General features: G+C 44.6%; 1 pseudogene; it reads right to left on the bottom strand.

Moving 5' to 3' along the window:
• Positions 1 to 22,222: 22,222 nt before the first annotated feature.
• LOC147669888 (putative divalent cation/proton antiporter TMEM165 pseudogene) lies at positions 22,223 to 41,253 on the bottom strand (annotated as a pseudogene).
• Between the last annotated feature and the right edge of the window lie 30,836 nt (positions 41,254 to 72,089).

Below are 72,089 nucleotides of genomic sequence, written 5' to 3' on the forward strand. Positions count from 1 at the left end.
GTTAGTAGTAGCCTTGTGACTTCTTTTCAAACTATATTTGGTGGGGGAACAACCTTTACAACGCAACTTTTACAACGCACTACCATTGCAATGAAACTTTTACAACGCAACATAAATTACAACGCAACCATTACAACGCAGGAAACTACAACTCACACCACTACAACGCATGCCATTACAACGCAGTCATTACAACGCATACCATTACAACGCATGGCATTACAACACATAGTACCCTTACACTATCCAACACTTACCCTACTCTTGCACCCCCTGGAGTTAGAATAGTAATTATTACCCCTACACTATCCAACACTTACCCTACTGTTGCACCCCCTGGAGTTAGAATAGTAATGTTAACCCCTACACTATCCAACACTTACCCTACTGTTGCACCCCCTGGAGTTAGAATAGTAATTTTTACCCCTACACTATCCAACACTTACCCTACTGTTGCACCCCCTGGAGTTAGAATAGTAATTGTAACCCCTACACTATCCAACACTTACCTTACATGCAATGTAATGTTAAGCATTGTAATGGTATGCGTTGTAAAGGTAGTATGCGTTGTAGTGGAATGCGTTGTAAAGGTAGTTTCAAAGAATTCATTATAATGGCATGCGTTGTAAAGGTATGCGTTGTAATGGATGTTGCGGTGTAAAAATTGCGTTGTAAAGGTAGGCGTTGTAAAAGCATGCGTTGTAACGTCATACATCCTATTTGGTGTGTTCCTGGCATTTTTCCATTTAATTTTTTCCAGCCTGTTTGGTGGATTTCCCTTAATGCTCGCTCTGGTTGCAGGAGTGCTTCTATTACTTTGTTTATTTCAAAATGGATGCGAGTCCTGTGTTATAAGACGATCTGCCCCGGCTGTTGCTGCTCCGCAACCGAATGCTTAGTTATTATGGTGCGCTGCCTCTGGCTTCATTGAGTGCAGCTTATAGATTATCGTGTTGATTTTCCTTTTTCACATGCGTCCAGCCTGTCTTTCATTGCCTGAGCTGCGATTTCGACTGGGCCCTGGATTTGTGGCTCTGCAATATGGTGTCTCCGAACGCGGATTATGATCAACTGATGAGCCCCTTAGTTGCTCATGAATTGCTTTGTTCTGGCGACGGGATTATGGCCTTTGCAGTGATGGATTGAGTCTTGGGGCGTTGGAATGTTTTTGCAGCGATGCATGACTTTTTGGCACACAGTTATATTAAAGAAAACCAGAGTTGTCCTCTGATGGTGCTAGAGGCTCTGGTTATTGAGGAACATGTATGTTCATTCCCATTGCTGAATTGGATGACTGAAATGTTTTCAGATGAAAACAACTACTTCTTATTGGAGGCTGTTGCAACGTATGGTGCATACACGCTATTGGAGTGAGACTTTTTTCTTTCCTCTCTTCCATGATTGACGTCATGTGTTGAACAGGGGATTTTTTTTCTCTTTTTCAAACCCTTCAAGTTTTTTTTTTTTGCTACATTTGTGTATTATTTCCAAATTCCGAGTTTGCTTCCGTTTTCCCGTTGCGACCAATTTCAACTTAACTCTGGCTCTGGAACTTGAACTCTGCATTCCTGATTTGCCCCCACTGCTTCCACGTGCTCCAATCAAGGGAGAGTGTTGTGGGGACGAGCTGTACATTTACACAGTGTTAAGTTGGCATGGGCTTATTATAAGTTTAAACACCATTTTTGCTTTCCTGATCTGCTTTGCACATGACACGCACTTGCGCTATTGTTTAGAGAAGGCTGGTTATTTTACTTCACATGAGAATAACTTGTTTTGCTGCATTTCTAAAAGGACCTGTTGGTTTAGTCTGTACAATGAGTGCTGAGACAGTCAAGGGTATCTCAGACACTGTAGCTGTTGTTCTATCTGATCAGAGCACGTTCTAGCAATAACACATATGCAGCTGTGGCCACCTCTGATAATGGCGCTTTTAATAATGCACTGCGTAGGCATGATCACACACACTTGGAGAGATGTATGCTGAGAGCTTATGCAGCATCTGATGTGATCCACTTCTGCTAATACCAGAGGTATGGGGCCGCCTATGTAAGCCTAAAGAGACCTTCTGTAGATATAAAATAACCAACTAGAAAGGGAGGGTGAAACATAGGTATATTTTAAACCTGTTTCCATTTAGCATTATACCATGCTTTCTCCCTTTGTATTTTATGGAATAGTAACTATGCTGACAATCATGTTTCTAATAATATGTTTGTTTGTATTAGCTAAGGTGCTGCGCATGAGAACATAGCGTTAGAAATAAATATTTCAAACTTGCTCGTGTCTCCTTTTACTTCATCTTTTGCACTGGTATGAGAGTATAACGAAAGAGTGTTCTTGTTTTCCACATTGCCTGAGGTAACCTAAGTCGCATGTTCTGGGTTGTCTAATCATTGGTGTTTTTGCTATAGAACGAAGAGCCAATGTGACACTGATGTTAGTCCGGTAGGGGATATTGGGTACTAAGGTGAGTTTTGGCACACCCTAATTCACTAAGGTCCTAAGTCTCTATGCACAGTTCTGTGTAGGAGCAGAATACCCGCAACATGGGAAACTAGCCACTAAATATACCTCCAGTAAGATGGGTGGACCACTGTGGTGGCAGTCCTGGAGTCCACTAAGGAGGGCATTCCTTCCCTTGGTGACCTGCCTGAACTTGTTGGATGCCATGTGGAAGGAGGACCCACCAAGGAGCAGTCTGTAGGGCATAAATGGAGTGCCCAACTCTCGTGGACATGAGTCAATATGCTGAAGCCCAAGTAGCAGGTGATACCTCTGGCAGTCATCACATTTACTGGGAGGACAACCCTCCTTTACAGTGAGCCTAAGGATCCTGGGCATGGGACGGCAGGGGCCCAGGTTGCCACTCAATTCAACAGGGCCATTATATTAGAGCTGACTTGCAAAATACCCCTAGCAGGACACCTGGGCCAAGAAAAGACCCATGCAAGGCTTGCCCCCCACATCTATTGAACTAGGATGAAGACAAAGCAGAGGCCTAACCCCCCCACAACCCATTGCTTGTCATTGGCACATCATTTGAAAGGGTGGGCATCAACATTGTAGGGCCTACAGATCCCCAGACTACTTCAGGCAACAGGTTTATCCTGGTTCTGGTTGATCATGCCACTAGGTATCCAGAGGCAATCCCTCTGAGAACAATGACTGCACCTGCGGTGGCAAAGGCCCTAAGGAAGATATTTACCAAAGGAAGATGTGCCTGAGAGGAGCACAAACTTCATGTCTGCTATTATGCAGTCCATGTGGTGGGATTTCTCCAAACCTTACCCTTGACAAACTAATGGGTTTGTTGAGAGGGCATGATCAGTGACCTGCCTGAGGCCATGAGGAAAAAGTAGATTCCCTCATACTTTGCTTGTTGTTTGCATTCAGAGAGATGCCACAAGGAGCAGTGGGTTTCAGCCTCTTCAAACTGGTATATGGGCTCCCAGTCAGAGGACTTCTGAGTTTGGTGAAAGAAGGGTGTGAGCAAGCTCCCAGGAAGGTACCCCAGGATGTAGTGAGATACATGCTAGACTTTATGAGCCAAATGGCTAAGTTATGAAACACGTGTCCAGTAATCTAGAAACCATCCAGGGAGTCATGAAGGAGTGGTATGACAACATTTCTAGCACTGGAGAGTTTCAGCCATTGTCAGAAAGTGTAGATGGTTGACCCATTAGAGCCCAAGACCCTCCAGAATTGCTGGAATGGGCCATATGAGGTGATTGATAGGGTGAAGCCAGCTACCTGGTGGACCTCAAGATTCCTAAGCAACCACACAGGGTACTATATGTAAATCGCCTCACACCCCACTTTGAGTGGTCTGAGCACACCATGCTGTTGGTGTCATATGGAGCAGAGGAAGAGGAGAGTGAACATCTCCCTGACCCTAGACTCCAAGGAGAAAGATAGATCAATGGGAAGAGTAATGCTTTCTCCCACTCAAATTCCTGAACAACAGAGAGACTGACAGCAAGTGTTGGGACAAAACTCTTCTCTCCCTTATCCCTGGGACTACCCATCTGTGTGCCCATGATGTGGACACAGGGGGCAACATTCCTGTCAACAATAAGTCTTACAGGTTGTCAGATAAGGTGAGGTTCAGCATTAAGGCTGCAGTGTCCAAATCTCTGGAGTTGGCACTGATGGAACAGTCTAGTGGCTCTGGTACCAAAGCTGTCCAACCTGGCACCACACCTGAACTAAGGTTATGTGTGGATTACAGAGGGATGAATTTAGTGACTAAGATAGATACTCACCCCACCCACCTGGCTGATGAGCCGATTTACCGGCTGAGGGCTGCCCAGTAGCGCAGCAGGCTACTCCCAGGCCAAATGGCATAGGGTGTGTCCGAAAAAGTCCCAGGGAGGATCACATGGCAAAGCACCAGTTCTCGGAGCCAACGTTGATGTTACCAGTGTCACATCGATCATTGACTTTGTTGTAAATACGATCCCACATTGCCACAAGGATGGAAGTATACTGTTGGACTGTTAAATACCACAATTGTGTGTTCCAACCGAAGCATCCAGGTACCATCACTTTCAACTTCAACCCTCACCTGTCCTTCATTGACAGATGATCACAAATCACACCTTTGTGCCTTTGTGCCAAGAGGAATATTTATCATAGTAAGTAGCATGTCAACTCACATGGCAATGCATCATGTTTCATGAATGCAACAATCCATTGACATAGAAGAGGAACCTGGAACCACCCAAGGAGAAGACAGTGATTTGACATAAGATGGCAGTACGTACAGGAAAAGCACTGCCCCAGGCAGCACTGTAGAAGATGCATAACAGTTAACACAGGCCAACACCATCAACAAGGACAGAAGGGGGATGGGAGCACACAAATTCACCTCCCAGTACAGTTTACCCCTCAGCATCCTAGTAAAAGCACTACAGTTGAAATGCTTACTTGTCTTTCTGTGGAAGTGAGTCACCACAGCTGGATGCAGGTCTGTGCTGTCAATCTCTAGACTCATGTCGGTCGTGTTATCATCCTACAGCAGTACGGGTTAGATACATTGTAATCAATGTCTGTTGAGGTAGCGGCCACAAAATTCACTCGGGTCTCTTTACTTCTCCCTGCCCAACTGAGGTGTAACACCTCAGTCTAATGACAAGTAAGCATTGTGACTGAACTTCATTCACATGAATGCTAAGGGATGAAATGTGCTGGGAGGTGAAGCAGTGTGCTCCCATCCCCCTAACAACATCAACATGGACATGACAGAAGTTGTCACAGATTACATAGCGCAGACCATGGAAATCCTTGGCAGTGTGCCAACAAGAGCCAGCATCCCAACTCATCCTGTCATGTGGTCAATAGTGACATTGTCGCATTCATACACTCAAGTACTGTTGCACAGGGCTTTTCATGTGACATGTGCAATTCATGCGTGCTTAACCACATGAACACCAGTCCATGACAACATACCCACGCTAACTCTATCTACCAACAGAAGTTATCTTCCCCTGAATGAGCACAACTGTTGCGGCCACAGGACAGGAATCACGTATATAGGAACTGTTGCACAACGTGTTCCTTGCTGTAGCAATGTTCTCCTCACTCCCCCATATGTGATTGTGGATATTCATTTGTGGCCTCACATTCCCACAGGGAAAGCATGCACAAATCAGTGTGCAGGCACAATAGGCTTCTGTTTGGACAAGTAGTCGCTCCCACACCAGCCCGGAGACCTTCGAAATCCAGGTGTCTTGACAGTCCCACGCGATTCAGTCATTGCTGAACACAGCACTCCCATTTTGTTCTCGGTGAACTGACACACACATTATTGATAGCATCTGACACTGAAGGCCGTTGCACGCTTTTTTCGAACTTGTGGGTTCAGGCCTTGTCCCGTTGTTTCATGCTATTTCTGGTGCCCTACTGGGTGTCATTCCTCCAGTTTACATACTGCATTTAGCGGTCACAGATCATTACTTTGGCTGTATAGCTCGACGCTGGTTCTGAGATATCTCTCATGCCTTGTCTGACCATTCTGTGGTCCAGGCCAACCCCGGTCAGTTGCAACTGTACTGTGACCGCATGCAGCTTCTCTTTGGATGCGTCCCATTAGCTGTGCTTTGTATCAGATTTAGGCTAACTTTCCACTATGCGTATATCACCTGTGTGCAACCTGTGTTCTAGTGTCACAGATGCCCCTTTCAGGGGTCCATGGATGTCTGACATCCAAAACATCCCTTGCTGCCCTGCATCATGACCTTAGTTGGTCCACGACCAGGACTGCTTCAGTCATACACATTTATGGGATGCTTTTTAATGTGTCGGACAGGCTGCCAGCTGCCCCTGTGCAGTTACACAATGGCTACTGTGCCATGCCTACATCGAACCTCTCCCAGGTTGCTCCTTCCAACCTTATGGTGTGAGGAGCACATCTGTTCCTTCATAATGCTGGATTGGATAGAAGTCCTTTTTGCTGAAGTTGATTTGGATCGTCTTTTGGAACTGATTGCCTTCGAAGCTGGCTGTGCCTTGTTTGATTTGTAACTACTTAACAGCAACAGGAACTGTTGGTGACTAATTCAATATCCTTTTGCCTTTTTCAAACCTACTAACAGGAATTGTAATTCAGCTCTCTAACTTTTTCCCTGTCTGCATTAGCTTTGACTCTTCAGTCCTCTGCTGTCTGTTTCGCTTGGTACCACAGAACTGAACAATGAGAGGCTGTCATCTAACCGTCATGGACATTGTCGACTGGTATGAGCCCGGCTTACATTATGCAGCTGTAGCGCACTAATATTATATAAGTAGTGGTTTTGCAAGTACCTTAGTATATGTCTGTCACATGAGTAGTGTCCGCAGAGCTTGTCCTCTGCTCGTTCCCGGGGTACTGTCTGAAAAATCTGTCTGTGGTCGGAGAACATTGTCCCTTGTCATTCTGATCTGGTCTGGCCCTGGCACCCTGACTCAACACAGTGTCACAGCAGCTAGAGGACAATGATGCCTTTTAGATGTCATGGGTAGGTAGGCTAGATGTCCGACACTTGGAGAGTGATCAATCCAGTGATGAGATAGCCACAGCACATGTAATGTACATTGCACCATGTATAGGCTGAGGAAAGGGGTCTGCTGACAAAGCCAAGAGACCAGGGAAATATCATTAAACTCCTTCCTGCCAGGCATGGGGGGTTATGCTTGTGGGACTCCGTCCAGAGGGATTATAGATGTGACATCTTGCTTCATGTGATATGGAAGTGTCAGCATGGTAACTGGTTTTCTACTCATGCATTTTCAGCTTGTTGTGTTGTTGTGGCACGTATGTGTCATGTTTTGACACTGTAGTACGAAATGCACATTTCAAACCGTTTCTTGTCTTCAAATTATCTACTTGTGTACAGGTGCCTGAATACCTCTGAGTGAGTAGGAGAGGTTGTGGGTGACGATAACAATTGTTTCCTGTGCTTATGGATGCTTCTGGGAGCTCAGTCCCTGCCTGGCCTGGATCCCTGATCCTGCGCATAGTACAAAATGCCAGCAACAGATCTCAAATTTGTGAGACAACTGCAAGGCATGCAGACACAGTCATAGTCGCTCAATGTTCTCTTACACTCAATGGAAGTAGTTGACGATGAGCTGTAGACGCTGGTCAGAACCTACTTCCTCACCACTGACATCATTACTGGGCATGTGTGGATTGGAAGCGGGGGGCTGCTGATGTTCATCATCATCCAGAATCAGAGGGATTCTGCTGCGCAAGGCCAGGTTGTGTAGCATGCAGCAGATGACTACCGTCTGGCATGCCTTCTGTGGTGAGTATATAAGTGCACCGCCAGTCTTGTCCACGCACCTAAATCTTGACTTCACCCGCACAAAAGTGTGCTCCCCACACATGGTGTCCTCCCATGTGCATCATTGTATTGTACTTCCCCCGGCATTGTTGGATTCCGCAGTGGGGACAGCAACCCCAGACGATTGGGATACCCAGAGTCACCTAATTGTGAGATATGAATATGTGAGGAGAGCAGCATATCACAAGTACATCACAGTCATTGACACAGCCCACTCACCAACGAGCCAGTCCCGCCCGGGCTGCAGATTGTCCATCAATTGGGGTATGGTGCTGTTCTGTAAGATGTGGGAGTTATGTGCCGACCCAGGATGCTTTGCACACACTTGTGGGATAATCTGATCTGCCTGGCATACCACTTGGCATACCACTTGCGCGCTGATGGAATGGTAGTGTTTGCGGTTTCTATAGATGTGTTCACTTGCCTGTGGCGAAATGAGGGCAATGTGCGTGCCAATAATGGCTCCCACTACATTTTAAATGCCTCCCAGGTCATAGCACTCCCCCATCACAGCTGCCAATTCATCCCTCCTCAGGAAGTAGACATGTCTGTCCTTGTCAAGCAATAAGGCTGACAGGACATCACGCAACTCCATGCTGAACATGGGCTGTGACATCCCACCGGCGCTGGCCACAATGTACTGGAAAGACCCAGTAGTGAAGAAATACAGCGCAGCCATAACCTTCACTGTAGAAGACATTTCAGCCGTATATATTCTTTTGGGCTTCAAAGGGGGATCCAAATGGGCAAGTAGGTTTTGTTGTGTGGGACGATCCAAACAGAATTTCTGGATGATTTTGATGTCCTCCATCATTGGCAGGTCAAGGACAGGGCAACGGATAGGTGGTCTCCTCCTACATATGTCAGGGTACAGAAGCATGGGCTGAGTTAAAGATGAGATGTGGTGAACAGCTTACACAGAGACTCACACTGTTAAGAATCTTTCCTAATTGTCTGATAGACAGCATTAGATAAAGTGCCTTGTTAATGTCATTTCACATTTAACTCTGTTTTGTGGCTATTTGAAGGTAGCAGTGTTTGTTTTTTCACTAATGTGTTCCCAGTAGCAGTGCGCAATACTAACGGATTTCAGATACACGTGACCCCTGTGCTTTAACTGTCTGACTGGCACACGTGCAAGAGCGCAAGACCCAAGTAAATGCTTGTGCGCTCCCTGCTATAAAAACTCTACCCGCCCTCAAACGGTGCTTCGCTTCTTTGCATCACCGCTTGGATCTCGGACCCGTTTTCAAGCCCCCGCAGACACCTACCTGAAGGAGAAATCATCCTGTTCCATCTCTGTTGTCTTCGTGGATTCTTTGGCTTCCTGACCTCGAGCCCTTCCGGAGGATTGGTCGTGTTCCTACTGGAGTCGGCAGCTCTGCCAAGAGCACTCCTCTAACTCAGCAAAGAAAAGAAAGAAACACAAGAGATTATTTCTTGCCTGTTAACCGGCAAGTAATGCGAATAAGAGCTGATATTGAAAGAAAATTCCGGTAAGCATATGTTTGACATTTTAACATTTTTAAAGCCACAAATTATATTGCGCTGGGACAAACGACTTAAGAACATTTACTGAAGACTTATGCAGTGCGAGAGACATTTGTTTAATGCTAATCAATAAACATGTTATATTTTACAGTGGCTTCTTTGTGACGCTCTGATTTATGATTATTAGAGATTAAGGAAACATCTCTGATTATTTTATTCTTATTGTTGTGGTATAATTTTGATGATGTATATCCAATAATTCTTGAAAATAAGGAGATTTATGGTGCAGTGAAAGCACATATTGTTCAGAGTGGAGGCACATATTGCTTCTGTGTTTTGTTTCTTCTTATTTTAATTTCAGAATCCCTTTATGACAAGTCTTCATTGAGATTCACAGGTATGGTTTAATGCCAAATTAAAAATTAAACATTATTAACATCACTAACCTTTTAACAACTCAAATGTAAAAGAAATGTGTTATTTGATGCAACTGCTAATAAAATCTTCTATGTCTATATAATTAAAGGTTCTCATGAGGATATGAAAGATACAAAAGACAGTATCTATTGAAGCGTATGCATGGGCTCTCCTAGATTAGGTAGGCAAATATCTACATTGTTTTGATGCTCATAGAGGTTGATATGATCCTTTATTTATATTCTGTTATTCTCGTTATTTAGACAATAGAAAAGAGCTCAGAAACGCTTCCAGCTGAGAAACAACCACACAACCTCCTCAGAAGACGGAGAGCAGTGTTTTTTCTTGTATTCTCCTTCCAATTCCCCTTTCCCCAGGGGATCAATCAGAACAACAAGAGTTATACCATTTTGCGGGTTTGGTTGATTCAGGGGCGATTTGGGAACCTGCAGCGCCAAGTAGGGAACAATCGGAGGTCAAGGAGGTTCTGGTGAGTGACATCATGATACACACAGCCTTAGCATTGACAGGACTCATGGTCAAGTGAAATGCACAAGTGGCCTGCATTCAGACGTTGTTTTTCTTCACTCACTCAACATACTGACACTGCGACATCAAAAGAGGTTGATGTGTATGGCATATGGTACACTGCTTCATCAAGGTTGAGCTGCCCTGTGGTAGGATGGCACAGCACTTGTGTTTCCCAGCATCAGTGCTGAGTTGCATGTCACTGCTGTCGAAGCACGAGCGCAAGCTTTAGTCCCACAATACGCAACAACATTACAGGATGAGGGCAGTGTGTGTCATCTGCACAATGCAACATGGATATACAGCACGGTGGACAGAGACATGTGAACATTATGGGGTAAGTCCTGCCTGAGTGTGTGTGTGGAATTTGCTTGACAGACATAGCAATGTTCACCTGAATGAGGCACAAATGCACATGGATTTTGTATACATGCCCACATGGCTGATAATGACTGATGATGTTGGGCAGGGCTATGTATGTTTGTTTGTTCCACATGTGCACTCCTATGACGTGTCTGGGAACATCTACAGGCAATGGCATCTAGGCACACAGTATGTCTGATTGGCAGACACTGAACACCTCTGATTGTCTGCCTAAGTCACTGGCCCTTCACAAGTCGACCCCTGGCCAAGAGACGCCAGTCAGATGTCAAGGGATATTCAAGCGATGTTCACAGGTTGGACATTGGTACAGTGAGAGACATTTGTCCTTTTTTTACTCCTTCCCTCATTTCAGTCCCTGCTGGCCACGAGGCATGAATATGTATGTAATTTCACTCTCCTTTTTCTAGGACATAGCATGTGTGTGAAGTCCTGACTCAAAGGTCACACTCTCTCATACCTTCACATGGTAGTGACCAGCTGGTCACTGTTCTAGTTGTTCTGATGTAGCAGCCACTACCAGAGGGCTGGCTTACCCCCCACCCCAAAGCCACCCAGCACAGGTGCCAACAAACGGGGCCAGATGCCCGTGCCCTGGGCCAGTTCTCCCATACAAGTATGGTTATTTATATGCATGGAGGCCTTGTGCTCCACAATATTACACATGAGGTGCACCAATCACTTTAGGCAAATGAGTTGTGATATGTGATGTAATTTGCATGGTGACAATGCTAATGCAGAATGTGTTTGCATGCGCGTTAGCTGGCATCCGCAGAGATGAGATGCATTGGCCCCAATTGAATGTTGCATGATTGCGGGCGCAAATTGCAGGTTTCCGCGGTGTGGCACACACTATGCGAATGAGCCATCAGTGAATGTGCGCCGTCGGTGGCGTACATTTTTTGGTATTGCAGTGTGCGTGCTCTGCAACTGTGTGGCTCGGCATTGGCACAATTTGCTTTCAGGGGCACCAAGGATCACTCATGGGGATTGGGTGGGCCTCGCACATTGCATTCGGCAAGTTGCCACATTCATCGTGGTCAGACCATGCTTGCTGGGAGTTGTAGTTGTTCAGGGGTTTCAGGCGTGGTGATGATTGGTACGTACATCTGCTGTTATGTTATGTTATGTTATGTTATTATAGGTCTTCTATAGCGCACGGCTACTCCAAAGGAGTGTCCCGGCGCTTTGTGCTCCAGACCTAGGAAAGAATGCAGACAAAAACATAACAGTGAAAGAAATAAAAACAGTCACAAAACCTAAGACGGGGCAGAAAGTCTCTAACGGGTAAAAAGCCAGGTCTTTAAACCCTTCCTGAAAGCAAGTAAGTTGGGCGTGGAACGCAAGGACAAAGGTAAAGAGTTCCACAGCTGAGGGGCCAACAATCTAAATGACCGTCCTCCGATGCAGGCTTTTTTTATTCGAGGAACAACTGCAAGTGCAAGAGATTCCGATCTCAAAGATCGTGCCGGAAGGTAAAAAGCCAGCCTCTTTTGCAAGTATTGAGCTCCCGTAGCATGCCAGTGTCATAGCCTTGAATATTATCCGCTTCCGGATAGGGAGCCAATGTAGAGCTTGCAGTAAACTCGAGGCGCTAGCTCGCCGATGCAGGCCAAAGATGGCTCAGGCGGCAGCATTCTGAGCCACCTGCAGGCGTTGTAGAAGGTATTCCGGGAGGCCAAGATATAAGATGTTAGCATAATCCAATCTGGATCCAATGAGGGCCTGACCAATTGTTCTCCTATGTTCTTCTGAAAGTAACAGAAAGAACTTCCGGAGCATCCTGAGGATGCCGAAACATGTTCCTGTGAGAGTCAGCACCTGGGATTTGAGCGTCAGCCCATTGTCTATTTTAATTCCCAGGTTCTTGGCTGACTGGGATGAATGGGCTGGGGGGAACATGTCGGCGGGCCACCACCCTTGCCAATCCGGATCCGATGAGCATCCGAAAAAAAGTATCTCGGATTTGTCTGAGTTGCACTTGAGGCTGTTCAGTTGGAACCAGTTAAAAACAGCCCCAAGGCACTCCCGGATACTTTTGCCATCAAATTCTTCACCCTTCCGGCAGGTAAAGAGAAGCTGGGTGTCATCGGCATAGGCATAGGAAACGATCTGGGCCCCGTAGGACTCCACCAATGTCGCCAGAGGGGTCATAAAGATGTTAAATAGAGTTGGGCTCAATACTGAGCCCTGTTGAACATGACCGTGTCTTGTCTGCCAGAGGTGCATCAGGTAGAGCTGTGGGAAGTCCTGTAGCACAGGGTCCATGGCGACTCCAGTGGTTAGGATAGGTTCTGTATCAGCTTCCTCTACGTTGTTGTGTTTCCGCCATCCATGACATGGTGTTTTTTATGCTGCGGTGGGGAGGGCTGTTTGCAACATCATAATCTGGTTGGCAGACAGAACTTGTTCCTTACATCGGTCTTGCTCTGTTGGCTCCATCTGCCACCCTTGCATATGCAAATAAGCGTGCTGAGCCTGACAGACTGCGGCGGATCGAAAATGGCCCCTGTCGGACCATTGTGGTTTGGTAGTCGCAATGAACGCACCTGGAGCAGGAAAATTAACGTTTTCCGCAACCGCCACTAGAGCAGATGGGCTTCTGTCCGGCACCCTAATAGGCCCCTAAGTGAGGATGGATGTTAGACCTGACATCATTTGCGTGAGTCTTCCTTCCATTTTGACAGATTGCCTCCTCTGTTTTGATATGTTTTTGCTGCTTATCTGCTTTGGGCACTGTGCCACTGATAAACAGTGCCCCAGAGCAAGTGCTGCCTATGTTAAATTGATATACTAATTGGTTATTCCATGATTGGGTTATTTGATTTACCTGTCAGCCCCCAGTATAGTGCACCATGTGTGCCCAGGGCTTGTAAATCAAATGCTGCTGGTAGGCTTGCAGCACTGGTTGTGCCACCCACAGAAGCAGCTTGTAAAGTGTGTCTCTGGCCTGCCATTGCAAGGCCTAGGTGCAGGCTAGCACTTCCATATCGACTTGGCCAAGTGCACCCACTTGCCAGTCCCTAAACCTTCCCTTTGCTTCATATTAGACACCCCGATGGGAGGCCCAAGTCCAGGGTGCATTGTAAGTATGAGGTAGGATATGCTCTGATGTGTGTAGCATGTCCTAGTAGTAAATTACAGCCATTTTCGTTTTTCACTATTGAAGGCTACCTGTTCTCCATAGGCTAGAATGGGCAGTTAGATTATTACATTCTTATAATCCTAACTGACTCAGGGAACATGGTAGACATTCGAATTTAGTAGGCCTGAACTCAGAATGATAAAATACATCTTTTAGTAAAGTTGGTTTTAATATTCTGTGTTTGAAAATACCACTTTTAGAAAGTAGGTATTTTCTTGCCTAACTGTCCAGGGTTGCCTCTGCTAGGTTGTGTATTACTTGTCTGGGTTTGTGAGTAACACGCCTGGGGGATTCCAGGAGACAGGCTGGGGCAGCCCAGTGGTGAATAGAGATCTGCATCTAGATGGGAGGGAGGAGTTGCACCTGGGACCTGAATAGGGCTGGGCCTTCTCTCTACGATGCTGGCTCCACCTCCTGTGGCTTGTCTGATGTCTCTACCCTGCACTGTGAAAGGAGAGAAGGAATCGTGTCAACAAAGGATTTCAGAGCTGTGCCTTTCCTCCCCTGTACTGGCTCCACCTCCTGTGGGGCGTCTGATGTCTCTGCCCTGCACATTGAAAGGAAGAAGAAAGTCATGTAAACAAAGTGCTCAGGAACTGGTTTGGACTAGGCAGAGGCCTCTCTGCCTTCAGAGAACAAAGGATTTTGGGGTATAAATATTGGGACCCTGATCCCAAGTAATTAGATCACTTCTGGAACAAGAAACCTTTTTCCTCGGAGAAGAACCAAGGGAGCTGCAGGTGTTTTACTGCCCCTCTGCCAGTGTTCTGTTTTCTGGGTTGGCCTGCAATGGTTGCTTCATTGCCAAGGAAAGGAGAAGGAACTTTTTAAGGCCTTTCATCATTTACAGAATATTCTCCAAGGGCTTGAACTGTGCTTCCCTTCTGCTGAAGTCTCAGGGACAAAAGACTTCACCTCTAGCTTCCCTCTGAGTTTCCTTGCTGGGAATTCTCAACTCCGGACATTTGCGTGTCCCTGGGAGCTGGAAGCATGATGCATAGAGAAGAAGCGTGTCGCAATCGCAGCTGAAATCGTCACATCGCCGGAGAAGCGAGCCTTCACTGCATCTCCCTGGAAGCGTGTGTTCATCGAAGCTTCCTGCTGTTGCATCACCAGAGAAGCGTAACGCTATTGAGGGAGTCGCCATCGCATCACCGGAGACGCGTCGCAGGGCTTGTCGCTGCTCCAAAGTACAGAGTTGTCGCAAGGCTTCCAGGGCATCTACGCATCGTCATCGCATCACATCAAGGGCGCCATCTTCTTGCATCACAACCGGATCATCGCATCACTTCAAGGCCCCATATTCCGCACCGCAACGGGCCCGCAGGCCAAGAATCTACGCATCACCTCTGCACCGGTAAGGATCACAACGCATCTCCTACTCTGCGCAAGCATTGAGGCTCGACGCATCATCTCTCCTGGATCACGGAACCGACGCATCTCCCCTTTTGCGAGCCTTTGGTTTACTTTGCTTTACGCATCCAGGTACTTGTTGAGTACTTTGTCGCATTCATCACCAACTTGAACTAAACAACTTTAATAATATTTTAAGTAATCTTAAGTGTAGTATTGTGGATTTTTATCGTTTGTGGTCTTGTGTTAAGTTAAATAAAGAATTCCTATTTTTATAAAACTTGTGTTGTGTCCATCTGTAGTGTTTGCACTGTATTACCTTGTATATTCACAAATGCTTAACACACTGCCTCTGAGATAAGCCTGTCTGCTCGTGCCAAGCTACCAAGGGGGTGAGCAGGGGTTATTAAGGAGGGTAATCCCCTTATCCTGACTTTGAAGTAAAGGTCCATATGTGTCAGCAGCAACAATGGCCTAGACCAACCTGCAGCATTTCATCTCCAGGAGGTTACTCCCCAGGGAACAGAGAAGGAGTGTTGTTGACAGAGAAGGTTTTCTTTGAGTCCTGGGCACTAAAGAAGTTGTGGCCATATCTGTTGATTCAGACTGACCACTGGCTTCTCAGGTGGCTCATTATATGAGGGGTGAGAACCAAAAACTGTTGAGGTGGTCCATTTCCCTACAGGGTATGGAATTTAGGGTTTAGAACAGACCTGGGGTAGACCATGCAAATGCTGATGGTCCAGCTAGGTTTGTATGCCTTAGTGATGAGAACTCTTTGAAGGTTGGGTAGATCCCCCCACTTTGAGCTGGGAGTGATCTGTGTTGGACCTGTCATCCTTAGGGTGGTCTTTACCCAGACTTTTTTCTTTTTTCTCCTGTTTTTGCTGATTTTTTTCTTGGCCTTAGGACCTAATCATGGTGACATTGGTTTATACATGATTGGCATATTAGATTTACTAGGAAGTCCCTTGTAAAATGGTATAACATATACGCAGGGCCTGTAAGTCAAGTGCTACTAGTGATCCTGCAGCACTGATTGCGCCACGCACATAAGTAGCCTTTCAAGCGTGTCTTCGGCCAGCCATCGCAGAGCCTGTGTGTGCAGTTTACTGCCACTCGACTTGACATTTAAAACAACTTGCCAAGACTTAAAAACCCCTTTTATTACATATAAGTAACCCCCAAGATCAGCTCGAATGAACCCTATGGACAGGGTGTCATGTAAATAAAAGACAGGACAAGTGTGTTTAATCTTTACATGTCCTGGTAGTGACAAACACCCAAACTTGTTTTTCAGTAATGTGAGGCAACCCCCTCTTATAGGCTACCATTGGGAAATCCATAATACCCTTTTAAACTGTAATTTCTGATTGCAGAAAAGTAGCTTTTTCACGTTCCATGTTGGAATGCTATTAATAAATCCTCCTTACTGGTGAAGTTGGATTTAGAAAGGGACCATTTCTCTGCACTTAGTGCTCTGTGTACCTGATAGCCTGTCTCCAATGCACGTCTTTGTTCGGTGACAGCTACACTTTGTGCATTTCCTCTAGACAGTCATGACACAGGCAGGATAGGTGTGTCATACAACTGCATTCTGATGGCCTTCCCGGGGCAGGATGGAAGTGAGAGGCTAACTCTTAACTTGAATAGGCAGTGTCATGTTCCCTCACAAAGGACTGATTACCACCCACAGATAGCCTGGCAGAAAGGACTGGGTTAAAAGAGATTCATGTGCACTTCAGAGAGGTGCTTTGAAGTCACCTGCACATCAAAGGCACTTTTGGGTATAAGTACTATGTTCCTAACCCCCTAAAATCTGACACTACTGGACCTGTAACTGAAGCTCTGCAGAAGAACTGCTGTGCTGCTTAAAGGAATCAAATGGACTGCGGATCTGGAAGGTCTGCTTTTCTGTTTGTTGCGCTGCTGCCTGCTGCTCTCTGACTCCGTTGCAGGAGAGCTGTACTCTGTCTTCACTTCAAGTTATTTCCAAGGACTTGTTGACTTGCATCCTATTGCTTTAGACTCTTGAACATAAAAGTCTAAATCTCTGCTCCTGGCTCACTGTAAGTGGTCCTGATACTTGTACCATGGATTTCAATGCATCTCCTGTCTGCGTGTCTCAGAACCAGCGCATCGACATGGCTGCGGTAGTAAAATCTGTTCATCACATCAGGTTTCCCTCCAGTGGTTTTCCTCCAGAGATTGATGCATTAGACAGCATTGTGCCACCATTGCAGCTTGGTGAAATCGACACATCCCATCAACTGCGTGGCAGAAACTGGTGCATCACTCGACACCTCTCAACTCCGGTATCCATCTTCGGAACTGATTAATCGCCTTTACTGCATGGAGAAGAGTGACGCATCCTGAACCTGCGGGCCTTGACATCAACGCATTTCGCTGTTTGTGACCAAGAAAGGTACTTTGTTCACCAGGGCCTGCATGAGTCCAGTAACCGTCTGGTGCTCCATTGCAGTCAGCCCGAACTTTGACTTTTTCCTGGTACAGCGTGACCTAAAGTAGCCTTTTATAGCGCTACTTGCTTCTAAGCGATTTGGTGTGTTTATTATTTAAAGATTAAATATCTCATCTTCTATACATTGGAGTTTTGTCGTGTTTGCCTTGTTCTGGTCAGAAAATAATATATTTTTCTAAACCTGTGTGGAGTCTTTTTGTGGTATATTTATTGTGTATCTAGCTTACCATGACTATAGTATTGGCTCCTTCCAGGTATCCCATTTCTAAAAACCGGAAATGTCTAGGCTAGAATTTTCGTTTGAGGGGCACGATCCACCAACATTTTGTTGGACTTGGACCTTTCTGCAGGGCCATTCATAAGCGTTTTGCTTCACCCTCCTGCTTATTGAACCCATTTTTGTTGGTTTTAAAACTTTACCACTACTAAACAGTGCAAAATTGCTTGTCCTCTCTCCTTCAATCCTTGTGGAATTGGCTTGAACCAAATAGGCATATTTATTTACTTCAAGCCCCTAGTAAAGTGACACTTCCTGTGCCCAGGGCCATTAAATGAAATGATATCAGTGCAGCTGCAGCACAGATTGTGCCACCCACTTAAGTAGCACTTTAAACTTGTCTCATGTCTGCCATTGCTGCCTGTTTGACAGTTCTTAAACTGCCATTTTGACCTGGAAAAATACATTCTTTGCCAGGCCCAAATCTTCCTGTTTCATACATATAAGTCACCCCTAAGGTAGTCCCTGGACATCCCAGAGGGTAGAGTTCACAGTATATGAAAAGTTGAACATGTACATTTGAGTTTTACACGTCCTGGTAGTGACAAACACTCAAATTAATTTTTCACTGTAGCAAGGCCAACCTCTTTCATACATTAACATTGGAGTTACCTTATTGCATATAACTTCCAAATGGGTGCAGGTAATCAGTTCATGTTTGTTGTCTGGAATTGTAATAAAAAATCCTCTCTCAAGGGGAAGTCAGACGCACAGTCCATCTTGATTGCGGATTATTTTTTTACTCCAACAAGAGTCATCAATATTCCAATAAGGAAGTTATCCAATTCTTACTAGCAAGTGGACTTTTATTATACTGGCATACATAGACTGAGAATTACATTTCCAGTAAGCTAAGTGTTTCTATGACTGTAGAACCCCTCTTTATATGAAATCTTCTAAACATAATATTGGTTTTAGAAAGTTGGCATTTTTCTGCCTTATCCATGTAAAGACTGCGGCCTGTTCTGTGGTCACATGACAAGGTGAAGCTAACAGTTGGTCTCTGTTTATTTCTTTGAGACAGTAAGACAAAGGGAGGGCCACTCTGAGTTAATGAGGGAGAGGAGCTGTCACCTACTATGTTTGCACATTACAAAGGCCCTACCTGAGCACACTTACAGGGAGCTTGTTACTATGCTATTGTGACTCCAGACAAGCTGGGGCCAAAACAGGGAGGGAGGGGATGCCTAACTTCTCAGGGGAGGTTGAAACCTCAAGAAGCTTTTCCAACTTCAGACTAGGAACTGGGTATACATATAGGACATCAGACCTCAACTCTCCAGTGTACTTCTGGACCAGTGCACCTGAAAGGACTGCTGCTCTGCTGGACTGTTACTCTGAAAGACTGCTGCCCCTGTGCCAGCTTGCTACCCTTTTGCCTGGGTAAGTACAAATGGGCCTGTATCTCTTGAACCTTAGAACCTGTGAGTGACTTCAAGTGCTAGTTGGCTGACATCCTGGCTGGTCCGGAGCCTCAGGGACAAAACAGGCTTCCAACAACCTTGCACCTGCACCTGGACTCTGCCATCCGTGACCAGCCTGCCAAGCCATGCCACCCCAGACCTGGACCCTTGGAAGTGGGCTTAGGGTGCTTTGCCGGCCGTCATGGATCCAGAGGAATCGATGCACCTCCTTTGCTACATGGGGTAACTAGAGCAGAACCGACACATTATCGCTATTGCATGAAACAGATCCTTCACAAAAACCTGCATCGCCTTCGCAGCCTCTTCAGAACCACTGCTGAGTGACACATATTCTGAGCCTTGCAGGGGTAAAACGCAGGTGCCCACGGTGTGGGGGCCTGAGCTGCAGGGGACCCCCTCAGCACCGTACTCAGGCCTGAGAGTTCCGTATTAAATACAGAGTTGGGGCCCCTTCATCTACCTTGAAGGGGGCCCCCTCAACTTTTGTTACACCAGTGGAGCCTTGCATCCTCATCAATGAATGAATGAATAATGGAATTTGTAAAGCACCAGATTCGCCCCTGTAGGGCTATCTCCACGCTAGAGGAGCAGGAATGCAAGGCCAGTAATATCAGTTAGATAGTGAGTTCCAGTACTGTGGGGCAAGGTAAGAAAAAGCTTTGCTCCCCGCACAAGGTTTCCTGTAATGGGAGCTTTCTCCCCTGAAGTTAGAGATCTACCAGGTTCAAAACAAACACCTTTTTGCCGTAAGATAGCTAGGCAGTGGCGGCTGGTGACATTTGAAAGTAGTGAGGCGTAAAATGATTGTTGCACTGCGGTTAGCGTGCATAGCAAGCGAGCTCTAACAACCTACGGAGGGCTCAGGGGTGTTCCTCCCCCGAGAATTTTTTGAAAAAAAGAGTGGACAAGTGGTGCATTTTTAAGCACATTTGAGGAAGCGGGAAGGTTAATAAAGCACTACAATTGAATTATTTATCACTTAGGAAATTGCCAATTTTTATGAGCTATAGAGGACAATCTTTGAGTATGCTGATGTTATCATTTGCCCACAATATTTTTTGAACACACTAATACACTTGTAATGGTTTTGTACAATATAAAAAAAACATTTACTCTTGCAATGCAAGCTAAAACACTTGTAGGGAGCACGGAGGATTATACCCTGGACCGGCGTCCTATGCACACACGGTCACATTTCCCACTTTGGAGTGCATTGCACCTTTCCGCACAGTGAAGTCTGGAGCAGAGCGAGAGCTTCAATGGGATAGGCGGCATTCCTTTATCTACAGTACACACTCAGTCCCTCGAGGAGAGAAAGAGCTCCCTTTTGCACATACATTGACACCTTAGATAAAAAAATAGATCTTTTGCATGCTGAGACCCTGGTAAAAAGATAGATTTATCTTGTGACAAATGCACTGACTTCATGGAGAAGAAGAAACTGCTTCCTTGCACATACCAATAACACCGGAGAGGAGTGGCAAAAATGTTCTGTGCACCCAGTAGTAGAGCTACTAATCCCCCTGTGCACACTCCGCGCGAGGCCCATTTTTTAAGCTTATAAAAATATTACACCTCTGAATAAACTCTGTGGTCACACTTCACATGCACCCCACGAACAGTGTCAGCATAAGACACAAACCCAGCCATTGTAACTGCGAAACATAATGGCCAAGTACTGTAAAAAAGACTTTGTAGAAACAGCTCATTCGTATAAAAGGCCACAAGAACACTACAAAACACAGTGAGCAGTTATCATCACCCTGTTCTATAAAAACTAAATGTGCGGCATTGAAGGCCTCTTCAAGTCCTCAGAAGGATGGTGGAGGAAGGGAACTTTTTAATAATAAAATTCTAGTAATACGTGTCTTGGTATTCAATATATTGTTTTTAGAAGATGTATGTCCTGAAAACAAGGTCATGTTTATGTATTTGATGAATTCTCACTTACAGCCAGTTTCAGTCTACTCATACCGTCAATGTTCTCTTTTCCATAAATTTGAGTTGTATGGACAGAAGTGTGTAATGGACAATAATTTTACAAATAAAACATACCTAGACTGTGCTGCAGTTAAAGAGAGAGCCTATCAAACAGCTTTCAAGTCATGTATAAACTACACTGCAAAGCCAAGAAATGACACTGATGGATAGGGTAAAGAAATATATGGAAAGGCTGAGCGAGGCAAATCAGTAAAGACTAGCAAAAGTTTTCATAACAAGAGAAAACAGAATATATGAAATTCATCACACGTAAATTGATTTCCAGCATGTTCAATATGGATCGCCTAAAACCTGACAGTAGTTTAGTGTTCGGTGACTCGCCAAGCTCAGCCCTGAAATATGTACGCAGTACTATGCAAAAAATCAGGTTGTCACTTTTTCAGAAAATTGCAATATAAGTACTTTCTAGATTATATTTGCAGAATGTCTGAAGAAAATATACAAATACATCTGGACATTTAAACCCTTCCATTACCGCAAAGGAAAAAAGCATGGTGTCAAATATTGACCACTTAAATATTGTTGTATTTGTTTTTACCAACAATATAAAAGAAATAAGCACAGTATGGCAAAACATTTTAAGGTAACTTAGTGGAAAACTGCAGTGGAAGAACATTTTAAATCATGCACTCCAAAATACTACTCACCACCCTCTCCTCCCAAAAAACACAATTAAAATCAAAACAAACACTCAAGTCCTTGCACTTTCTGGTTTTGCAGATAGATAAGTGAGGAACTGACAAAGGTTTTCAATCGAAAAATCTGACTGGCTGTGCAGCATTTCTTTCTCAACCCATTAATCATATAAGTACGCTATTCTGTACAGTATGTACAGCAGTACATTGCAAATGGGTGTCGTAAAGATCACAGTCCACGCAACATCTGACTACAAGTTTGTTAAAATCCAGACTCCGGGCTTATAAACAGTGCAGAAAGCGCAAACACGAGGAAAACAATTCCACCAATAATGGTCATAGTTCGTACTGACTTTTTTTGCGCTATCATTTGTCCTCCAATAACTGCAAAACCTGTGCACAAGCAATGTCCTATCGTTCCACCAACTGCCACACCTCTGGAGCAGCCAAAACAGAGAACATAGCTGTAAGCTATGAATGATGTACTCACTCTGCTACAAATGTTAAAGTAAAGGCTGGAAGAAATATTGAAGGGATAAAATGTTGTCACTTTCTCGGTCCAGAACTTGTGATGCCTCCCATTTCTACATTTTCGGGCCCATTAAGCAATTTTGATCGGTGATATTCTTCATCTTTTTTTTAAATTTCTGCTTGACCTTCGTCAGGGTTCATCATACCTTCTCGAAAAATCCTTAGCCCTAAAATAGCAAACAGCGCCTGGACAATTGGGGGCATATGTAGGTAGGCGTTTGTATTCGCAAACGCCGGGGTTTGCGAATCGCAAACGGTGCTTTGGTATGTAGGTGCATATTAGCAAAATAAGGAATCACAATAATTGCGATTCCTTATTTTGCTCAAGCATTTAAGGAGTTGCAATTTTGTGATTCCTTAAATGCTATGTAGGAGTGAATTTTGAAATGAGATTGTGGCTTAAGGAATCGCAAAATACCACCTACTCCAAGTAGATGGTATTTTGCGATTTCTTTTCAAAATGCAATTTTTTTAAAAATTCAAAGTGCCATATGGCGCACAGACATGCCCTTAGGGCATGACTGTGCGCCACATGTACTTCGAGGCACATTCCAGGGGTGCAACAGGTGTCCTTTGGACACCCTGGCACCCTTGGAATTGCGATTCTCAAATTGCGATTTTCTCATAGAAAACCGCAATTTGAGAATGTATCCCCTTTCATTCCCATGGGCCTCTTAGCCCATAGGAATGAATGGGACACTCATTCCTTAATTGTGATTCGCAATTTGCTAATCGCAACTAAGGAATGTTAGAGACTCGCAAAAAAATTGCGAATTATTACCTACATTCCATTTTGCTATTCTCAAATAGCAATTCCTTACAAATCGCTATTTGGGAATCGCAAAATGGAAATTACCTGCATATGCCACATAGTATGTGTATACTGTAGTTGTGTAACCAAATATAACTGATAAACATTTCATCAGGACTAATGCAAGCATAGCACCTACCAAAACAGTCAAACGATTATAACGCATTGCCATGATAGAAGCAATTAAGAAAGTCTTATCTTATCTCCAAGTTCTGAAACAATGATGATGGATATAGCGGCCACAAATGCATGGATGAATCCCAAGTTATCTGCGTTTAGAGTATCTTCTTCTTAATGGTGCACTGGAAGATGCAGGGTGGACACCTTCTCTGCGGGGCCTTGCAGGGGTGGCTCAGGTTTGTTTTGCGGTCATGCAGGGTGTGGTTGTGGTTCCTTATTTCCGTGTCCCCTGTCGTCATCTTCTTGAATGGCGATTGCCAGCCCAAGCAGTATTGGGGGTAGCAGGACCGATGTGGAAAGAATGTGTATTTTTGAGGCCAGTTGTGAGACTGCTCTACTGGAGTTCTCAATTGTCTCAAATGGGATCTGGCTGGTCTTCGATGGCTATTACTACAGTGCCCATGCTCTCTTCCTGCATAAGTGCACGGAAGCAGCAGGCCAGAGCACAGAGCAGCCACCTCGACTGGTGTCAAAACACAAGCAATAAACTTCCCATTGGCGCGCAGCATAACTTCCAGCGTTATGTTTGCCTCAAATATTATTGAAAAAAAAGTCTTGTTTGTGCTATATAAAACAAACAAAATATAGCTTAAAAAAATTCCTCGCCTGATTCCTTACCTGGACTGGTGAACTGCCGACTTCTAAATTCACTGTAGTCCTCCAAGTCTGGACAGCAACCTGCTTCCATAAAATGGCTTCTTTCAAGTAATAAGTTCCATCATCCACTGGAAAATGCAGAGTCACACGCGGGAATCAGTGTGAGGTATAGTCTGCACAGACTCGATTCCTCGGCATCCTGCCTGCCACACCCTTTCCCAACTCGTCACAGGTTGGGGTCCCACCCACGCCCTGTAACATGTTGGGAGAGGGTGTGGTGCCAATGCTATCCACTCTCTGATTGACGTGGGGGCTTAGAGATCACAGGCTTGGTTTTCAAATGCCCAGGGCTAACTTTGCCTGCACGCCATCAGGGGGCTAAGTCTTTGCCGAGCTGATGACTTCACAGCCTTTAGGGCTGTGAGGTTCTCAGCCGACAAACACTTAGGCTACTTTGGGCCCTCCCGGGGAGCATTGCAACTGAGAGTCAGTCACGTCACGTGACCTGAATCCGATTCCAGACTCCATGGCCACTGTCACCGCAGCAGTATCAGTGAGTGGGGCAGACAGTGCCCTGTATTCACTACAGATGCAGTGTATATCTTGGGAAAGCTACAAAAAACGGTTATTTTTTTTTACTAAATAAAATCTGAACTTTGATGAATGTAATGGGAGCAGAGCCCCGACGCCCTCGAGGAGAAACTGCCACTGTAGCTAGGAACTCTGCCATTAAGTGCCTTATGACCAAACCAGAAGATTTTGAACTTAATTCTTTGGTGGATTGGTAGCCAGTGAATGGCAGCCTTGACTAAGACACCAGACTTTGCATCTCAGCATCGCAGTTCCTCAGGACCAATGCATCCCCCCAACTGCGCGACGCATCGTCAAGTCTGAACTTCACATCTCATGCCCTACTCGACGGGATCCTCGATGACAATGCAGAACCTCTCATCGCAGCCTCATCGCAACCAAGATCCGATGGATCGCTTCGGCTGAGTGACACATCTTCGACATGGATCCTTGGAACGCTCCTCAAGTCAGGATTTAAGGTACTTTGCTCAGCCGGTCTAATGGGGCCATGTAGCTGGCCCACACTCCAGCATGGTCAGCCTGAAATTGTGTTTTTGTCCCGGTCCCGGTCTGGCACGACCAGATATCGAAAGTTGGCGCGTTGTGTTTTTTGGCACAATCCGACAAAAAATCTTTAAAATTGTATAACTCTGGGTTTACTGATTCGATTTTGGTCGTTTTTAATTTGTTTTATTTCAATTAAAAAGTACACTATTTTTCTACCTTGGTGTGGGGTCCCTTTTTGTTTGCTCTTTTCATTTTATCACTGTTTGTAGTGTTGCACAAATACTTTACACATTGCCTCTCGGATAAGCCTGACAGCTCTGAGACAAGCTACCACAGGTTTTCTTTTTTTTGTTGCAATTTTAAATAGCGCAAACTCGACCCGAAGGTATTGGAGCACATTACATAAATACCAGTTGCAATTCACAAATACACATACATTTTTTGGTAAGATGCGATTAAATGATTTGCCCAGAATCACAGGATGTTGAACCAACACCGGATTCGAATCTGGTTCCTCAGTTCCATGGTCGGCAGCTCTGGCCATTAGGCCAAATCCTCTCCTTAGCACAGGTTAATACAGGGTTGGCTTTGCCACACCCTGACAAGGACTGTGGTTGCTTCTTGACCAGGTCTCCAGCTCCAGTCAACCAACAACCCAATTTCTTACAAAATTCCAATGTATAGGCACCAGCACATGGTTTATACAGGTATAATATGTGCTTTATGGTAAATCACATGTTATATGTAGGTATGGCACGAGGAACACCGCTTAAGCACTTGCTTGTGCCTTTTTGTCTTTGGCTTTTTCGGGGAAAAGCCAGATTAGGCTCTTGCCTTCCATAAATTTGCAGAGGATGATGCAAAAGGGTTTGGGTCCAGCACAAGCGCCAACTTTCATTGCAAAATAGCTTTTGCACATAAAAGTTGATCAGTTGCTGCTGTTTGTGACATTCTGCAATGCTTTGTGACAATTAGCATCACTTGAATATCAGCACAAACCCTCAGTAAATCTGGACCTTTATTCTATTCAACTGCCATAAAAGGCATCCATGGGCATCATTTAGGGGTCACCAGGGGCGGCAGGTGGGACCCCAGGTTTGACCCTTGCAACACCTGCCACTGCCTTGGTAACCCCTGACCTCACAGTTGGCAACATCAATGCCAGGAACACCAGGGTAACATGTCCTTATCGACGAAGGTTCGGTCTCCACTTTCTTTTTTGCTGTTAATTTTTTATTTCACCAATAGACCATCATATTATACTTTCCACTATTAGGTTAATAACAAATGGAGTACAATTCATTGGAATATGTCACTCAATGGCAGCTGAGGTAAGTAAAAAAGCTTTGAAATGTGTGTTGTGTGCAAGGTTGTGAAGGTGAGTGTGTTTAGGTGAAAGACAGTGTATGTATGTGTGAATGTGTGTGCATGTGTAGGTGTGTGAGTGACATATGATGTCCCTTGGCATATGATGTCCCTTCCACCAAACCTGCCATTTTGGTGAATTGACATCCAGAAGGCTTCCCTGCCAAATGGACTCCAATGAGGCGAGTCAATACTGGAAACCGTCCTAGCTTGCTAAAAAAGTGAGTTCCCCTCAGATTAAAGTTCCCTCGAGGAGACCATGCATTCATTCCCAGCGAGCACTCTCCAGCATGGATGTTTCCAACTGGGCAACACACACACTGGCACAGACAGATCAGTAGTTTTAATTTTCCCCAGAGTGACTAAATACCTCTTCACGATGACAATAACAGAATTATTTGAATCAACATTATGCCAAATTTAAGTGATCATTTTTGGTTCTTTTGTTATTGTTTAGTAAGTCCTTAGTGGGCATTGTAACTTATCAGATTGAAGTTACTCATAATTGGATATATAATTCTAGTATAGCTATATAATGATAGAATAATGTACAATGGTGTGTTTAGTTTCAGCCTTTATATAACTTGATGATGTGTATCCGCTGAACAGAACATGGTTGGAAGAGGCATTCTCAGGTGAAATCCAAGGTTGTTTTTTTATTTTAACGATTCAATTCTTCACATTATTTTACCACTATTTCTTTCTGTATGTTAACATGTCTTTCAGTAATGTTTACTCCAACCTCTTTCGTTCTGTATACTTTCTTTCAACAAAATGCAGGGTATTATAAATATGTTCAGCTTTCATGAAGATAAACTGTGACTTGTTATGTTTTAAGTGTTGGCTCATATTTTCCTGTCTATTATTCTGTGTAAGATTTTTTTTTTGTGGGGTCATTCAGGCATAAACAGCAAATGTGGGGAGCCAGCCAACCTCATTTTATTTAGATTTCGTTTTTTTACAATGCCCTCATCTAATTCCTGTTCAGTTTGGAACAAAGGGTTGTTACTTGTTTATATGACTAAAACATATTATGGATATTTAGCCAACGAATATAAAACAAATAATGAAAATGCAAAGAATATAATATTTATTTGAGTCTTTATTATAAAATTATAAGAGTGGAGTATTACGTGGGTGTGAGTTAGGGTACTGGGAAGTCGCAAATAATTGTTTGGTGAGGTGCTCTTTTTAAATTTCAAAATGTTGCCCAAATTCATCCAAAACTGTACTTGACCAGCTGCATGCAATGGCTTCCTCTGCCTGCCAAAATCTGAAGGGGAGTTTGCTGGCAGAGGTAAACAATAACGGAGTAAAAACTCACAAGGGAGCCCTGTTCCTGATAATTTAAATCCCAGTTTTTTAAGGATGATTCACAAATTGGATGCCCTTTGAAGAAAGAATCCTTTCCGGTGCATCTTAAATGGTGAACAGGTGCACATTCATGTCAAAGACTTTTCTCTGCAGCCTTATATTATTTCAGTCATTCCTACAATTCAGAACTGCTCTGACCTGGTGTAAAGTCGTACGACAGCCTGCACCAAAAAAGGGAGCCCAGCCCAGAGCAACACCAGACGAATAACAGATGCCATGTAGCCAACTAACATGCAGCGCAGAGCCCCAACAGGGCCACAAAACCCACCACCACCCCCTGGACCTCCCCACCCCCTCCCCTGGACCACCACCGAGCAGTGCAGACAAAGATAGTGACCCTAAGAAAATGCAACCACCTTACAGACCCAACACCAGAGAATGTCATTGCCCACTACATGCACAAAGGGAAAACCACCCTGTGCATTCTGACCACCATTGTTCACAGACAGACGGTACCAACACAGTGGACAACCAACATCCCATCTCAGACAAAGCTGCTGGCCTTGCTGCACGTGTGGGCCTCTGGTACCCTCCAACCAACAACCGCACGAGACAGAAGAGTCACACAGCCAGCCCAATCCAAGTCCCTCACAACGGTCATGGATGACACCATCAGCTTGGTACCCCACTATCTATACTTCCCCCACACCGCGCAGGTACATCCGGAGACCAAGCAAGGCATCCTACACGTGTCAGGTGGCAATTGACTGCACACATGTCCTAGTTGTGCCCCCTGCCAACACTGCATTCAATAAGCGCAGAAGAAAGCGCACGCATCTCACCAATGTCCAGGCAATATTGGACCACAGGGGAATCTCCACCAAGGTCGTCGCCAACCACCCAGGCAGTGTGCATGATCCATACACCTTCCGACAGTCCATCATTAACCTGCTCTACCAGGATGGCACCCATGGAAATGCACTTCTCATTGGCAAATACCAAATGAACACACCACACACCTCAACTCCACAATCATGCAATTCACAACACTGGAAATGCACACATCACACGCTCACATACAACATGCCAAACAACATGCACACCCACCATACACAACAGTACAACTTACTGTGCATGTACATCGGCCACCACCGGCATGGCACCTCAGCCCAACAATAGCAGAATGTGGAAAGAGGTGAGGGCCAGACTGCAGTATGCAGACCACACACAAATCCATGCCGACACACACCGCTGGTGTCTGGAGTGTAGTGGAAAGTGGACGCAACCATCCCACTGCAGCCAGTGGTGAAGAATGCGGAAATGTAGCTTGTTACGTCCCCCCCGTGTGCGTGATCGGAGTGGGCTGGGGCGGCGTACGCAGGCCAGTGTAGAGGTGTAAATGAAAGGCACAGAACTCTGGCCATGATCCTCTTCCAAAATGCCCAACGTCTCTGCCAGGGCAGCACCTCTCACCCTGCCATGAGGCCGACGCTATCGCCATGAGCGGTGTTGCCTGCGATCCTGTGCACCTGCTACACCCGGGCTGTTGGTCCCCGGAGCAGTCTTGCCCGCCCCTGCGCACCCAGGCCTCAATGCCCACCTGCCGACACCAGCGTGTGTCAAAGAAGGCCCACCACATGCCAGTGCAGGCTCCAAGCCTGAGGGCTACGACTCTGGCACCTCCTCAGACCATCACGGCCTCTGAGACACAGGCCCACAGTACTCCTGTTTTGTTGACGTACTCTACCGGCATACCCAGCGGACAAGTAGGTCACACATTTGGAACTGAGTCTTGATTACACCATGGCAGAGAACATGAATTATGTCTGAGTTTATGTCCCTATACTCCCTCCGATGTGGTGACACCAAGTCTGTGTACAGCTTCACAACCACACATGCATGTGGGCCCACGCGGACCACTGCCATCGGCCTATGCTGCACTCAAGTAGGTCACACAATTGGAATTGAGCATCGATTTTTCGAAGGCAGAGTACATATCATTGCACGCAAAGAGAGGCATAAGAGGAGGACGTGTTGCAGTTTGGAGGAAAAAAGGATCATCGTTATGGAGGTGATCCACTACCGACAACTGTCCTAGTGTCACGTAGGGCCTGATTCACAGAATGAACTTAAGACTCAATCCTAAACTTACTACTATTTTGGTATTCACAGAATGCACTTACTACTTTTGGCATTCACAGAATTAACTTACTACTTTTGGTATTCACAGAAGTTAGGATTTTGTCTTAAGTCTGTCTTAAGTCTGTCTTAAGTTTGTCTTAAGACAAACTTAAGACAAAATCCTAACTTCTGTGAATGCCAAAAGTAGTAAGTGCATTCTGTGAATACCTAAATAGTGGTAAGTTTAGGATTGAGTCTTAAGTTCATTCTGTGAATCGGGCCCTAACTCTGTGCAAGGTGAGTCTACGACACATGGCTGTGGGCCACTGCTGACTGCTGCCTTCGCCCTACACTGTGGTCCAGTAGGTCACAGAGTCTTGATTTAGCAATGGCGGAGTTCATATCAGTGTACCGGCATCATCGCAGACTGCATCCCCTCTCAGCCCCAGTGCCACTAAGTCTGTTCCCCGACATTCATGGACACTCTCTAGTCGAACATTGGTGGCGTCTGAGTCTATGGACTAGGGGGTCGTTTTCATCCTCGTGTAGCTGATACCGAATTGGTGGTGGCAACGAGGCTGTAGCAGTCCACTCACATTTGCTGCTTCCGGCCGGCTACTGCCCTCCATAGTCCCCTTGGACATCATCAAGGACCCGCTCAGTCTGTGTGGCCCTACCTCAGTGGACCTCAAGTCACCCTCCTGTGGTGGTATGCCTGTACCTGTCACTGTGCATCCGGGGCCACTAACTCTGTGCAGGTCAAGTCAGAGACACTGTTTGATTCAATATTTAATGGCCTCTGAGACGATGGCCTTGGGGTCATCAATGCCATGTGTCTGTGGCCCTGCGCTGTCTGCCTCAACTGCAGACAGCACACATCCAAGTGAATCCTGACCGACCCAGACATGGCATCACCACAGGAGGCACGTGCCACCATCGCCTGGACCACCTCTAACCGCCATCTGCCAGAGTCAAAACAGTGGTACTGGCAGACTGATGGAGTTGCTCACACCTGTTGTGAATGCCATCATCTGCCTGATACCCTGCTCAGCACTCCAGGTGCCACTGACTCAGTGCACTGCAAGCCATAGTCCCTTACAGATTGAGTTTTGTGCTGTGGAGAGGTTGTGCAGCAATGTCACCTCAGGCAGTGTGTGAGACCTGGGACGTTGGTGAGGAAGATGGTGCAGGTTTAACACACCCCACTGCATCTGCATCAGGAATATCCCTAAAAGGACACAATCCTAGATGTTTTCTTCATATGAGCGCGCTCAGCTCTAATGCCCCAACCTCAGTGCACTGCAACTCACGGGCACTTCTGTTTGAATGTTGGCTGACCTCTGTACTTGCTCCGGCTCCCTCCATGTTGCTCAGCAGTTGGCTCTGTTATGTTGCTGTTATGCTGGCGTTCTCTGTTTCTGTTTCAATGGTGTGCACTTTCAAGTTGTTAACAGCACCAACCACTGCGTGCGGGCTGGTTTACACTCACCCCACACACATCCAGCACAGGCGTCACTGTACATGTGGCCCTGCCAATAAAGGGGCAGGCGCAAGTGCCTGTAGCCAGTTCCACAAACTATCTGCGTGTGTCCCTGTGGTCTTGTTGTATGCACAAGGGCCCTGGGCCCTACGACATTACATTGTGCTGTTTACAGCGGACACAGACATGTCACCGCAGGCAGCGGGTTAGAGCTGGGACTTGTAGCTTTGTCGTCACCCACTCAATACGTAAGAGGAGTGGACTGGGCTGTCATACGCAGAGCCAACGAGGATGTGTATGAGATATTTGCATGCCCATGGGCATGGTTCTGTACTGGGAATGTGCATCTGTATGTGTCTCTGGAAAGTGTGGGTCTCCTTCATCGGGTGTAGGTGGTCCCTGAAGAGCATTAGACACCCACGTATGTGATCTAGTCCGCATTTCAGGGGTTCAGACCCCACCCGCAACTGATCGACCACCTCCTTTTGGTGTTCTGCCACCAGGCATTGGAATGCTATCTGTGGGTCGGTGAAGTGTTAAGAGACAGCCATGCTTTCGGGTGCTTCCTGCTGTGTGGTCTGTTGCAGGGGCTGTGTTCTCTTCTATGTAGCTGGGCTGCCCAGGTCCTGGTGGTGGGTTGCGTGGGTTGTCCATGGGCTGTTGTAGTGCGTAGGTGTCGAAGATGTGGTGGTAATTTCACCGGCATCACTGATGGGTGGTATTCTCTGCTGTGCTAGAGGTGTTGTGTGTCCCTCTGCAATGTGATGGGGAGATGCATGTTGACATTGTGTTAACATGTATGTTGGTGCTTTGTTCTTGTTTACATGCAGACTGTATGACAATGTACATTGTGACTGTTTTGGAGGTGCTGGATTTAGATGCGGGACAGTGGACATTTGGACTACATGATGGATGTGAAGTTGTTCGCGCATATTTCAATTTCAGAGTTTCCAGCTCTGTCAGATGTAATAGGCCTGTTCCTGCGTGTGTGCAGAGCCAGTTGTGTCCTCTGTTCTGCAGTGTCGGGGTTGTGCATTGTACCACATTGCCGTCAATATGATGTGCTGTTATTGCTACGTGTGTATGCTGCAATGTGCCTCGGGGATCACTGACATGATCCAGGGTCATTGTGGGTGTGCATTGTGCTACACATTATTGTACATGTGTGCCATTGTGCCCATCTCCTCTAGTCCCCCCAGTCCCTGGTCGTTGCTCACCCTGTTGATGTTGTGTCAGGTCCTGTTGAGCTGTGTCCGGACTCCCGACTCCTTGCACCGTGTCCACACTGATGACAGTAGCCTCGGTTTTCTCCAGCTTCTCCTGTGGGGCAGGACTCCCACCTCCTGTCGCCGTTGTTGCCTTCCTGTTGGCAGCAGCTTTGTGCCTGATTTAGATTTTCACATCATGCCAGCGCCTCTTGGCCTCTTGGTCTCCTCCTTTGGCCTCCTCCACACTCCAAATGCATTCAGGATAGTCTAATTATGGGTCAGTTGATGGTAGTGTTCTGTCACCTCCGTGACGCTGATCTGATTTTTGCTGCGGACTGCACCAAGTCTTCCTCTCCCACTTCTCCTTTGCCTTCCCCAACCACGTTTTTCATTGCTGGTGGGGTTTGTGTTGGCCTCTGCACTCAGTCAGGGTGCATCCAAGTCGCTATGCACTTTGGATTGTTTTTGGTGTGTTGTTTTTGTTGCTTTTATAGTGCATTTTCCCACCAGACGCGTGGGATTTGCAGGCCCGCCGCTTGTTTTCGATGCTTTTCATATCGCGACTGGCCTCATCACAAGTTTTCTTGCATTTGTGTTTTGCATTTTTGGGCATCGCGTTGAGTTTTTCACAGACATTTGGCGCATTGTCGTGCCTATTGAATGGCGCCTCCGTGTTGTGAATACTTAGTTAAAATGGCGTCATTTTCCTGCGATAGACTGTGATGTTGAGTTTTGTGTTAAGTTACTTTTGCGATGGTTATCACACGTTCTTGAGAATATTCCACTGAATCTAATCAGCAGTACCACAGGGCCATCAGTTCAACATGATACATTTCCTGTAAAAAGTAATGTAATGAATTTCAACCTTTTCATTGAAACTGAATACGTACATGGGTACATTTATCTTTCATTTCAATGACACTCCCCCATCTGTGGAAAAAATAGCTTGAAGCACTGGAGTGTATTTTCCCAACAATTGCCCCAGTAAAAAGAGCTTTGGGATTCAAGATAACAATAATAATAATAATAATAATAATAATAATAATAATAAGAATAATAAGAATAATAAGAATAATAATAATAAAGTTTATGAAGCGCCTGGTTACACTTAAATCAGTGTGTCCCCGCACTATGATGGTGTTGTGACCGTATTGTTGGCTCTATTTCTGAGTGATGGTGACTTTAAGCTTGCTACCATTCTGAATCTCTATTCTTGCCTTGTGTTGGTCCTTTTCAGGCTTTTTTCAGAACCCGGAAGCATAAACTAGAGGATAGCTGCTTTATATGATGATAGATCCCTTATTCTTGACTCTAATCCATCTATTGCCTATTGGCTTTGACATAATTATGTGTCCTTTCATCATCCTACCTATAGTAGAGGGTGGACCCTGTAGTCCTGACTTTATATTACATATTGGTATGGTTTGTGTAGGTACTCTGACAGAGCTAAGTGTTATTTCATCCTTCTCAGGCCTACAAGGCCCAAAACTATAGAGACTCCATTTTGCTTTCTGTCCCTGCAGACTGAGATGCTTGCAGGGTAAAGGTGATGTTTTAGTTATGAGGTGTTGTTCACCCTTTGCGAACTGGAGAGAACCGGCCAGAGCTGAATCTAATCAGGAAGTGTCTCTGGGCTCAGGTCTCTAGACGAAACAAGCAGCTGGTCACTGTGGGAGCGTCTAGCGCAAGGAGCCTGGTACATGGAATCAGTGGGAGGAGGCTGCTGGCTGGAACTTTCCATGAGGAGAGAGCATTCCATATTAGTGAAGTGCAGAGCTGGAGTCAGTTAGAAGCAGAAAGAGTTGAGTTCAGAAGCAGAAGGAGTGGAGTTGGAGAAGGAGTTGGATCAGAGGAGAAGAGACAGTCGATGCTTGGAACAGAGGGAAGTCAGTTAGTCAGTTTGTCAGTGAGACAGTTGGAGCCAGAGAAAGAAGAAGATGCTTGAAACAGAGAGAAGACAGACAGACAGTCAGTGAGCTGGAACCAGAGAGAGAAGTCAGAAGCAGTTGTGAGCAGATGGTGTTTTGAACAGAGAGAAGTGAGATGATGTTTGGAATTGAAGGAAGCAGTCAGAAGCAGTTACTTATCAGAAGGAGTTGTGATCATCTGGAGTCTGAAGTGATGCCTTTTTGAAGAGACTGAAGTTATATCGTGGATTAGTCTGTGGCAGCAGCTGGAGTGAATTGGTCATTGGAACTGAGATAATCAGACAGAGTGAAGAAGCTAGTGGAGCGAACGGTTAGCAGAGCGGCAGAAACTATTAGGCTGAAGCTGGAAGGTGGAGAGAGTTCGTGGGGGAGAGGAATCCAGTGCAGAGTGATCAGCGCAGATGCGTGTATCTGGGACAAGCTAAGGCACAGACAAGAGAGGAACCCAGATGACAGCTAGAGCAAGACTTCATACTAATCAGGTGATATTTGTCCTTTACATTTAAACATTAACCTTGTCCCTATTGTGTTGCTAATCCTTTTCCTTTCAGCGCTGTGCAGTCTATTTACAGTTCCTGTTAGTTGCATGTGGATGTGGTATAGTAATAAAGCTTTACAGAGACCCCGCAGATCTGTGTATGTGTCTATTCCCATTTTACTTTTCAGGCTATGTGTTATAGTATAGTGTTATATTATTATTGTTACTGTAATAAAGATACCCCAGTTCTTAGTGAACCAGCGTATGCCTTGTTCTTATATAGTACAGGTAACCTTTTCTTCTAGTCAGGTGTCAGTGCACGAACGGAAGCGACCCCCGATCAGGTAAGTGACCACTGAATAATTAGGGAGAGAGGAGCCCTTGAGCTAAGAGAATAAGTTATACACTGTGTAATTCGCCCTTTATTCATAATATAGTAGTAGTGATCCCCTAGTGAATAGTGAGAGAAACTTCCCAACAGAGAGAGAGAGAGAGAGAGCTAAAGGTATTCATAGGAAAGTGATCGTCGTTGTGATGCGGTGTTAAAGAGAGCACCAGGGGGAATACTGGTGTTTATACCCACAGGATTGTGGCTTGTAATGTAAGTAAGAGAGCACCAGGGGGGATACTGGTGTCTATACCCACAAGATTGTGGCTTGGAGATTATAGAGAGGGCATCAGGGGGGATACTGAGGCCTGTACCCACAGGATTGTGGCTTGAGTGAGCACTGGTTGCAGTCAGTGTGTAATGGTATATAATCAGAACTGCCCCAGGGTAGATTAGTCTGGGCCCAGTTGGTCGCGAGACTATATTGTGTGAATGTGGTGTAGGGCATGGACGTCCTTAGTGATCAGTGAGTATTCCTAGTAATCCCTATAGATTTAGTGGTGTTTCTGATGATATGAGCTTGTATATTGCTAATTCCCCATCCTCAGGTAGGTACCCAGGTGCCTGGATAGATGGGTCCTGAGGAGGGAGGTGGTTGCGTTTCGGCTGGGTTGGTGGTGCTCTGATGAGCTGATTCTATCTGGTCCGAAAATCCGGTCGTTACAGATGGTAGAGAGAGAACTGTCTTGAGCTGGTTGCATGACAAGGGGTTAACATTCAAGGTCTATAAATGTAAATTTCACAAGGAAGAATAAGACTTTATAGTTCATACTTTGACTAGAAGTGGTTTGAAGCCAAAAAAGGAACTTGTTAAAGGTATGAGAACGTTGTTTGTTCCTAAAAACAAGGAGGAGCTAGTTTTGTTTTTAGATGTGTGCAGAGTTTGAGAATTTGTATACAGTATGTCCAAGGGATTTGTATGGATGCCAGTATGAAGGGTTTAGGGAACACTTTGTATTCAAAGAGAGGGTGGAACATAAGGAACAGTTACATTTATTTAATGTCTCAAACCAGCAAAATAGATATTTGGTAATTGAAAGAGAGGCATTGGTGATTTTCTGGGCAATAAAGAAATTAATATTCTTTGTTTGGGGTAAGGAGTTTACGGTCAACACGGATCACGACCATTTAAGGGAAGCGTTGATAAAAAAGGGGTTGACAACCATTCGAGCAGGATTGCTAAGTGAGTGATTTCTTTGCTAGAATATGATTTTAAAGTTGAGTATGTGCCAAGGCAATGTAAGGTGGTGGAGGGTCTAGGAGGATGAGTAAGTTGAAGAGGATGAGGAAGATATATGTGTTGTTGGGTACAGTACGGTAGATAAATAGAGTGGAGATTGGAAGTCAGTGGAGACAATGTTTTGCAGAAGGATATAATGATGGTGGAGAATGGTTGGGTAACGAAGATGTTGGTTGGAAAGGAAATTAAACTATATTTGGTGTGTTAAGAATGTATTGATCACTCAATAAGGGTATAGTATATAAAGGGACTAGATTGATTACCCTTGAGTCAATGTACAAGAGGTTGGTTGTTACGGGCCACAAGGGTGGCCAGGGTATTTGCACAACCAAGGATTGTTTGCTGATGAACTATTGGTGGCAAGCCATGGACAAGGAGGTGGAGAGAGAAGTGAGGGAGTGTGTGGAATGTTGTCTGAGTGACAAAGTTTCTAAGACTAGAGAGCAGCCCATGGCTGTTAGGGAACTGCCGAAGAAGGTTTGCAATGAAATTGAAGTGGAAATAGTAGGACTGTTAGGATTGCAAAGGATACAATTAATATTGTGCGGGTTGATTTGTTTTCCATATGCACAGAATTAAAGATTACAAATTATGTCAAGTCTACACGTGTGTTAACCCTTCTATCAGAGATTTGTGCTGGAAAAGGCTCACCAGGGTCACTATTAATGGACAATGTAGTATCAAAGGAAATGCATCTGTTTTTGATAGAGAGACGATTCAAACATGAAAGGTGTGCCTGTTATAATCACAAGATTAATGGGATGGTGGAGAGTTTGACAGAACAATAAAATAAGCTATACAAGTAGCAAGAAGTGTGGGATAGAATTGGAGATTGGAAATCAAGAAGTGGTTAGAGGCCAATAGGGCTACTTCTCATAAAGTCACAGGAAGAGTTCCAATTGACCTGTTAAAAGGGAGGAAAGACAATAATATGTTATCTCTGCTTGCGGTGAATGGAGGTAAACGTTTAGAGGATAGTGATATGGATGTGAGTGGACATGTAAGAGAAAGAGGAAGGTGGAGGAAAGTAAGAGATGTGGATGAGAGGAAGGCTACTAAGAGTCTTCTTATTAAAGTGGGGGATGTGATGATGGGGACGGCCCCTGTCACTTACGGTAGGTGCTCCAAATTCAGCAGGCCTATGAAAGTAATCATAGTGTTAAAAAATGCAGTGCAGATGGAAGTTAATCACATTTAGAATTTGAACAGAGTCGTGTGAGTCAAGAGTGTGGATGATCAATAAAGACAGCCATATTAAGGTCAGATGTACACCCCATATTTAAAAACAAAGTTCTTAGCACTATGTCTTGGCTCAATTCCATTAAATGCAGATCAACCGAGCTGGCACTTTAAAGGCCCGAAAGCATGTAGTCTTTGTGGAGCACTGAAGCAGGATCTAATTCATTTAATTTGCATCTACCCTAACCTAAAACCATATCGCCTTTTGTTATTGAAATTTTATTTTTAATATAAATGGTATTCACACCTGTAGAGCAGCAATATTAAAATACCTTGATCCAAATGATCCACAGCTCAATTGTAAGCCTGTATGAAAAATGTGTTAAGTCCGGTCCAAAGGGAGTTACAGAATAGCAATTTGGAGGGCCCACACTGTACAACAGTCCAATTCCAGGCCAGATTTGTTTTTATGGTTTTACATTAATATGCTAAAAAGTTCAATGAATTGAGACTGTGCTTCACAAAACAGACTATGGTGACATTATTTTTATTGCATTTTGTCATCTTTTGTGGCACTAAAATGAGCTGTGTAACCGATGCATTGTAAATAAATTGATGTTTTAAATTTTTTGGAATAATTCTTTTTTAATTTTATTATAAATATCTATAGCACATTGTTATGGTTTTAACTAACTGAAACAATAAAAAAAAATGAATTTGAATAAAGACAGCAAGAAGAACTGGATAGTGCAATGAGAGTGTTGCCAAGACATTGGAGTAGAAGTATTAGAAGGCTTTTAGTGTATATAAGTGACTTTGTTTTGGACTCTTAGTTTCTTAATATTTTTAGTTTTTTTTCTTATTTTATCTGTCATATATAGAAAGCGAGATGTGTGGAATCCTAGGGTGGATCTCATGAGTAGATTCCCTGTTGTGTTCAGCATCTGCCAATGCAAATAGGTCTGGAATGTGATTGGGGTTCAGATGATACAGGTAGGCTGCTGGAAGTGTAGGAGTGCTAAATCACTTTATGGAATGTAGCTGCCTCTTGATGAAGTAAACTTGCTTACTTAATTCTTATTTACTTAACTAGCATCTCTTCAAGAGAGTTCTACCCTGCCAAGCGGAGGCACCCCAGACCTGGACCCTAGACAGTGGTCCTGAAGGTGCTCTACCAGCGCATCTGAGGTCAAGCAGAACTGATCCATCTCCTCTGCTGCGCATCGCAAACTTGAACATAACTTACAAATGATCTCTGTTGTGATCTCCCAGTACAAGGACTCCACATCGACCTTACAGCCAGCATCAAACCGTCTCTGTGCGAAGCTTCCACCATGCAGGCCCCCACATTGCAAATCTCTTGTCGACAGTAGTCTTAACAACAGCACAGGTTCTCCCATCACAACCTTGCAGCTCTTTGCAAATGATGCATCACTCTGACTGGATGACACATTCTCGGCGGAACTTCACATCGTAAGGCCTCCTGTTGACAGTGCATTAACTCACAAGGCAGCTCAGAAGCCGATGCATTGGCTCAACTGCATGACTCCTCTTTGACGTGGTACCTTGCAATGCTGAGTAATCAAGACTTATGGTACTGTTGTTCAGCTCGCCTAACTGGGTCCCTGTAGCCAGCCCATGCTCCACCTTAGTCAGCCTGAACTTGTGACTTTGTCCCGGTCTGGTGAGACCAGATATCCACAGTTGGCGCTTTCTTCTTTTTACTGCTATTTTCTCTGTCATCTTTAAAATTGCATACCTCCAGTTCTACTGATTGGATCTTTGGCTTTGTCTAACTGGACCTCTCCTTACAACTCGAAAATTTTGACTTCCAGACCTCCAGAATACCAAAACAACCACAAAAGCTAATCTGCTCAAGGCATCACTTCGCTTGGCTGAAGGAACAGGTATCTCTGATTTTGACCTTCTCTGCAGCAGCAAAGCTGCTTCAGCAGGCCCTTGTCTAGAAGATATCCGCCCTCATGTAAATTGTCATTGGACATAACCTGCAACATTGTCCCTCTCAAAACTTTTGGGCTGTGACAAAGATACTAAGTACAAATGTCTGACAATGACAATAAAAGTATCAAGCCAATGGAAGGACTTCCCTGAGTTTGAAACTTGAATCTTCCCACTCAGAGCTTTTCCTGCCAAAATCAATGGCTTCATTGGGACTTCCTCTAACGGTCATGTGATTTTGAGAGGACCTCCTCAGATACAGCCTGCAACCTTGCACAGCTGAATATTTTTGATTTCCATTTTAGAATAGATACAGCTAAAATGTCTGACTGGGATAAACCTAGTAGGGGTATTTGACACACGCTCCTTTGAGATTGGTCTGAAACAACACCTACGCCCTGATCTACCACAGGCAAGACTGTCATTAGCAGTTAGTGCTTCTTTTCAAACATTTTAAAATTCATATCTTGGTTTCCCATAATTCTGTTTGTGTTGTTTTGGTGTCATTTAGTGTTTTAACTTTACTCCAAACTGGAGTGGGATTTTTATTTTGTTGTGTTTTTTACTTTTTAATTGTTTTTGTACGTCTAAGTATTTCACACATTTTCTTTTTTAGTTAAATTTGTGTACTCTGTGCCATAGCTACTGTTGGTTGAGCTCTGGTTTCAATTGCTGAAATCTTTGGCTAAATCAACAGGTAAGTGCCTTTATTACGTGTGGTGTGTTTTCAGCCACACCAATTATCAATTGACTTTATTATACAGCCAGCTTCAGATTCTTTGTTTTTGGGGCCTCGAGATTCAATATCACTATTCTCTTATTAGTTTCTGCTGCATATGTCATGCAAAATGGAAGCCCTGAGTTCACTTCTCTACTCACAGGTTGGATGGGAACCCTAACTGTACTTCTTTGTGCATTATGCAGGTGATCTTAAAATATACATCTGCTTCTAGCAGCAGTCAGATGAGTTGCTTTAGGCTTGGAGTTAAGTGATCTGATTCCGTTTTGTTTGTTTCCAAGCATGTTGCAGCATGTATAGTGGCTTTAATGGCCAAGACAGTGGATGTGGCTAGCCCTGCCTAAATAGTGTTTCCATTATCTATGTTGGGCACTATAGGAGCATGAACAGGTGATCTGAAGTTTTTTCATTGTATAGAGTTCTTCATATTGTCTATGAGGTGCAAGTGGTATGTAACTGTTCTTGTCAGTAAGTTGCTTCCCTCGCTGCACAGCCCTGCCTGGTAGTTGTTCCTACCTGACCCTTCCAGGTACATAGTTTGAGGCCCTCCTACACCTACAGGTACCCACCTGCACCGCATCCCTGGTGCTCCAGTGGGTAGCATCTCTGCTCTGCTCTCTGTCTTCTGCCTTATGCCTTTTCTGCTCATCTGCTACTTTATTCACTTTCTTTTCTTCTGTTTTCTGCTTTCTTGTCATTTTCTCCTCATCATGCCTTTGTATTGCTGCTGAGCCTCATCCACGGTCAACCCCACAGCACCATTGTCCAGCTTACCGCCTCCCAGCTGTCCATCCTTCCCCAACACTATTTAATGGAGGGTACTCTGCAGCTGCACAGCAGGCGCACCAAAGAAAGCCAGTCTACACTTGGACTGCACCCAGCGCCATGGACCCTGGTCCCCGGCCCATCCACTGCTTTGACTCAAGCACCCTCCACACCTTCAACATTGGATGTTCCACTGCCTGCCACCTTGCATGTTGAAGGACACCTAAGGCCCATTCACATGACGCAACTACACCTTTGCTGGCATCCGCACCGGACCCACTGACCACATGAACCTACAGAACTGTACCCAACCACCTCATGTGCATCCTATACAACACCGGCTCCCTCAAACGACACACCATGGAGATCTGGGATCAGCTTAACTTCATCTCCTTAATGTCGCATTCTTCCCAGAAACCTGGATGAACTCCAGCTTAGCAACGGCTATCGCAACCGCCATCCCTGATTGCTACAAAATCATCCACAAGGACCACGTCAATCACCCAGGAGAAGGCATTGCCATTGTACACAAAGACACCCTCCACCTCACAACCAGCTTTGATGACCACTTCCCTGACATGGAGCACCTGTACTTTCAGATCCAGACCAACCCGAAGACCACTCTCTGTGGCACCTTCATCTACAGACGTCCTGGACCCCGTCCCCTTCAGGAAAGCCCTCACTCACCACACTCTCACCTCAACAGACTACAGCCTCCTCAGCGACCTCCATTTCCAAATGGACAACCTTAGAGACCACAACACCTTATACCTTCTGGAGAACTTCACCGCGATTGGACTCAACCAACTGGTTACAACACCAAACCATTCAGTAGGACACATGCTCAACCTCATCTTCTCCTCAAACAAAAACATCTCCGTCAGCCGCACCTCTGAGCCCCTCTGGACCGACCACCACTGCATCCACTTCTCCTTCACCAAACCCGCCATACACCACCACATCCACATCAATCTTCACAGAAGACCAACTTACCACCTCCCTCAGCAAGACCCCACCACCAACATCCACAGATTCCAACACCTCAGCACATCCCCACTGAGTCCAGGAAAACAATCACCCATGTGCTCGTCAGCAGCAGACTTGACTACAGAAACAGACTGTATGCTGGCACCACCCAGAAACGCCAAAACTAACTGTAGAACGCCCAGAAGGCCTCTGCCAGTTTCATCCTGAACATCGCATGCCACAACAAAATCAATCACCACCAGAGAGACCTACACTGTTTACTTGTCAACTAAAGAATAACTTTCAAGCTCCTCATACATGTCTACAAAGCCCTCCACAATGCCAGATCTGCATACCTCCCCGACCGCCTCTCCTTCTCTACTCCCATCAGATTTCTTTGCTCCCACCAATTGGCCCTGGCCACCATCCTATGGATCCACAAGACCACAACTGGAGGAAGATTTTTCCCCTACCTCGCTGTGAATACATGGAACTCCCTGGCTTTGAACCTCAGGCAATCACCATCACTGCCGCAATTCAGGTAGGACCTCAAGACCTGGCTCTTCAACTGAACTGCAGACCCCCCCAACCCACTGAGCACCTTGAACCCTTCATGGGTGAGTACTCATGCTTTATAAGATCCCTGACGGACTGACTGATTGATGTAAGCTTACTGACATGTTCTGTGAAATTAAGGTTTATGGCTATTGAGAATCCCAAGGCTCCTGGTACTGTGGCAATTGTTGGTGAAAGAAACTCCAGCGCTTCAAGCTACTTTTTCACAGATGGGTGGGTGTCATTGAAATAAAATATAAATGTAGCCTTGTAAGGTTTCAGTTTCAATGAAAACGTTGACTTTCATTCAACTCATTTTTGTAGGAAATGTTTTGCATTTATTATATTGATGAACTGGTGATCCTGCGTTCAACGGCATGTTGTACAGGTGAACGCAGTCTAAAAATAGTGATTATCCATGAGGTAGAACTTAGTTGGTATCTTTGGATTCTGAAGCTGCAGAGAAAAATCTTTGACATGATAATCCCAAAATCAATTTGCACTAAAAAAAAGTGCACCTCTTCACTATTTAAACAGCACCTGATGGGATTTTGTGTCAAAATGACTCTTTCTTCAAACAACATCCAATTTGTGAATCATAATCACAAAATTGTGATTCAAATTAACAAGAACAGGTCTCCCTTGTGAGTTTGTACTTGGTTATTGTTTATCTCTAACAGCAAACTCCCTTTCACATTTTGGCAGAGGAAGCCATTGCGTGCAGCTGGTCAAGTACTGTTTTGGATTATATGCTCAACATTTTGAAATTTATAACAAGTTCATGACTACACAGTTATTTTCTACTTCCCTAGTACTTTAAATCCTACTCACTTAATGCTGCCCTCTTATACTTAGAGCTGTGGTAAATATTATATTCTTTGCATTTCTTTTATTTTTGTTACTACTCAACACTTGAAAAATATAAGAAATTCTTATTTGCAATTAAATAAGCCCATGTCCATAATACGGTTTAATCATATAAACAAATAACTAACCCCTGGTCCAAAACTGAACAGGAATTAAACAGATGAGGTCAACGTAAAAAAAGAAATCGAAATGAAATTAGGTTGGCTGGCTCCCCACATTAGCTGTTCAGTCATGAATGACCACATAGAAACAACGCCTTAAACAGGATATTAAACAGGAAAATAAGAACCAACACTAAAACATAACAAGTTACAGTTTATCTTCATAAAAGCTGCACATATTTAATAATACCCTGTATCCTGTCAAAAGCAAAGTATACAAAACGCAAGAGATTGGCGTTAAACTCACTGAAAGAAATGTATGCATGCAGAAAGAAATACAGGTAAATAACATAAAAGAAAATAATTGAATTATCAAAATAAACCAACCTTGGATTTTGCATGGGATTGCCTCTCATAACCATGGGGCATATTATCAAGGGGGTTTATCTCCGCTTTTTTGGCTTTTAAAAGCCAAGAAAGCGTAGATAAAATGATCTCCCTATTACCTAGCTGTCGCTAACACCAGTTAGAGATAGCTAGTAGGAGATAGCGACCATCTTGGGCCCCACTTTGCATGTCAGTGATATTTATCACTAATGACATGCAAAGTGGGCGTGCCAAGATGTTAGCGACTGGAAACAGTCGCTAACATCGCTATCTCCTATTACCAACATTTGGAGATATTTGCACTAAGCACAAATATCTCCAAAAGCTAACACCTGCCCTGAGCAGTTCTTAGCCATGTTATCCAATGGGAGGTGGATAACATGGCTAAGAGCATTTGCTCGGTACTGCATGAATATCGCTGACTTCTCAGCGATATTCATGCATTTGTGGCCGATTTTTATCGCTTAGGAGATAAACCTTGATAATATCAAGGCTCCTAAGCGATAAAAATCGTTGCTACACGGCAATAAAATTATTGCCGCTAAGCCAACCTAGCGATAATTATCGCTAGTTGTTGGTAATATGCCCCCATGTTCTTTTCAGAGGACATAGAGCATCAAGTTCAAATATATAACTACAGAAACTAAACACACCATTGCATAATAGTCTATTCATTTGCTGCTACACTAGAAATATATATCCAATTAAGAGTGACTTCAATCTGGTAGATTACAATGCTCACAGGAAACCTACTAAATACTGAGGGAAGAAACAACAGAGAACAAATCAATGATCATTTAACCCTCTTCGCTGCCAGGCCTTCCCCCACAACATGTGCCTTGCCCTTTTTTGACTGTGTGAGGTTGTTCGCGGAAGGCCCTCAAAACCTTTAGTCCACATAAGGTATCCACGCCAAATTGCTGTCCTTTTCTTCCAACATGCAGAGAATTCTAAAGGTACCCAAAACTTGCAAATTTTCCTGAAGGGGATCAAGACATTATGCAAAATACAGCAACATTTGAGGGTTTTCTGGAAAGATGGGCAATAAATGCTGCACATGAAAGTGTCTGGTTTTTGCCTGCAAATGGTATAAACGAAGTGTTTGTGGTACTAAAATCACCATCTTCCCAGCTTTCATGAACATGCAGGTTTTTGTCAAAAAAACTAAACAGTTTTGGCATTTTGGTGGGACATATCCTCTTTATAAGATTTTTTGTGCTTTCAACCTTCTTCCAGTTAGTGGTAGAAATTAGTGTAAAAACAAAAATGGATCCTGGATAGCTATACATTTATGAAAAGTAGACAAAATTCTAAATACACCAAGGCATCAATTTGTGTAGATCCTTCAAGGTGTTCCTATAGAAAGGGACAGCTGAAATTATAGAATATTAAAATTTTGTTGAAAAAAAGAACCATTTATGCCTACATTTTCACAGGTAACTTCAAAGTATGGTAGATATTTGAATGCTACATACTTCTATGTCTGCAGTATTTGTCTGGTTGTGGAGAAATATAAGGCTTGTAGATTCATCTAGAACCACAACTACCCAGAGCCAATAACGTAGTTGCACCTTGCAATGGTTTTTCATTGTGTACTGGGTATAGAGTAATTCATTTGGCAAAAAATAGGAGTAAAAAATAAGTATCAAGAACACCTATGTATATCTGAAATGGGAGCAAGATATGAAGTTCAGATGCAGTGGTTATTTGTACAACTCTTCTTCAACTTGTGCAACTCTTTGTGGGTACCAATATTAGCATGTGAATTAGAGGGTATTATTGAAAATGACTTATTTTTACACAGTCTTACATTTGGAAAGCAGAATTGCATAGAAAGATAAACAGTAATAAGTAACACTTGTTCTACTATTCTGTGTTCCCCTAAGTCAGTCTCCAGATAAATATGATACAACACGTGTGGGTAGGCCTAGTGTCTGAGACATGAAAAGGCTTAAAACACATGGTGGACACTTCTCATTTTTCCAGTGAAAATGGGCATTTGTTTTGCAATGTGCCTAGCCGTGGATTTGGGACTTAGCTCAGCCGGCTCCTAGGGAAACCTAGCAAACCTGTGGATTTTTTTAAACTAGACACCCAAGGAAATCCACAATGGGGTGAATTGTGTGGCTCTCACCAGGTTCTGTTGCCCCAAAACCCTTGCAAACCTCACACTTTGTGAAAAAAAGAATATATTTGCCTCACATTTCGGTGGTGTAAAGTTCTAGAATCTGCAGGGAGCCACAAATTTCCAATGCACCCAGCATTCCCCCAAGTCATCCGATACAAATTGTACCTCACTTGTGTGGGTAGGCCTAATGCCCGCAACAGGAAACGGCCACAAATGTAACATGGACACATTGCATTTTTCTAGTGAAAGCTGACTCTTTTTGTGCAATGTACATAGCTGTGGATTCTGTGATGAAAATGTGAGCCGGTCAGGGGCTCAGTGACCATCTAGGGAAACCTACCAAACCCAGACAACTAGGCAGCCAAGGGAGTCCAGGGAATTATGGGCTGGTGTGGATCTCCAAATGTTTTCTCACCCAGAACCCCCTGCAAAACAAATTGAATCTAAAAAGTCAGATTTTCCTCACATTTCTCTGTGGGAAGGTTGTGCAATCACTGAGCCTGCACAAATTTCCCACCACCCATTGTTCCCCTTAGTCTCCCAATCAAATAATAGCTCACTTGTGTGGGTGCCCAAAGCAGTATCAGCATAAAAATGTATGCAAACAAACTTCCCTTTTGGACCCACTTTGGTTCCCCCTCAGTTTTTCATGTTATAAATGTTTAGGTTTTAGGCTTTGGACACCCACGCAAGTGAGGTATCATTTTTTTCAGGAGACTAAGGGAAACACTGGTTGGTGGAAAATGTGTGCCAGTGCAGTGATCTGGCAAATTTTACACACAGAAATGTGAGGACAGTGGCAATTGAGGTTTACAGGGGATTCTGGGTAATAAAATGCTGGAGGATCCACGCAAGTCACACTGCAAGCCAAGCGCCATGCACATCACCATCCAAGTAAGAGTCCATGCACACCACCAGGCGTGCCATCCACCCAGACAGCTAGCCAAGCGACAGTCCATGCACACTACCAGCCAGGCACCAGTCCACACACACTGCCAGTTAAGCACAAGTCCACAGACACGACCAGCAAAATGCAGGTTGACACACAGCCAGCCAAACACCAGTAAACACAAATGATCAACCGAACTCCAGTTCACACACACACACACAAACACAAACCTTCGCTAGTGACTAGTGGTTTTCTGCCCCCTTGGGAGCAGATGTAACTAGCATATTACTGATCTGCCCAAGGAGTAATTTCCCCGCACTGGCCTGGGCCAAGGACTGGGGAATGGGCAACCGTGCTGCTTAGGGGTCTTCTCAGATACATGGTGCCCAGTGTGGGCCTTCACATGCTCTATAAATGCTGAATTCAACACAACACACCTCTTGGGCATGGACCTCATACTCATGGTTTAGCGTGCTGGGGTCTAGCTGGGTGCTGTCATAAACCCCTCCGACACACATTGGTGTACACCTGTGTCCATCTGGATGGCAAACGAGGATCCCTGCTTGACTTACTTGGTGGAACTGATCCCTTTTTCCCCTACCGCCTCAGACTGTCATCCACACTATCCAAGGGTTAAGAGGTCATGGGAAAGCCAAGGGCTATGCAACCTGGCATGCAGGTAGATACTTCTAAGCGTTCACAGATGGTGAGGGGGTTGTAACGGATGCTGCACCACCACCATGCAAAGGCAATTTGATAAAACAATAGGAGCTATCAAGGATACCCAATCCACAATGCAACAAGACATCAGTGCTGTTTCTGTGGGCTAATGGCTGCTGCGGGCAGACCACAACAAGTTAGTGGATAGGGTAAATGAGGTGGAGTCGGAGGTTGGAGGATTTCACCCAGCGCACATGGTTCTGGTCTGATAGGTTGTGACCCTGACAGATGGGGTACGTACAGTGGAACATCGCACTGAGGATGCAATGTGTTGCAACACAAGGAGCAATGTATGAGTGATGGACCTCCCGGAGGGGATTGAGGGTGATGACATGGTGGCCTACTTAGAGAACTGGATGAGGCATAAGGTTGTGCCAAGCCTCCCGACACCCTTCTTTGCCCTCGAGCATGCTCACAGGGTCCTGTATAGACCGCAGGCCCCTGGTAAGTCGCTCTGTCCAGTGGTGACTAAGCTTCTCCACTTTAAGGATTAAGATGTTTTGTTGCAATGAGTCTAGACTAAGGGTCCATATCAGGTTGGAAATAGGCAGGTCCTTCTGGATTAAAAACTTGTGCTACATACTAATAGAGCATCCTTCACACAGGTAAAAAGGGCTCTGAGAGAAGATGGACTGCATTACTCCCTCATGTTCCCGGCAAACCTGAAGAATATACTGGATGGGAAAACCCACTCCTGTGATGAAACCTGGGAGGCACAAGAATGGCTGTAATCCTACAAATCTGGATTGGGCTGTTGCACTAGCACCAGGAGTCACGTGAAAGATCAAGAAAATAAAGACAATGAACCTGACAACCCAGAAGTAGGAGTACAGTACGTAAACCAGTTATGGCGCAGATGGAACAGGAGAGGACAGAGAAACTCCTCACAGATGCTGACATTGCTGCTCAGGCAGGGTGAGGTGCAGGGATTGGCTTGTGTGGAGACAGAGAGCTTGTTAATGGGGGAGGAGGGCCTCCCAGTGGTGACCCTGCTGTCTGCAGAGAATCTGACCTGAACTGTGCAATTTGCAGGTGGAGTACTGCTGGGTTTGCTGTTCACATCATAATTTCTGGAAGTGGACTTGGGGGTGCCCCTTAGAGGATGTTGCCTGCTCCGCTCCCCAGGGACAGAGAGATGTGGACATGAGCTGGCCCATTGCATGAGATGGTGACCCCATTTTTTTTCTCTATGGGTATGTCACCTGTGGGCAGGAGTGTATAAAATGCAGTGGGTCATCCTTGCCTGTCTCCACCGCTTGACACCAACTAGGAGTCAGGTGGACGTTTATTAATGACTCTGTGTTTTGGTTGTGTTGTGTTTGTAGGGATATCCATTGGATCTCTGCCCTGGGGCTGGGGAGTTCAATGTCGGGCAATGCATTATTTAATTTCTTTGTCTCATGGGGGGCTTAGGTTGGATAGGTGGGTGGGGGGATTTTTCACCTTGTCAATTTAAAGATGGACAACTTCTCAGAAGGTATTACTCTCATGGTTAATAGAAACCAAGATTTTAAATGCCTGACTTGGAATGTCCGGGGGATGAGATCAGCAGTCAAATGGGATAATATATACCATTACCTAAGGCACAGAGAAGTGCAAATCACCATGCTCCAGGAGGCACATCTCATCGGGGTGGTGGCTGAGTGCCTATGCCACAAATGGCGGTGCCAATTGTATGCCACTTCGTTCTCAGCATTCATGAGGGGGGCATTGATCTGGGTCAAGGACAGGACCCCCTTATAGCTTATTCACTCATTAATTGACAAGGAGGGGCAATATGCTGTGGTGATCGACAGATTCCTAGAGAAGGAGATCATACTGGGCCTCACAATGGCACCTAACCAGGATCAACTGGCTTTCTTTCATTCATTATCGGTGCCCCTGGGACACATGCTGGGTGGATACCTGATATTGGGTGGGGATTTTAACTGTGTTACAGATGTGGTTCTTGATCAATCCACTCCACCTCTGTCAGGAGCACAGACTCACAGGCTGGCAAAAGGTTTCTGGGATTGGGCACACCACTGGGGACTGATAGACTTGTGGTTTACACACCATGGCCAGGCATGTACTTACCCCTACTACTTACATATATATACTACATATATGCACTCCACAATCGACTAGACACATTCCCATTCTCAGAGAGGTTGAGCCAATATGCCACCTGTTCCGAATATCAGTGGCGTACATTCTCTGACCACAGTCCACTCCTTCTCGGGTTTCGGACATTTTATGATAGACCGGTGATTCCATTATGGTGGCTTCAACTGGGATACCTGTTACAAGGAATCCTTGCAATCCACCATCACTGATTATTTTGTGCACAATTAGTGTTCTACATCGTCCTCCATGACTGAATGGAAAGTATTCAAAGTAGTTATTAGTGGCCACTTCATGAGCTACTCTGTTAGCATGAGCAAGGAACAGAATGCAGAATTGGCCACCCTAGACGCCCCACTGCACGCGTTGGACAATTCCCGACACTCATAGACAGCTGAGGAATGCGAAGGAACAGTATAACACTGACGTGGAGCGCTTGGCGTGTCAGGACTATAACAAATATATGTCTAGAGAGCATGCAGAAGAGTGTGGATTGGGGAGACTTCTGAAATGGCTAATCTGCCCTTGAGCAACAGGGTTTACCAATTACTGCTCTCATGTTGCCACAGAGACATTTTTTCATTGCATTTGAAATTTTTTAGGTACTACATGGTGCTTTACGGCTGGCCAAAGAGGATACCGGAGGGAGTGCAAGATAGGTTCCTGGATCGCTCGACCCTCCTCGTATTGCCACCTTAGGCAAAGGAGAGCGTTGGAGGCCCAGTGACGATTCAAGGAAGCCGGGCAGCACTGAAGGATATGGACACTGGTAAAACCCTGGGCATGATGGCCTTCCGGTGGAGTGTTACTCTGGTTTCGTGGGGATCTTGGTCCCTAAATTGGTGATATTTTACACAGATTTTCTTAAACTGGGCCGTTTACCACCCTTGACACAGAGCGCAACTGTCATACCCCTCCCCAGGACTAAAATAATGGGGGCACCCTCATCAGCATTTCACCATTGCCAATGCTGAAAATAGATTTTAAAGTTCTTAGCAAAATACTAGTGGGTGGGCAACTCCCAAACATGCAGGGCCTGGTCCACAAAATGTTTTTTTTCATGAATGTAGCACCTCCCTCAACCTCAGGAGACTGTATCATGTACTTTACACCCAAATGGTGGAGTCTGACCAAGGAGCACTAGTCATGTCCGTAGTCAATGAGAATGCCTTTGATTGTATCCAGTGGCATTTTCTCTTGAAGGTCATGAGTAGGATGGGACTGGGAAAGGGATGGAATAAATTGGTCAACCTCCTTTCTACGGACCCGGCGGCATGAGTGAAGACTGGTTACACAGTCTCCATGCCATATGGTGTATTTAGGGGGACTAGACTGGAATGCACACTTTCTCCTATACTTTTCGCCCACGCTATTTTGCCCCCTGGCTGAATGGATCTGAACAGAGGACAGAGGTAGCAGTTTAACAATAGAAGGACATGCAGATCTTATCTTGCACTATCCTGCTGATCTATTATTAAACCTATCAAACTAATCAGATGGCGCTCAGGGTGATGCATAGCTCCTGGGGGACTTCTGGATCATGTCTGGCCTGAAGGCTTACTACATAAAGGCATGTATATTTTCACGCATGAGTGATACCCCTCGGTTCAAGGATATCCCACCAGAATTTGTGTGGTTTCCCTCAACCTTTAAATATCTGGGTGTGAGGGTGTACCACGACATGGAAGTTATGCAGGTGGGAACCCTGGGAAGGGCGATTTGTTCCCCTAAGGCATGTGGCCTTTTGGAACTCGTTACAACTGTCACTTATGGCTCTTGTGTCGATCTCCAAGATGGTGATGCTCCGTAGTTTATTATATTGTTTCGTGAACCTGTCGTCACGATTCCTGTTGCATGGTTCAAACAGCTTGACGCCCTCCTCTGTTATTTGATCTGGGATGATGGGTGCAATAAAGTGTTTTGGAGGTCTTCCGGTGCCTCCCAAATGACAAAGAATTGGGGGCCCCAGACTTTGCGCTGTATTACTTGGCAGCACAGTTGCAATGGGTGGTTAAATAGCTTGAACATACCCACATTCATGGCTTATCCTATATCGGAGGCTCCTGTTGGCCCACCTACTGTGCCCTCAGATAGCCATTCCACAGCCCAGTATGCTTCCTCAAGTAGTGTTGAGCTGCTAGCAACACTATAACATGCAAATTTGGAGGGCCTCTGTTAGACTTGGCCCTTTTTTCAGGGTCATCCCTGAACTTTTTGACTTACTCCTGTATTTTGTCTGACCAGTTTTTGTTGGTTTTATGACTCTGGGCACTTTACCACTGCTGATCAGTGCTAAAGTGCATTTGCTCTCCCTATTGTAAATTAATGTATTAATTAGTGACTCAATGATTGGCTGATGCACTGAGTGTGCCCAGGGCTTGTAAACCAAATTCTGCTAATGGGCTTGCAACACTGGTTGTGCCACCCACAGAAGCAGCCTGTAAAAGTGTGTCTCAGGTCTGCCATTGCAGAGCCTGTGTGCAGTCTGGTACTGCGATGTTGACCGGGCAGGTGCACCCACTTGCCAGTCCCTAAACCTTCCCTTTTCTTCATATCAGACACCCATATGGTAGGACCAAGGGCAGGATGCATTGTAAATATAAGGGAGGACATACCCTTGTGTTTGTGGCATGTCCTAATAGTGAATTACAGCCATTTTTGTTTTTCACTATTGCAAGGCTCACTGTTCTCCATAGGCCAGAATGGGCAGTAAGATTATTACATTTTATAATCCTAACTGACTCAGGTAACAGAGGAAAAATTCAAGTTTAGTATGCCTGAACTCAGAATGATAAAATACATCTTCTGGTGAAGTTGATTTTGATATTCTGTGTTTGAAAATACCACTTTTAGAAAGTAGGTCTTTTCTTGTCTAACTATCCAAAGCCTGCCTCTGCTAGGTTGTGAATTCCTTGTCAGGAGTTTGAGTAACATGGCTGGGGGATTCAGAAGACAGAATGAGTCAGCCCAGTGGTGAAAAGAGAGATCAGCATCTAGATGGGTGGGAGGAGTTGTACCTGTTATGATATGATATGATATGATATTGTTTTTATAAAGCGCAACTTACACTCCACGGAGCATCTTGGCGCTATTCATACGTGTCACAGAGGAATAAAAGCAAATGAGCCAAGTGAGGACTCAGTAGAAGGTGTCTGGTATGTCTGGAGGTGGGAATTTAAATTAAAGCTAAACAAGAAGTGTCAGTGATTTTGAAAATCCAAGTTTTAAGAGCCTTTCGAAAAAGGTTCTCTGATGGAATCAGATGCAGCTGGAGTGAGAGCTTGTTCCAGGCTCTGGCTCCTAATACTCCAAGGGATTTTCCTCCTTTTGTAGCGAGTCTGAATTTAGGGATCCCAAGTAGGTTTAGGTTGGAGGATCTCAGTGAGCAAGAAGGTGCGTATCTTCCAAACCTGTTGGACAGATAAGTGGGGCCCAACTGATGGTAGGCCCTGAAAGTGATTAATAGGATTTTAAATAGCACCCTTTTGTGGATCGGCAGCCAGTGCAAGATCTTAAGTGCTGCTGAAGCAGACGACTTCCTGGGCCATCTCAGCACGAGACGGGCAGTGGCGTTCTAGACCATCTGCAATTTGTGCAATACAGCTTTGCTGGAGCCTGCATAAAGACTGTTGCAGTAGTCCAGACCAGCAGTAATGAGGGCCACCGCTACCGTCTTTCTGGTTGTCAGGGGGAGAAGGTCAAAGAACCTTCTGAGGCCCTTGATTATGTTGAAGCAGGACCCCGCCACAGTGCCTGCTTGTTGTCTGAAAGATAGGACTTCATCAAACCGTATCCCAAGGTTTCGGGCTGTCGTGATGGTATTCGGCAGGTTTTGGGGGAAAAAAGGTTTTGTTGGCCAAAAGGGAGGATTTCAGTCTTGCCTGAATTACATTTGAGATGGTGATTTCTCATCCATTCAAATGTTGCGGCAAGACAGTCTCCCAGATTTCCCTCTGCCTTTGTGGTATTATTGTCCAGGACGAGGATGAGCTGAGTATCATCAGCATAAGATATCGTGCTGATGTGGAAGGATGTAATGAGCTCTATCTAAGGGGTCATGTAAAGGTTAAAAAGTATTGGACTCAAGCTGGAGCCCTGTGGTACCTCTGTTGTTAACGCTTTTTCGTCTGAGCAGTGGCTTCCTAGTATGGTAACTTGCTTCCTATGGCTGAGAAAGTTTTTCAGCCATTCAAGGGCAGTTCCTGCTATTCCTGATTCTGCTAGGCGGCCAATTAATACGGGGTGTGAGACCGTATCAAAGGCCGCTGATAGATCTAGCAGAACCAGGACGGCCTTTTTACCTTGATCCATTGCAATCTTTTGAGTGTCTCCACCGTACGTAGTAGTGCTGACTCCGTGGAGTGTTTAGCTCTAAAACCTGCTTGGTTGGGGTGTAGGATGTCATTGTCCTCCAGGTACCTGGTCAGTTGTTTGTTTACCGCTGCTTCCGTAAGTTTGAAAAGGAGTGGGAGCAGCAAAATAGGGCAGAGGTTAGAGAGCGTAGTGGGGTCAGCTAGGGTTTTACCGCGGCTAGTTTCCATTCAGATGGGATGGCGGCAGTGGCCAGTGAAGAATTAATGATAGCATTAGTGCTTGGGTTTACAGTGTCCACTAGGGCGTGAAGCAACAGAGGGGGACAGGGATCAAAAGGGGAGCATGACTTACTGGAGAGGATAGCCTGACGGGTTTCTTCAAGACTAACAGGGGAAAAATTGATTAACTGAATTTTACTATTCATTGGTTGTGTGTTTTCAGCAGGGAGGAACCCTAGAGGGTCTGGGAAGTCTTTGGTAAGGTTAAGTATTTTCTGTTCAAAATAATTTGCTATGGAGTTGCATAGTGGGAGTGAAGGCGGGATTTCTTGTCTAAGGAATCTGGGATTCATTAAATCATCAACTATTTTGAAGATATCTTTTTGTTTGTTGTTAGAGGAGTTGATGGCTTCTAGAAAGTGATCCTTTTTGGCGTTTTTTATCATTATGTGATATTGTCTCCTAGAGGTTTTATAGGCAATGAGTTCATCTGTTTCATAAGTATGGCGCCATTTCTTTTCCAGGGTTCTGACCTCTTTATGTTTTTCTTTTAGAGGGAGGGAGAACCAGGGGGCGGATTTTTTGTTCTGCTTTTTTCTTACTTTTATCGGGTTCGCTGGTCCACAGAAATCTGTGACCCATTTGCAGAAGCTGTTATAGTCTGTTTCAGTGTTTCCAGGCAGGGGTGGTTTAGTATCCTCAGCAATGAGAGGCAGATTGGGAGAGTCTGTTAATTTTTTCCAGTCTCTCTTTATCTGAACGTCGATTTTCATGTTGGCTGTTTTGACCCTTTTCTTATTAGTAGTCAGATTGAAAGGGACCAACCAATGGTCAGTCCAAGTTTGAATCAGGGGGGATTCAACTGTCAGGGTTTTGATGTTGGTACAGATACAGTCTAAGATATGGCCTGCCTTGTGTGTGGGTACTTTGGTCAGTATTGTCAGTCCCAGGACATTGGTTAGGTCTCTGAGCCATATTGCATTAGGGTCGTTAGTTTTATCGAGATGGAAATTTATGTCGCCTAGTACTGTAAAATTGGCAAATTTAAGAGTTAGATTGCTGAGTGCTTCCTCAAAGCTTTCTAGGAAATCATTCTGTGGTCCTGGAGGGCAATAAATTAAAGCACCAGCACATGTATTTTCTTCATTTATCTGGATGCAGAAACCCAGGCTTTCTGCCCCCTTTATGTCCGAGAGTTCGAACGTGGTGCATTTAATAGAGTCCCGATGAATAATGGCCAAGCCACCCCCTCTCTGTTCCTGCCTATCTACCCTCTGAATGAGGTAGCCTTGGGGGACTGTTAGGGCTATTACTGGGTTGCACCTGGGACCTAAATAGGGCAGTGCCTGCCTTCCACATTGCTGGCTTCACCTCCTGTGGTGTGGCTGATATCTCTGCCCTGCACTGTGAAAGAAGAGAGGAATCATGTCAACAAAGTGCTCCAGGGCTGTGCTTTACCTCCACAATGCTGGCTCCACCTCCTGTGGGGCATCTGATCTTTCTGCCCTGCACTGTGAAAGGAAATAAGGAGTCTTGTCAACAGTGTGCTCCAGAACTGGTTTCGAATGGGCAAAGGCCCCTGTATTGACCTCTTTATCAATGAGACGACATCCAAGGAATGGTATAAAGTATTTATTTGACTCGTAGTTCAGGAGATAAAAGTGCATGCAGCAGAACAAGCAGGTAACAGTACAATGAAGTCACGACATTCCTACTATGCTCAGAACAACACACGAGATTCCATTACATAGTAAAGTTCTAATAAACATTAAAGGAACATACCATCACCACAGCCCCTCTGCCCTCAGAGGACAAAGGATTTTGGGGTATGAATATTGGGACCCTGATCCCAAGAAATTAGATCACTTTTGGACAACAAGAAGAAACCTTTGCTGAGGACTGGAAATAGTAGAAACTGAGGAGAGACTATCCCTAAGCTGAAGTGCTGCTTGGGGGATTAGCCAGAAGTGGTTGCCTGACTGCCAAAGAGAGGAGAAAGGGACTTTGTGTACTTTCATCAACTTGTTTGGATCTCCAAGGGCTTGGAACAGAGCTTTCCTCCTGCTGAAGTCTCAGGGATAACAAACTTCAACCCCAAGCTCCCCAGAGTTCCTTGGGAAGTGCCGGCTGCTGTTTTGGGCCTTCTGAGGGACTGCATGTCGCAAGGAGCTGGAAGGGCGACTCAAGAGGAAGAAGCAGGTCGCTGTCGCAGCAGCTGCCGTCGCATTTCTGAACAAAAATGTCACCACTATAGCGGACGCATTGCAACGCATCAAGAAAAGTGCCAGGCATCCACAGAGAAGCGTGCCACTCTCGGAGCCACTGTCGTCGCATCTCTGAACAACGGTGTTGCCGCTGCAGTTGCCGTAACGAGCGGAAGCGTCTCGCATCGAGCGAGAAGAGTGTTGCCACCAATGCTGCAGTCTTCGCATCTCTGAACAAGGGTGTCGCCGCTGCAGCTGACGCATCGAGCCGAGACTTCTCGCAACAACGGAGAAGCGTCCTGCATCTGGAAGATCTTCACGTCTTCACGTCTTCATTTCTTTGCCCCAGAACTTTGCTGCATTTCCATTGCTGCAACACTTTTGTTGTGGGAGCATCACGGATCATAAGGTACATTATCTTAAAGTGTCGCATTTTAAGAACTGAACAGACCTTAGCTAAAACTACCATTTTAAGTACAGTATTGTAAATTTTTGTCGCTTGTGGTCTTGTGTCTATATAAAGAATACTTATTTTTGATAAAAAAACCTGTGTGGTGTCTATCTGTAGTGTTGTCACTGGATTACTGAATGTGGTCACAAATGCTTTACACACTGCCTCTGAAATAAGCCTGCCTGCTCGTGCCAAGCTACCAAGGGGGTGAACAGAGGTTATTTTAGGAGTGTACCACCTTACCCTGACTAGAGGCAAGGGTCCCTATTTGTCACAGGTACTTACCCGTTCCAACTAGAGACCCCCAAATCAAACAGCCACAATGTGTGCCCTGGCTCTTTCATTGGTGGGCCTCCCTCATGGAGACTCTGTGACCTGTTTTTCCTCTGCCCATCTTTCAGAATGTTAGGCCTTGAGATGGTGGGGGATATTTGTTTGCAGGGAGTCTCCATTCCACTGGAGGACTTGTCTGAAATCTAAGCACTGCCACACATTGTATTTCAACTTCTTCTCTCAATGGGTTCCCTGATTCAGTTAGTGGCATGATTCTACAAAGTACTGAATGAAATGGGGAGGAGGACACTGGTGGTTCTTAGGGCTGTTATGAAGGGATCCTTGCCCATGAAGTCATGGGGAATGGTGTTTGCCTTCTCCAAGAAGATCTCATGTAATTTGGAATTGAAATATATACAATTTAATTATGTACATATAACATATCTCAAGCCACATAGATTGCCAGTCATATATGGTGGGGAGTCCCGGGGATGTCCATGCTGCTGGACACTAATTGCAGATTTTTGTCATATGACATGAAGGTGCCCTACACTGTTGACCTTTTGAACTGCGGTTCTGCTGCGACTTCAGGCAGTGCTGGGACACCTTTTTCCTGGACCCCTTTTAATTTGAGTAAAGAGGAGAAAAAAGCCTTAGAACTCCTTGAAAAAGACGAGACCCTGACTATAAAACCAGCCGACAAGGGGGGAAGTATAGTAATTATGGATAGCAATGATTATAATAATAGGATGTATAAACTTTTAAACAATAGTGAACACTATAGAAAATCAAATAGGGATGAATGTCAGATGCTAAAAGAAGAAATAGGAAGAATGCTTAGATTGGCCAAAGATGAGAGCATTATTTGTGAGGATGAATTTGCATTTCTTATGTTCATGTTTATGTTTATGTTTATGTTTATTAAAACTTTTATAACGCGCTCTATTACCACAGGGTATCCTGGCGCGGTGAGTAGATTGACAACAAAAGTGCTGGATCAAAACCTAAATGAACTATTAGAGAGGGGCATTGAACAGATGAACCCTGATCCCGGCACTATATGGCCTACCAAAGGTACATAAGGACCTTAAAGACCCTCTCATGAGACCTATAGTATCATGTATAGGTTCCCTCACTGAACCATTAAGTAAGTATGTGGACGTGTTCCTGCAACCCTTAGTGCAACAACAAAGAGCTTACATAAAAGATACGACTTTTATGATTAAAAGGGTAGAAGGATTAGCCTTTGACCCGGAAACACAAGTGTGTTAGATGATATATTCTTTATTTGGACAGGAGATATGGAAACCTTGGAAGACTTTTTACTTTGGTTAAACCTGGGAGATGTGAAATTGAAATTCACATCACATGTAAGCAAACAATGTGTCGAATTTCTGGACATCATCATCAAACAAGCAGATGGCCGCCTGTCTGTGGAGTTATACACAAAACCCACAGACAGGAATACCATGCTTAATTTTGATAGTAACCACCCGGCTTCTCAGAAGAATAACATCCCCTTCGGGCAATTTCTGAGGCTAAAGAGAAACTGCACCTCCATGCAAGACTATGAAAAACATGCAGCAACCCTGAAAACTAAATTCCAAGAGAGGGGTTACCCTAAAAGGATGATTAGTAAGCATGGGCGAATTTTGCGAATCTCGCGTTCACGAATTTTGCGGATTTGCGAACTCGCAATCCGCAAAATCCGCGAATTCTCGCGAATTCGCTGATTTTTTTTTGTGTTCGCGCGGGTTTCTGCCAGTTCGCGAGGGTTTTTGTACAATTTCGCAAACGCGAACTTACCTGTCGGGTCGCAAGTTTTGCGAACTTGTTGTTTCTACGTGTCCAGCCTGTTTGGGACACTCTTCTTCATCACTGCCACCCGCTGTCACCACTGCCACTCTCTGGTTCACTCATGCCACCCTCTGGCTCACCCATGCCACCCTCTGTTTCATCACAGCACCCGCTGGTTGTCCAGTGTACATTATTGTGGCAAAGCAAAGCACACCTTCCCTGCCTCAAGTGACCTGAATTAATTTGGGGCTGATTAATGTGTCACAGAATATTTTTTTAGCTGGCACCTGCTTCCTTAGTGCTTCCTGATTAGTGATCTTTTGCACTTGCTAAGTGCTTTTATTGTTGCAAAATTAGTTACAACACCTGCCCTGCCCCAACTGACAATAATGAATTAGGGGCTGATTAATGTGTCACTGGATTTGAACTTCCAGCCTGGCTCCTGCTTGTCTCCCTTAGCTGTAATTCAGGACCTTTGTGGCATATGTGTAACTATTCTGAGGGTCAGAGCAGGGTCACATAATAGTTGCAAGTAGGCAACTGAACTCTGGAGGGGCCCCTCAGGAAGCACTACAGGAAATGGCTACTAATGATGAGCTTGAACATTTGAACCTGGTAAGTAGTTTCAGTTTTGCTAAGATCGTATTTCTGCAATTTAGCGCTTATTCGCGGGGGGCCGAAGTTGAACTGGGAAGCCGCGAACTCTTGCGAACAGTGCAAGCAAGCCATAAAATCCGCTGCTCGCGGATTTGCGGATTTTGCGGGAAATTCGCGAATCTCGCGGATTGCGAATTTACCGAAAATCCGCAAAATCCGCGAGCGGAACGGATTTTCCGCCCATACTTAATGATTCGGCATGCCTACAAACGGGCCAAATATTTTAATAGAGACAATCTGTTCCTACCAAAAGAAAAGGCCCAAATAGACCAACAACCCATTATGTTTGTAACCAATTTCTCGCAGGTTAGAAATAAAGTCAAAAACATCATAAATAGAAATTGGCATTTAGTAAGAGACAAAACCCAGATCCCAATTCCAAAGCCTATTTTCTCATACAGAAGAAATAAGACAATCAGGAACTCTCTTGTGCACACATATAGAGAAAGTGCCAAGAACCCGCAACCAACTATAAATGATAAACCCTTACCAACGGGAACGTACCCCTGTTTGGGATGTTGCAACTGCGGGAACATCATTAAAGGCAACAAAATAACTGTCAACAACAGATCGGCTAATATCAAAAGCTTCATGAACTGTAGGACGAAAAATGCCATTTACTTGATCCAATGTCCTTGCCAAAAATCATATATAGGAGAGACATCTAGAGAAATTAGACTGAGGCTTAATGAGCATCGATCAGCCATAAGAAACAATAAAATAGGAGCACCCCTTACTGAGCATTGGCGTATACCCGGGCACCACATCGATGACCTAAAATGGTGTGGGTTAGAAAAAATCACAGGAAGCAGGAGAGGAGGTAATCTAGAAAACTAGAGGAAAAGAAGGGAACAATTTTATATGTCATCTTTCAACAGTGTAAGATGCGGGCTGAATTCCAGAGAGGATTGGGAGAAAGTGATTAAGGCCTAAGGATATCCCGGCATACACAGGTGAGAATTTATGCAAGATAAACAGATAACGACATATACAAATTTATAAGACAAAACGTTATATCTAAGATGGGAACGTACATAGGTCAAATAGTCAATGAGATATGGACACTGTTATAAAAGGAATCCATATTCTCTCAGATATGGGACAATGGTGGATGGACACCCATAAAACATAGGGTTTTAGAACAGACATCAATCAATAAGAAGATTAGATCATGAGAGGGTATAGTAACCATCCATATTAACTAGACCCTGAACAATAAATCTGATTCATTTGCCCAATAATGTGGTAATCAATTATTATTGAAAGATAGGGGCGATGTCTACTGAAGAGAATAATTAGAAAAAGACTCGGCATGTTTTTCTAAAAGAAGTCAGTCAAAATAAGTACAGAGACAGGCTCTCATAACTATAGAAAAATATGACTATAGAAATGCGTTTTACTAAATAACCAAGGGGTTAACCACAAGCCATAATTCGATCAAATAGAGGCAAACCTCGAGCAACGTGGTTCTCTTAATAACCAATGGTAAACCACGCGCTATAATTCTGCCAAATTAGAAAAGATCGCGAGAGACAACAATAACATCGCCATAGAAACGCGTTTGCCTTAACAACCTCTGTGACTGCGAGCCAAAATTCTGCCAAAATAGAGGCAGACCCCCAACAACGTGATTTACTCGAAAACGAATGGCTTAATTTATGTCACTTTTTCTGCCAAATAGAACTACACGGCGATAGACAGCAGTAACATCACCATAGCAACGCGTTGCCTTAATAACCAATAGGGTAGCTATAAGGAAAAGCAACATCGCCATAGCAACGCGTTGTTTTAACATCACCATAGCAACGCGTCGCCTTAATAATCAATAGGGTAGCCTTAAGGAAAAGCAACATCGGCATAGCAACGCGTTGTTTTAACAACCAATAGGGTAGCAATAAGGAAAAGGCCTGCCCAATAGAAATAAATCCCGAGAGGTAGTAGGAACCAAAGCGATTAAACATGAATCGCCAAAGCGTAGACCAATGAGGAAACGCGAGAAATGGCGGCCTATCCCGAAACAGGTAGCATATAAGCGTGGAACGCGGAAGCAGATTATTCTTTCTTGAATGCCGGTTGACTGAGACGAGGAAAGGCTGCCAGACGACAGGAGCAGGGAGGCCGTAATAAGTGACGAAGGTAAGGAAAAGAGGGTAATCGGGGGTGGAATTGAACTAATTACCCTGTAGTTGAAGGTTAATTAATCAGCCTACTACCAGAAAGTATCATAAGGGAAGGGCTTATGATGAGGAATAGGAGTACGATTCAGCGGTAAAATGAAAGGGTATATACTGAGCAACGTGGGAGATATCTCGCACCCTTGTTTCAGCGAACATTTAGTGTAGAAGAAAACATGTATATAGCAATATGGACAGTTTATATAAATCGTCAGTGAATAGAGAGAGACATGTATAGCTACATAACATAACATAACTTAAATATAAATAATACATAAAATACATGAACAGAAGATTGTACATTCTATTTTTTATATAAACATCCTTCAGCAGAGAAATATATAACAAATTAGTTTAAACTGCAAAAGATTGAAAATACAGATAGAAGTAGGACGTATGCCATGATGAAATATAAGACAAACTCATGTAATTAACACTTCCACAGTGCACGACGACCCTGTGAGGTGAACCCCAAGTGTGTTGATCGTCCCACTGCGAGACGCAGATCTAATTGAAAGAGATCTCCGACTTTAAAGACCGATCCCCCGGGTCTCATGGTGAGTCAAATTCTGCTGCGATTCAGACATGACAATTTTACTCTCAAAACTGTTTCTAAGAACTAGAATAAAGTAAGCAATTGTAACCCCACAGGGAGAAATTGACCGATAACCTTCATACAAACGGTGGCTCCTTCTGGCAGCTTAAACCCGGCAGGACTATTTACCGGTACAAAGCATATCATATTATAATAATTAAGAATATGGAAACAAGGGGAATGGTAATTTAAAACACCCCTCTCCCTTAATTTTTCTTACTACAGATAAACATATAAATAAATAGAAAACGAGATCAAAAGGAAATTGAGGGTACTCCTATGATATTAGGTATGTAACAACAACGCCGCCCACCTAGCATAATCAGATGGGAGAGGATAATATGTAAAAATCATTGGTATATATTTTATGTCTTCATTTAGTGACTGCACATTCTACAGATTGATGTGAGTAGGTTGTGCACAGTTGATCGTCCCATTCTACGCAGGACCTTCGTTAAAACAACATTCTCCACATGGGCAATAATTCCACCTGGATTAAATAAGGTATGCATGCACGATAAGATCCGTCATGCCCCCCTTTTTTTAGTAGTGGTACTATGGGTTGTCAAGTATTGGACTCAGTTCCAAGGGACAGGCAAAGTAGATGTCCAACAAAATGTTATAATGAAAAAAAGGATAGTATTTAATTGCCTTACTGTTTTTTCATATTTAAGACAAAGAACAACAGTGCGACAGATTGTGAAAATAAAATGAAATGCGTTCATGTACAGGATAAAAATCCTTAGTTAAAACTGTTTGGTAACTTTATGTTTTTTAATGTTTTAATTGTTTAGAATCAGTCCTGAGGAAGGTGTACAAAAGAAAGCCGAAACGCCGCGTCGACCTTGTGATTCTTTTCTTGTTTTTATTTATGAAAAAATTCCTTTATTGATATGCACATTACAAATGTTTTAATGATGATTTTATATGAATTGTGAATTGTAAATTGTTTATGTGGAATAAAATTTAAATAACATTGTTACCAAACATACACTGTTACAAGTCTTATTTTAATTTATATTCTTGTTGCTAGCACTGTACTGAACCTGTCACAACCTATGTTTGACCATGATAATACAATGTGGAACTTATATGTGATTTGTTGACACGTTAAGTTAGGAGATAACTCGTAGTACCAACACTAAAATAGGACAGATTTTACTTTGTCCTTTGATTTGGGACTTTGTAATTTTTTCAGCCCTACACTGTTGACCTTTTGAACTGCGGTTCTGCTGCGACTTCAGGCAGTGCTGGGACACCTTTTTCCCTCTATAGTACATGCCTGTCTTCTGGGAGGTTTCCACAGGCTCAAGAAACACACAGTGGGCTTTCAATTTGTAGACTTGGGTCTGCAGTTGGCTAGACGTAGAATTACAATGGCGTGAACGTGGGAGAGGGGCTCAAAGGTGGAGTACAGTACAGAGATCTGGGCCTAAATCCATCGTTGGGGTGAATGTATGACATTGTTCTGCATTGTGTCCATCAACTGTGGTTTTTCCAATTGTCACCCTGAGTGGGATGGGTATGCTCAGACGTGAGTCCCATGCTCTCCACACCACTGGATTCAAGCAAGCCGGGCTGAAGACGGATGGAATGCCAGAAACCGGTCCTCGTAAGCTTGTTTCCGGTCCAGGGAAGGCTTGGCTTGGCAGTTCGGGCTGGACTGTTCCCATGAGGCACAGGGTCAGACTGATTTGCATATGGCCATGTCTGAACTGGGGTGGTGTGGAGTGCAAAAAAACGATGGATTTAGGCCTAGATCTGTGTGCTGGGGTGAATGTATGACATTGTTCTGCATTCTGATGAACAAAGAAGGGGGTTCCCCGTGGGTATCTTTAGGATATGGGCAGGTAGTATGGGGGGAAGAAGCCAAAATAGAAGAGGAGAGTACCCTGCCTCAAGATATATAGGCCCTAACTAGGGGGTCCTAACTGATATGTTTGGAGGGGTGATTAACCTAGGGGTTGACACAACATAAAACAATCACATGGTCAAATCAAAAAGACTGAACAGTTCAAGTTTAGAAAATATATTTTTTATTTTTATTTTCTGATAACAGGGATTAAAAAAGGTTTTTTTTGGAAAAAAAAATATATATTTTTTTTGATATATCGTAGGTACATATAAGTCATAAATAAGACAGACAGATATGGGAACAACAATGTCACAACAATTCGTCCTACCCAGTAACAGCCTATATTTACACACACATTATCATTCACTTCGATCCCTACTCACACTTTCTCTCCTAATTTCATACACCATTCACTCTATCATTCATTCTACTATTCCTTGCGAATATAGCACATAGATGGTCAAATCGGGATGTTCATCCGGATAGTTGGTTTTAGCTAAGGGTCCTGGTGTAATGAGGACAATAACCGTATTCCAGGAGACATACGCCAACGCGCGTTTCGGTGACCGGCCAATAAGGCCGCACCTTCGTCAGGGCAAGGGGCAGTATACTGGGGCGGGCACAAAGATAAAAACTCTGCAATATAGAGAGCAAAACAAAATTCATTTTACTTTTCTGTATAACCATGTACATATTCAAGATACCGTTTTTATTTAACAACCAGTTTTCATCAACATAGATTATTTCATTTTTCAAATGTTTAGAAAAGCATGCTTCCAATATTTCAGTCAGTTACTTTTTCAGTCTAATCTATGTTGATGAAAACTGGTTGTTAAATAAAAACGGTATCTTGAATATGTACATGGTTATACAGAAAAGTAAAATGAATTTTGTTTTGCTCTCTATATTGCAGAGTTTTTATCTTTGTGCCCGCCCCAGTATACTGCCCCTTGCCCTGACGAAGGTGCGGCCTTATTGGCCGGTCACCGAAACGCGCGTTGGCGTATGTCTCCTGGAATACGGTTATTGTCCTTATTACACCAGGACCCGTAGCTAAAACCAACTATCCGGATGAACATCCCGATTTGACCATCTATGTGCTATGGGCCTCATTTATGAAAAGTGACGCATCGCTGCGTGAAAACAGCGATGCGCCACTTTTCACTGCGCACTCCTTGCGACATCAATGATGCGTCATATTTAATGTATGACGCATCATGTCGCAAGGACTTACAGATACGTCAGTATTTCTAACGTTTCTGGAAGCGCAAAAGTGACGCATTGCTGGAGTGTGTCACAAAAGTGATGCAGCTCCAGCAATGCGTCCTTTCACATGGGGAAAGCCCCATGTGAAAGGGCTTGCGTCAGTCTTACGCCTGCTGTGAGGCAGGCGCCAGATTTTGACGCAACAGCATCCTAAAAGTGACGCAGTGAAATCTCATAGATTTCACTGCGTCACTATTACGAGGCTTTTTGCAGGGGAACGCCCCCTCTGCATACATTACACCTGAAGCAGGTATAATGTGGCGCAGGGGTTTAAAAAGTGACGCATCTACCTAGATGCGTCACTTTTTAAATATGGCGCAACAAGGCGCATATTTTACGCCGCTGGTGCGTCACAAAAAGTGACGCACCGGCGGCGCAAAACTGACGCAAGGCCTCATAAATAAGGGCCTATATTCGCAAGGAATAGTAGAATGAATGATAGAGTGAATGGTGTATGAAATTAGGAGAGAAAGTGTGAGTAGAGATCGAAGTGAATGATAATGTGTGTGTAAATATAGGCTGTTACTGGGTAGGACGAATTGTTGTGACATTGTTGTTCCCATATCTGTCTGTCTTATTTATGACTTATATGTACCTACGATATATCAAAAAAAATATATTTTTCCAAAAAAAACCTTTTTTAATCCCTGTTATCAGAAAATAAAAATAAAAAATATATTTTCTAAACTTGAACTGTTCAGTCTTTTTGATTTGACCATGTGATTGTTTTATGTTGTGTCAACCCCTAGGTTAATCACCCCTCCAAACATATCAGTTAGGACCCCTTAGTTAGGGCCTATATATCTTGAGGCAGGGTACTCTCCTCTTCTATTTTGGATTGTTCTGTATTCTGTCAATCAGCTGAGGTTTTGCAATTGTCACCCGGAGTGGGATGGGTATGCTCAGACGTGAGTCCCATGCTCTCCACACCACTGGATTCAAGCAAGCCGGGCTGAAGACGGCTGGAATGCCAGAAACCGGTCCTCGGAAGCTTGTTTCCGGTCCAGGGAAGGCATGGTTTGGCAGTTCGGGCTGGACTGTTCCCATGAGGCACAGGGTCAGACTGATTTGCATATGGCCATGTCTCAGCTCTACTCCCTCGGCCTGGGACGACTCTTGGTGGCCGGCGGCACTAGGAACACCCCCTCCACCCACCAACCATGCACAAAACCTAGGGGTCAACCACGACTCCACACTCTCCATGGCAAAGCAGGTTAACGCAGTCTCCTCCTCCTGCTTCAACACCCTCTGCATGCTTCGCAGGATCTTCAAGTGGATCCCCACTGAAACTAGAAGGACGGTCACCCAGGCCCTCGTCAGCAACAGACTGGACTACAGCAACGCACTCTACGCAGGAGCCCCGGCCAAACTCCTGAAACGACTCCAGCGCATCCAGAATGCCTCAGCACGCCTGATCCTCGACATCTCCCGCCACAGCCACATCACACCCCACCTGAAAGACATGCACTGGCTTCCCATCAACAAGAGGATAACCTTCAAGCTCCTCACCCACACACACAAGGCACTCCACACCACCGGACCAGCGTACCTCAACAGACAACTCAGCCTCTACACCCCCACTGCCAGCTCCACTCCGCAGACCAGTCCCTCGCCACCGCCCCCCGCATCCAAAGAATGACCGCTGGTGGCAGATCATTCTCCCACCTCAACGCCAAGACGTGGAACACCCTCCCCATCCGCCTACGGCAGACCGAAGACCTTCTAACCTTCAGGAGACTCCTCAAGTTCTGGCTCTTCCAACAGTAGCAGCACACCCCTCCCCCCCCCAGCACCTTTAGTCCCTCGCAGGTATGTAGTGCGCTTTACAAATGCTATGATTGATTGACATCAAGTTCTGTTTATCTGTCAAATTAAATGGTAAAAACAGTAAAACAGTGCGTAAGCATTTAGGTAATCCCATGGTACTTTCCCACTTTTTAGCGTTTGCAAGTTCCAACCAAATTGCATAACAAAATGTAGCTGATTTTCACCATGATTCAAAACAGACACCTTATTTTGAACAATGTCACTTACAGATGATACAATATTATCCAAAGTGTATATATGAGAAGACAGTGTATTAAAGATGTTATCAACCACTGCAAGAACTTTTTCCAAATTATCTTCGTCAATTTGATGTAGGTGCACCGCAGCTACCATCTGCGATAGCGTCCAAAATTCATCATATGCTTCATTAACAAAATGTTTTGCTTGAGGGGACTTTGGACACAAAAGAAAATGAGCAAGATTGATGACACCTGCTAAAAAGGAACAATGTTGTTTCACAGACAGATTACAACTATTGCTGACATAATTTACCAACAGAATATGTGGTAATTGTATGAGAATGTGAAAAACGAGGATCAGGTCTACTCTGTGTAAACCCTTTTGTGCTATTCAACAGCGCAATAGATATGCATTTGAGCTTGTGGGCAACAATAACCAACCCAAAGGGAGAATATTGGAAGAGTTTACTGTACAGTTCTGGAAAATGACAGATAATTTATCAAGTGTGTAGTTGGTATTTCTATGCCATGTGTCATAAGCAGCCAATAACTGAATGGAGGGAGTACTACATGTTTTAGCCATGGCTAAACCAAATCAAGTAGTTTGCTGTACCAAAGAAAAAGAACACACACCCAACAGCGGCTGACCTAAGGTTCAGCACCTCGATCAATGTCTATAACCTATTAGTGTCCTGTGCATTCAATTCCAGAGCCTGCCATATATAGGCACTACTGGGGTCCAGAAAAACAGATTCTCGCGAGAAAGGAAGGTGCACCAGGAATGGAGTCAGGGTCATCCAAAGGAGTCCGGCAGTTTTCTTTATATATTTCAATAATTTAAAATAGCCTTCAGCACCTTCCTTTCTTGTGATAATCTACTTTGCTGTACCATCTAATTAAAATATACTAGCTGAGACTGTGTCAAACACATGTGATACAATGGTTCAGTGCCCTGCACTTGCCAATCTTTGGTACCCCAAATAGATTTTTAATCAGCCGTGTCCCTCCACTAATCATAACCTTTCAAGGACAAATCAGTTATGAAGGACGAGGAATAGACCAATTTAGTATGGGTCAGCATAAATTTGGTGCAGGTTGGCATATTCAATTTATAGAAATAGGACACAGGGTCTGAAATATTGTAAACAGAAAATTTACTCATTTGGGTCTTTGAGCTCCCCTGTAACAGGGTTGGACAATGTTCCCACTGGGTATAATTAACATGTGTTTTCTGAGTATTGGTTTTGTGTAAAAAATGACAGCCATAATGTTGGTAACAGAATAAATCGGCATAATTTACAGAATTTAAATCCAAATCTTCCGCGTCAAAAGCAGTGTAATATATCAAGTAAGAAAAAAATGAATAAACAACGTTAACATCCTAGGCATCGGAGTGTATTCCAGGCTTAAAAACACATCTCCTAAAGAAACGCGTAATACGTATGGAATTTGCAAAGATTCAATAGAGCCATGGATATTGAATGATACTTTATGCCAAATAATACCATCAACAATTGGGAAGGCTGAAATATTTACTAGGGCTTGATCTCTTTTCATTTTATGAGATGATGTGTGAGAAGCCAGTATTCCATTAACCAAGTCTACAGCAGAGCGTTCAGGTAAACATTGGTCATTAATCAACAGGAAAAACACAGTCCCAAACCCAATCAACATGAAGAGGAACACCATCATCAGCACTATTCACTAGTATGTCCAGGGCGTGACCAGGTGAGTCCTTTTGATGAAAATGCAAAAATCTGTAGGGCTCTGCCACAAATGATGAAAACGAAGATAAATCAGAAGAAAAGCTATTCAGCTAGCTGAAACAAAGGGGGCTGTTCTGCATTTGAAGGAGAATGAAGTGTACTTTCAGGAATGTCAATTATAATCTCAACTGGTAGGGAAGCATACTCTACATCCTCGGTCGTAGATCCTCGGTCGTAGATGTAGGAGGCAAACAGGCAACAAATCAATTGAAGATTCTATCTCCCACTCCATTTGTTGGGGAGTTGTCGGGGAAAGAGAAGTTATTGGGTTCAGTGATTTTGTACTTCTTTCGAACAATGTTATTCACTAACGCAGAGCTATGCGTGTTCTGAACCACAAAGGTACGAACATGACTGTTCTAATGTCTGTAGTCTAAAACTATACAAGATGAACCGTCCAGATTCAATATTGTAAAAAGAGGATTATTTATTCGACGAAACACAGGGTTCAGTCACACCCTGATATTCCAATTGTGTCAAAATGTCACTTATGCACGCTTTACGTTTAATTGGATTCTGCGGGTGAGGCTGTGGTGTAGACCATAAAGGCATAACATGAGCTGGGGAATCCTTGTCCCAACCCCCCTGATTATGATACAATGCTGGAGGCAGGGATAATACCCACTTAGAAGCATAAGCAAGTTTCTCCTTATCAGGAACTGTGAGAAGTTGGCCTGATATGTGGTGTTTCCAATTGTGGAACCGCCTTGTATCAGTCCAAACAATCCCTTATGGTGTTTTGTTGTAAGTCAACCTTGTTAGACAAGCTATCCTAGAGGTAGCATGGACTAAGCAGCCTTAAAGGCTTAACTTAAGAGGTCGTGTTAAGCGAGCTGTTTTACCACATACAATCCTGTAATACCAAATGAAAGGACACCACACAAGTATATATTATAAAAATATATGTGTTTATTTCTAAATTAATCCCCAGTACTCTTTATGAGCAAAGGGGCACAAGCGTTAAATCAAAAGCACAGTATAACATACAAAGTTGCACAATTTTGGATGAGGGCGGGTGGCCACTCAAACCATATACTAAAAAAATTGTATAAAAGATACGAATCGAACAGTGGTTAGGCCTAGGGCCTAGAGAATGGCTGGGAGCAGTCAGGACTAGCAATGCTGAAGTCGGGAGAAGCCCGCAGGACTCGGGTGCAGCACTTAAAGTGCGGCTTGCACCAATGCAAAGTCAATGGTGCGTAAAAGTTACACAAAGTTAGTTTAAGGATACTTCCGCTGAACCTAGAGGAACAAAACATAAGACACAGACCCTAGAGGTGTGTACCAGTGTAGGAACACCGGCGTTGCAATGTTACCTCACCCACAGGAAGTGGGTGCACAGGGTCGAAGTGGCGTCGGGTTTTGACACGCAGGTTCTGGGTGCTTGGAGCTGGAGAAGCTGCAGGCGATGGGAAGCAAAAGTGTCCGGTGTGATCCAAGGGTAGATCGAAGACGAGATGAATCTGAAAGCAGAGGGGACAGAGTCTGGGTCACTCAGCAGTGACCAGGGTGGAACCAGGACGGAACCAGGCAATGTCGGGCGCAATCAGATGGTTGTCGAGAGGCTTCTCTCCGCTGTCACGTGGGCTCTGGGGCATCTGCGACTTCCAGGTGCAGGTCACAATCTGTCCCACGCAGGCTTTCGCCGTCAGCACCGTTGGCTTCAAGATTGCAGCAAACAGCACTTGGCAAAAGCAATCCACGCGGAACCGGGAGATTGCTTCTCACTCGGACCAGGAGGGTCAGAGTGGGGGCTCCTTTTCACGGGAGCTGGTGCAGATCTGGAGCAACCAGAAAAGCAAGTCGTATTCAAGTTTTTGGTGGCACAGGGGCCACAAGCCAGCTGGCAAGTGACCGGGCCAACACGTCGAGCCAACACAAGCAGAAGGGCCCCACGCAGCACTCGTCGAGTGTGGAGGGGGTAGCTTTGGTGCAAGTGTAGCTCAGGTGGGGGCTTCTCAAACCCCGGTGTACAGCTTCGAGGGTCACTCGTGGGCTGCACGGTCAGCATCTCATGGCCTTTTCAAGATGGCGTGCCCCACGCTTCCGGTCGCCTCCACGGGTCTCAGCTCTGCAGGGACTGTGGATCGGGCTGGGAGAAGGCAGGCAAGCTTGATCTCGTCGATCTCTGTCGCTCGAGTTCCGGCGGGAACTGCAACAAAGCAAGGGTCGAGGGCTGGATGGTGCCTGTATGCACTGGGTGATCACTTCTTGACCACAAGGGAGATTCTTCAGTCTTCTACGTTGAGTAGGATGTCGAAGGGTCCAGAATTCGTTTCTTATGTTTCTTCAGGATGATCTGAGTTGCATTGGCACTGCTCCCACTCTTATTCGAATCTGGTGGGCTGGACATCCTGCTAGGTCCCCTCCTATGGGTGGGACCCAGGAAGGGGGTGGTTACACCCCTTTCCTTTGATCCAGGCCGCGCTGGGACTGGGGCTGGTGTGCCCCAGAACCGGTTTGGCCGGATTATGCAA

Source organism: Lissotriton vulgaris, unplaced genomic scaffold (genome assembly GCF_964263255.1).
Source record: "Lissotriton vulgaris unplaced genomic scaffold, aLisVul1.2 SCAFFOLD_500, whole genome shotgun sequence".
Lineage (NCBI taxonomy): Eukaryota > Metazoa > Chordata > Amphibia > Caudata > Salamandridae > Lissotriton > Lissotriton vulgaris.